The sequence below is a fragment of the Phaethon aethereus genome (genome assembly GCF_964289735.1).
Source record: "Phaethon aethereus genome assembly, chromosome: 5".
Classification (NCBI taxonomy): domain Eukaryota; kingdom Metazoa; phylum Chordata; class Aves; order Phaethontiformes; family Phaethontidae; genus Phaethon; species Phaethon aethereus.
The window spans coordinates 12,733,149-12,804,561 of record NC_138579.1 but is presented as its reverse complement, the minus strand read 5'-3'; the positions used below and the strand labels follow the sequence as shown (position 1 = coordinate 12,804,561).

General features: G+C 50.0%; 1 protein-coding gene across 1 annotated transcript; it reads left to right on the top strand.

Annotated features, from left to right (window-relative positions):
* Positions 1-38,857: 38,857 nt before the first annotated feature.
* EXOC3L4 (exocyst complex component 3 like 4) lies at positions 38,858-61,245 on the top strand (the record flags this gene model as incomplete). Its single annotated transcript, XM_082000972.1, has 11 exons — positions 38,858-39,212; positions 42,974-43,625; positions 46,592-46,709; positions 47,770-47,895; positions 49,146-49,246; positions 50,929-51,024; positions 53,240-53,354; positions 55,446-55,568; positions 56,272-56,424; positions 57,275-57,396; positions 61,067-61,245. 11 exons carry the CDS (start codon positions 38,858-38,860, stop codon positions 61,227-61,229), a joined length of 2,124 nt encoding a protein of 707 aa, XP_081857098.1. The 3' UTR covers positions 61,230-61,245.
* Between the last annotated feature and the right edge of the window lie 10,168 nt (positions 61,246-71,413).

Here is a 71,413-nt window from a genome sequence, read left to right as displayed (position 1 = left end):
AAACCTTCTCTCTTTCTGCGAGTCTTTCCCGCTGCCTCGTATTTCCACTGGCTTCCGTGAAAAGAGGGCCTGCCGGCTGCGGCTCTTGGACCACATCGATGACTGCTCACAGTCAAACATTTAATTTACCTCCCAGCCACACTCTGAGGCTCTGGAGTGAACAGCTATTTTTAAAGCCACCATCCTGCCACATTGGAACATTTGCTCGGCAGTAGAGAGTTTGCTCGAAGAAATAATGACTGCCTTTTTATCCAAAGACTATTATAGCTAATGTTTAAAGTTCACTAAAAAACATGTTTCTCTCTATTTGTATGGAAGGTATGTTTAAGGCAAACCTCCCTCAAACTCTACTCAATAAGCAAAGAGCACACAGCAATACTCCGCTCTTGACATTTTAAAAACATCTGATGTTCTTTTCTTTCTTTAACAATGGGGCCAATTTTCCCTTTCCTGGCTGCCGGCCTGCCCTCGCTTTTTATTTTAGCACCTCTTGAAATTACCTTGACCTCACCTTTAAGCACACTCTTTTCCAGGACACTGAGCTCAGAGGGGCTGGGAGGTGTTGCTGACGGAGGAATGAAAGATGAGACATTAGCATAAGGGTGAGAATATTATCAGCACTTACGAGGACCTCGTGAGTTGTCCTCTAACGAGGACCCAGCAACTCCCTGGGGCCACCATTAATATTGGTCATGGGCCTCACCTCTGCCCTGTCACTTCCCAGGGCTGCAGATCTCTGATGCTTTCTGGCCATCCTTCTCCACGAAGGACTGACTGACTGCCATACGGGCACCTGTGTTTGGGAGGGGAAAGTGAATGGACTAGGTTCAGTCTAAGCCCCTTCCCAGCCATCATCTTCGTGACACAGCTCGATCTCTTGCTGTTTTACTTCTGACCTGACAGAGACAGATGTTGACTGCTGCTGCCACACACTTCTTCCTCACCAGAACAGAGGTAACTGCCTCTCACAGCTGGAAAATAAGCAGTCTTCTCACTTAGAGGTTTAAACACTACCAGGGGAAAAAAAAATCGGAGTATCTCCCCAATAAAAATAGAAAAGTCATCTACCAAGAAGAGCCAAAAACTGAGTGTTTCTGTGCTGGAGGAGTTGCGTTCCCAATTCATAGGCACGGGGCCAGCACAGATGTCCAGCTGTGGCTGTCTCACTTCAGACCAGGTCTGCTACAGGTTTGCCACTGCCCAGGGGCACCTGGGCAATGGACCAGGTGGTGGGCTTTGAGACCAGGAGCAAAAAGCCGTGCTATACCCTACTCAGTGGCTTCAGCAAGGCATTGCAATGAGGTCATCTGCTCATCAGTAAACCTTGCCACATCTAAAAAAAAATTTGGCTTCTAAAAAAAATGGCATAGCCCCAAAGCTGGTGAAAGACTTCTTCACCATCACTGTGAATGAAACCATCTATTTATCTTTCTGACACCAACCACCACTGATCCAACCCCGTCAGCACAGCTCAGTCTGCTCCAGCAAAGGCTTCCTTCTCGGGCAATCGTCTCCACTGGCTCCATAGCTCCTGGCGTGACTTTTGGTCCATGCCTATACTTGAAAGCCAAATCAAATTCAAGTGGGGTGTTAATTGTAAGTGCAATCCTCATTCCTAAATATCTCAGCTCATCCAAAGTGTGTTATGCTAAACCAGAAAAGGGCACTCAACCTAGAATAAAATGGATCATGCATAAAAACAGATAGCTGCTATGGAAAAAAATAGTCCTGAGTTACTCCAAACAGACAAGCTCTGCGCATGCCAGCGGGCTCAGAAGATGGTACATTTGTGAGGTGTTGGCCAGAAAGGACATCCAGCCCATATTCACTAGACTGAAGAAACTTTGCAGGCCTAGAGGAGAAAGGCTCTTCACTAGCAAGTAGTCAGTGCACTCCTGAGGGCACTCTCCTCAAGGTAATTAGCAACTCCCACCTTGACAAGGCTCAGACAATGGGGTTATCCAGTTTTTTTAACACCCTGACCCTTCTGAAGAATAAGGTAGGGACATTGTCTGCAGAGAAGTCCTATAGCTGGTTCACTATATATATAGCTGGGGTGCTTCCTCACCACCAAACACATTAATTGAACAGCTAATGAAGTCCTACGTGCCCTTTTGCCACAGATGACTTCGCCTTCCACAGCGAGCCCTACATGTTGCCCCAGGGCCTGGCAGCCTCTCCTTCCCACTCCCTGCAGCACAAGCCATGGCTCCAAGCCCCAGTCCTACCCTTCCAATGTGGTCTTACCCAAATTTTTCACATGCCACACCTGATTCTCACTGGCTGGTGTGATGAGCAGCCCCAGGGGAATGTGCTCATCCTCACACAGCTCCTGCCGTGCACCAAGGCCAGGCTCCCCTTTCTCCCCTGCAAATCCCCACCACTTTGGCTGTGAGTTTGTTCACATCAGCATCCCAGGCTCGTGAAACCCAACGGCCTGTGTGTGACACTGCAGTCCTCCCACAGTGTTGTGCATCCTTGTGTCCTTGTCACTGCTTCCTCACCCAGCACTACTGACTTTTTTTTCTTCTAAATTTTCTGGTGCAAACACAAGCCCTGTTATTTTGGTTTGTGGCTCTGGGCTACTCACTATGTAAAAGGAAGTGGGAGGAAGGTCCAGCCCGCGTGCGACGTAGAGGCAAAGAGCTCGTAGTAACCGTGTGAAGGAGACATGAGTGTGCCTGCTTGTCACCTTCCAACAGACTCAAATGAGCAAGGAGAGCTGGAGACTGCTTTAGCTGGTCCTGCAAGTGGTGCACCAGCAGTGGCACCAAGGAGTAACCTTCTCCCTTCTAGGGAGAACCACCTGCGCATGTGGCTGCCATCATTTCTGGGCGACCTTTTTTGAGACAAGTCAGCTCCGGAGGGTCCATATTTTTCCTCCCAGGAGATCAGTGCTAGCAGTTTGCACAGCCACCGGCAGTGCGGTCTGACCTCGGCCATGAAACTACAGAAGACGACGGAGAGAGGCAAGGAGGGAGGACCAACCTAGAAATCTAGACAAGATTCTCATGGAGGCGAGGAGGGAGGACCAACCTAGAAATCCAGACAAGATTCTCATGGCACCACAGTCACTTTGCCATGCCCTCAGCTCTCATGAGGTGTTAGCAGTCTCACAAACATGGAGAAGGCAGAAGACCTTGAGAGACCTGTCAGATTCACACACAATGTGCGGTGTGGGGTAACGTTACTTACGCTGTGGGTGACAGCAGAGACAGGTTATGGGGAGATGTGAGCAATGAGACTTCTATGGCTTAATGAATCGTCTCTTTCCACTTGACAGAGGCAACACCCCACTCCAGAGCGCTCAGATTAGGGCTGTGCAAATAACTGAGGCTTTTTGGCTTTGATCCCAAATAAAAATATTTTAAGAAATCAGAATCAGAGCAACCTGAAAAAAAAATTTATTATTCTTTTGGGCTAAGTAGACTGGTTTCAGTCACCCATCCCTCTCCTTCTCTCCAGTGATACTGCAGAAATATTTGCGTATGGATGCATTTATTTTGGGACACTTGAAGAAGAAGAAAAAAAAACAGAAAAAAAGAAAGAGGGCTGTCTTTTCCCCTGCTGCAAATAACCGCAGGAGCCTTCCCTCCCCGAGCTCTTCATGGCAAGTGGCTGGTGCCTTCGGGCTCTTGGCCCTATCAAGATTTTACCACTGTGCAGGTCAGGGTCGGGAACACTAGAGACAGGGATAAACTCACAAGCACGTAGAAGGTAACGGTAACCTTTTAAGGAGTCCAGAGGAGATGGAGCCCATGCTTAAAAGGAGGCCCTAGTCTCACTAATCCAAAAACTGATGGGGTTTGTACTGACTTGACCCAGGAGTTGCTGCAGGGTGATTCTACAGGAGTACTGGTGTGAGGAGGTCAGAATTGGGCCACCTGAGGAAGACAGCTTGTCAGTAGTGGGCACGAAACCAAAATTCTGCTTTGTAGCATATCTCCTATTTAAAGATCTCGAGAACATACCTGATTTTAGTCAAAAATTTGAGTCAAATATTTAAGAAATATTTTAGGACATTCATTTTGATATAAAAACAAATTTGAGAACAAAGCTTTTCTAAACCATTCTCCATCCTCACCAATTCCATTCCAGTAATATCAGTTAGATCGTCAAAATACTGCCATTAAAAAAAGTATTCCTGAAAAAAAATTCATTTTTCTGGTGAAAAATCATCTATTGGTATTTTTTCAGCTTGGGCTAGTGCTGTGAGTTATTTGCTGTTCTGTATGATGAATGTACAGCCCAACTGGGAACACATGACAAATGCATGCATATGACCTAGTCAACAGGAAAATACTACTACGAAGAGGGAAAACCAGGTAGAAGTTTTATTTTATTATCATGAGTTGTAGTTATTTTTATGGATTAATAGGATGCTGGCAACCTGATTTTTTTTTTATGTTATTAAAAAAAAAAGTCAGTCTTTCAGAAAGCATGCTTTAACTGGCATTCGCTAAAATTTGTTTTAACCTACTCCTTTAAAATCTAATTGAGTTTTCACTTCCTCTGAATGTCTGCAAGTATCTTCAGCATGGGAGAAACCAAGCTGTTGACAAACTGCACTGAGGAAGCAGTCAAGCAAACTGCACCCACTGCAGCTACACACAAAAAAACAGACCGCAAAATAGGAAAACCCTCCTTATCTGAAATGACTCCTCAGTTCCAATCATGTTGAAGGCTGAAATGAGAAAAATAAACATTGCCCTCTTTCATTAAGATCTCTGAGGCCTCTCAAAGAGGAAAAAAATGCTATAAAAGCTATTTACATTTTTTTCAGAGAAGTGTGATTTCTACCTTGTCAGCAGAGCCTTATGCTCTCACGCAAGGCTTTCTTCAGTTGGAGTTTTGCAGCCCTGCCACTTAGGACTTGAAAAGGAACAGTTTCTTCCCTTCTCACCATTCAAGTAACGGCAATGGATGCTTAAGACAAGGAGAACAATTTTTTTTTTCTTCCAAACATCACATTTTGGTGGGGGAGCATGGTTTGGGGAGGGCAAACAGCTTCACACCTTCGCCTAAAACAGCATTTATGTTCCCTTTGCATTGGTCCCATTTATGGACCCCTTTGGGGCCCTTTTTAATTGCACACCCATCACCTCCTCTTCTCACAGGCATTGCTGTTCCCCTCGGACATCTTGAACCATCCATGCACCTTCTCCCTAGGCACCAAAACCCAACCTGCCTCACCTGGGACCCACCCACACCCTTCCTGGACCATCGATGGACCCCACAACTAGCACCCACGCTGCCCGTGCGTTCAGTCCTCGGGGGACTGTGCCATTGAGGAGGGCACGTCCCACCCGGGGACATCTAGTCTACCATCTCCACTCCCCTTGTAGGCACCCTGGCTGCAGCTGCTCCCTGACACAGGGAGCACGTTATGAATGCCTTTGTATCAGGAGACCACCACACACAGCACCAGCACAGTCTGAATTGCAGAGAATTCTGAATTGCAGAGAATTCCGAATTGCAGAGGGAAGAAAAATATTTAGCAAAATTATGTAACCGAAGTTTAAAAATACCTTATTGCCATCTGGTTGTACTATTTTGAAGACCAAAAAACCCCTCAAGTCTTTTTAAAGCTAACTATACTGTTTGCAAACTCAGCCAAATTTTTTACAAAATCTCGAATTTCACATGCTTGATTTACCTCTGGAGTTTTCTGAACCAGCTTTGCCTGCACGCAAGCCATACCCAGTCATACAGCTCCGTTCCACATCTGCCATGTGTATTTTAAAAGCCCTGTCACATTCCTGTAAAAGCAGGTGCATGATGTCATGAGACTGCAGAAAAAAAACTAAAGTAAAATCAAATATAAATTAAAAATCAAATATAAAATAAAATATAAAATACAAACCGCTGAAACACCATGGATTAATCCCTCACCCTCTGTCCTGCCTCCACTGGACAACACGAGACAGCTACTTTAACAGCCTGAGCTGCAAAGAAAACACCATCCCCTAGCTGTTACGTTTGCAGGAACTGCAGAAAGCCTGATATGACCCTCCCCATTAAACAGAAGATAACTTCATGCCATTTGCACCCATTTGAAACGGAGCATCGCCCTGAAGCCCCTCCAGACCAGGAGCTCACCACTGCAGGGACAGAGCCAAGCACACAGCAGTGTGATGAGGTGCCAAGGGATGAGACTATCCAGCCTAGATCACAGAATCAGTAAGGTTGGAAGGGACCTTCGAGATCATCAAGTCCAACCATCACCCCAACACCACCATGCCCACTAAACCATGTCCCAAAGCGCCACATCTACACATTTTTTGAACACCTCCAGGGATGGTGACTCCACCACCTCCCTGGGCAGCCTGTTCCAATGCTTGACCACTCTCTCCTTAAAGAAATTTTCCCTAATATCCAATCTAAACCTCCCCTGTTGCAGGGGCCATTGAGGCCAAATGAGGCCATTTCTTCTTGTCCTATCACTAGTTACTTGGGAGAAGAGACCAACACCAACCTCACCACAACCCCCTTTCAGGTAGTTGTAGAGAGCGATAAGGTCTCCCCTCAGCCTCCTCTTCTCCAGGCTGAACAACCCCAGTTCCCTCAGCCGCTCCTCATCAGACTTGTGCTCCAGATCCCTCACCAATTTCATTGCCCTTCTCTAGACACGCTCCAGAACCTCAATGTCCTTCTTGAAGTGAGGAGCCTAAAACTGAACACAGTATTCGAGGTGCGGCCTCAGCAGTGCCAAGTACAGGGGCACGATCACTTCCCTACTCCTGCTGGCCACACTATTTCTGATACAGGCCAGGATGCTGTTGGCCTTCTTGGCCACCTGGGCACACATCAGCCACACATCACCACTTCTTAGGTCTACTGACTACTAACCTTACCGAGAAATCCCAAGCAATCACCTTCCTACCACTGCAATTGAATCTCAAAAGCTGTGCATCAGTGAGAGAGACTTGTATGGAAACCTTTAGCGTTCAGTATTGGTTATGTATCGCTCTCCAGTACAGAGAAAAAAAATAAAGCAATGCTTTCAAGCGGACACTAACGTAACGGAGCTGGAACCCGACGCCTGCAGCAGGGGTGAGTGGCAGCACCTACCAGCTCTGCTCGCAAACTTGCCACCGCAGCACTGAGCTAATGACTTCCACAGTCAACGAACCAGGGGAAGGCTGTTCCCTTCAGCAGTTTTACGTGCACTGCTTTTCAGCCTCATTACATAAGGTTAATTATTTCTGACTTGCTTTCTCTGTACAGGTTGGCATTACGTGCTTGTTGCCTGCCTTGATGCTTCGCAGTCTTGACCCTTTTTCACACTTGCCTTATGAGGTAGGGACACGGGGCAGACCTCCATCACCTCTGCAAACATCATCTGTCTCCATTGATGCTCCCAGGTGCCCAAACCTGGAGGGAAACCTGGCCTGAAGCAAAGCCTGGGGCCACCCCATTTACCTCCAGGGGCCTGGTTGAGGTGTTCCTGCATGGTCCTCGCATGGGCTGTAGGTAAACACTGAAAGCGAGTTACTTAATAGCATTATAATCTTACTCTCTTGGAGTGAACTATTAGCTAATAGTCAGGACTTCATAGGGTTGTTTCTTCACTGGGAAAATTTAATTAAGATGTCCCAGGTGCAAGTCTGTTTGTTTACAGCGACTAAGTACAAAGCCTAGTTTTGTCAAGCATGGGAGAACGAAAAAAAGACAATAAAAACAACAAGAGCTTTTTTCTTGCTCTCATTTGCCAAAGATGCCATTTTCCATAGCAGCTTATAGCTATCTAAATGAAGGCTGCTGCCACCGTGCCTCCAGCCATCCTTAGTCCCTGGCTGTGTGGGGCTGGCCCCTGTCACGAATTAGTGGTTTACACCACTTAAAGAATCACTGCCAAAGATATTAGAAAGCAAATTATTTTAATATAAATTTGTAAAAAGCGTGACTTAAGAGAATTCGATGGCAAGGTCCACTCTGTTATTTATTCAACATGGAAAAAGTATACAAAGAGAAACCAAATTACAACTAGATTGGAATGATTTATACGTGGATCGGGAGGAATGATATACACAGTGTCAGGGAAACCGAATGGGGTGCGTGTGACAAGTTCTTAATAGCAACATAACTTCAAACTTACTTAGATTCTCTAATTATGCACACACACACACAGATGTGGATATAGAGATGTAGACATATAAAGAGATACAAAGAAAAGATAGAGATATATACACATGCACAAAAAGTACCTCTTAATAATTCTCCTTGAGTCCAGTGAAATACTCCTGTTGAATGCTTTTGCATTTCTCAGCAGGTGAGGGTTGAACCTCAAGGAGTGGGGGTTTCAGCCCAGGTCCCATGCTGGTCTTCAGTAACAGTCCTCCAAACTTACCATGAACTTAAGAGTTCACAAGCTCTGAGAGGTGTCCCACTCAGAGGGAGATGTTGGTTGCAGCCCACTGCAGTCCAGGAGAGCCCCAAGGGCCTCACTTGGGACTGCTGTTCATAGGGTTAGGAGATGATTGACTTTAGGCATCAGTCAATTTCCATCCTGGCCACAACTCAGACAGTTGTGTCCGAGTCTCTGTCTCAAGTCTCCAGTAGCAGTGGTATTGGTCGTTCCAGTGTTGTCAGGAGACATTATTAGTTAGTCTAATTAGTTAGTCCTGTTCTCGTTCTTCACCCTGGTCAGGCAACTGCATTCCTGATACAATTGGTGCCATTCTCCACCTCAAATATGCAAGACTGCGTGGTACGGTTGAGGGGCTCTCAACCGCCAAACTCTTTGTTCAAAGGCCAAGGCTTGCCAGACAACTGAATTTCTCAGGTTGTAGAGTGGCCCAGGTGCAAGACGAGGAGAGGCAGCGGGGGGAAATGCACCACCACACTCCTATCTAGGATATGATCAGACTTCCAGGGGATTTGCGAAGGAGTTGGACAGGGTGCCAGTATGCCATAGGAGTATCAGCTTCAGCTGTCCGAAGTTGCACACCATTACCAGGTTTGGGTTTCCAATGAACTCTAGTCCTGATGGACAGCAGTAGTATTTCTTCTGCTTCCCATCTTTCTCAACCACATGAGGCTATGACCAATTAATCCCTCTGACTTTGCACTTGCAATCCCAAAGAACAGCCCTGCCACTCACTGCTCCCCTGGACAAGGCTCCCGCCAGCCTGGACTCGACTCAAGGCCATGCTTGCCGATCATGTTGGCCATCACGTGACAGCGCCTGGCTGTGCCAGGCTCTTGGAGGCGAAAGACGTGCTTAGCACATCCGCCACCCCTACCAGCCTGTGGATAAATATCAAAGGCTCACGCGATCACAGCCATTATAAATCCTGCAGTGCAGTATTTTTTCAGCCTCGTTTTCTACATCTCCTCATCAGTAACACCCTGCTCGCTGTGCCCTTCTCACTGCTGCTCAGGGAGCCAGAGCCGGCTATCTACAGAAATACGCTGATTTGTTTTGTCCTTGAGCTGTCACAGTTAACTGGGAAACCCAATAAAGTATAAGAACTTCAAATTAATCTTCTGAAGAGCCATTGGTTACCCTCTGTCAAAGTTGAATTTCATCTGAGTTCTATTTGGTCCCTCGCTAAGCTAGGTGCAAAGCTTTGCCAGCTCCATCCTCACCCTTCCTTGGAGGTCACTCATCAAGGTGATGAACATGAGCCCGTGCAACACCCACTCTCACCTCACCATCCCCCTGAGCACCAGACACTTGTCCTGGCAGTGTGCCATGCCTGGCCATGCTCTCATCCCCACCGTCCCGGGGCAGGGCTGCTCACCTGCCTCATTAGCCTCTGGTACGGAGGCTCTTTAGCCAGAGCGGGTCAGAAGAACATTATTAGTGAATTATAAGTTTGACATATTGTGTTGCTCCACATGAAAACATGCGGAGTTCAAGTCGACAGTTCCAGCTGAAAAACAAGTACTTCAAAAAAATAACAAAGCTTTCTATCAGCATTTCTGACAAAAAGCCTCTAAATGGCATTTTTCATTTGAAACTGACTTTTTTTTCTTAAAAGAGAAAGTCAACAGGTGAAGAACCACATGGTCAGACAGAAGCTTCCCTCCCTCCATCTGTCTCCATATTGCACAGCCTTCTCAGCACATCACCCTGCAGGAGGGAGAGGGGAGAATCCAAGTTACCTGTTTTTAAAAAGTAATTGAAAAATCAAAAACTGACAAAGCACTCATGTGCTCATGAAACACCATCTCCCCAGCAAATGCTCCACTGCCAGTTGTGGCTATTAAAGTTTGTGATGGAGTTTCTCCTTCAGCCCAGGACAGAATTTCCCATCAAAGCCAGGCAGCTCTGTGACAAACCCGCATTCAAGCTGCTATGCCCCGGTGGGCATGGAAAATCCCACCATAACCAGGGTATTCCTGGCCGGCTCCTCTCAGAGCTTTCCAGTCTTCAGAAGTGAATCACTTTTTCATTCTGGTGTCAGGCTAGATCCGGCTCCGTGCTCCGTAACCGCTACATGCATCGCTTCCCCCTCTGGAAGGCACCACGGTTGCTCCTGCTTGTAATTGGGACAGATGAGCAGCACTTAACAGCGCAGAGGTTAATGGCAATTCAATTCACAGTACACGACGGGCAGCACAATGGCAAGCGGATGGATGCAGGCACACACTCATCTGTCACCTCCTCCACCAAGCAGCCCACTCCCGGTGAAGGTGTATGTATGTGCAGTGTGATGCCATCTTCCCTTAACCGCACGGAATGCATTGGGTTAGGCACTGAGCAGGGTGCCCCAGCCAGAGCTATGCCTGCCCTGCACCCTCTCTCTCAACCAGCTATACAAGGCAACCCTGCTCCAACCTCTGAGACCCTAGTTTGGTACCTAATATTAGGCAGGATCATCCCAGGCCATACACAAGGCTCGGTCTCCTGTCTTTCCCCTGTTCCCCGCTCTGCCTTCCCTCGGTGGGTAGGACAGATCAGGAAAGCCAGGCACACAAGGGCTGGGTGCAGCATCCAAAAAGCAGCTGCACCAGCACCAAACACAGAAGAAACATGATCTCACCACTCCCGCTCGTGGAAAGATTCCAGAAGACGACTGGTTTGAGGCAGGTTTCACATAGTAGGACCATGGGATTCCAAGGGGTATTTGGAGAGAAAGGGGGAGACCCAGCAGGTGCTGACATTTCATTTTCTAGCAGCAGAAGCACTGCTAATTGGACACATGCCCAAATCAAAGCTGCACTAGGACTCTGTACTCCCTTGCTTAGCACACGCTGAAGCTTTCATTTTACTTTGCAGCATCTGATGAGGGTCTCTTGTGGGAGCTTGATGGATTCACGACACTTTAAGAGTTAACTGGAAGTGTTTGTATTTCTTGACCATCAGTCAAACTGTGGTTGCAGTGGCCCTGTGAGAGAAGTAGCAAGACGATGGGCTTGGAAATCCAATCCATAGGTGTGCATCATAGGTTTCTCATGCAAGAAAGCCTCCTATGACATCCTTCAAGATATCTAGATACTGCAAATGAGGAAGAACTGAGCCCACCTCCCAGGCAAAACAGCTTGGAGCTGTTTGAGACCACCCCTGCATCTTTGGCTGAGCAGGGACCAGTTGTGCAGCATGAGTGAGTCGCCAGAGCTGCTGCCTAGCTGTGCTGGTAAAGGTTGGAAAGAGGTAGGAGCCTTCCTGGAAACTGTGGTCTTGTAGGCAAAGAAACTGTGGGAAAAAGAGCTTTTGGAGGTCTTCTCTGCCATCTTGCAACAGACGTTGCCTACATGTCAGTTGGAACAGGATTTAACTTGTCATACATGGCAGAAGAACGCCTTGCTGCTGTTAGTGGTTAGGAGACTGCAGTGAAGTTTCCCAACTGATCAGCAAGTTTTAGGGAAAAGAGCTTCTAGACAGGAAAGAGAAGCAAAATAGGCTCTTAGAAAAAAAGTAGTATCCCAGTTTCCTGCCACCAGCTCTCGCCTGGCATGTGCAGGCTGCTGCCCTGCAGACTGCTCGGTGGCCCTGGCACAGGCACCACTGCACACCAGTCAGGACCTAATTGTGCATGGCTTGTTCAATTGTCCCAACTGAGACCTCACCCACGGGCTGGCCGGGAGCCCGGGCTGGGAGCCTCCTCTGTTTCTTTCACAGGAACTTTGCCCACAGTGGAGCAAGGAGTCCAGCTCCCAAGGCTTGGGCACAGCCCATCTCACCCCAGTACAGCCTCTCCCCGATGCTGGCAGGTGCCTGTGGGGCAGATGCTCTCTGCCTGCCACCTCCAGGGCAAGCCTGTGGGAAGCCTGGCCATGCTCTGCTTTGGCAAAAAGCCTCCACATCCACAAATTGCATGAGAAATGATTAACGGCTGCAGAAACGATGACTACAAGGGAGACCCAGAGTCTTCACTGTGGGCTGGTGGCATTGTTGGAAAGTTTGTCCCAAGCCATCAAAGACAGGATCTCATTTGCTGCCAAATGCTCAGGAGCCTGGGAAAGTCCCTGCTTTGGTGCCTGCCCTGAAGAACAAGGTCACATTGGCGATAGCCTTGATATTGCTCCTGCCAAAGCACTGTAGCAAGGCTGGTGGGTAGGCCATGTAGCAGCGTGCCTTGGTTGCCTCTGTGAGAGTACACGTTCAAGAAATACGGGAAGGGAAACAAATTGGACTTGTGCCTTGTTCTGATTCTTTGTGTATGAGAGGCTGGAAGTGTTTTGTTTTCTGCTTTTTCTTACACACACACACAAAAAAAAAATCAAACATCAAGTTGTGTTTTGGCAGAGGCCTCCTCAGAAGATCTAGAGAAGTGGAGTGGGAGGTTTTGCAGCTTCTAGTGAAAGGGGGAGAGGAGGAGGTGTTGAACTGCAAAGATTTTCTCTTCCAACTGTTGGTTAGGAGTGGAGTTAGATAAATGTTAGCTAAATAGAGACTGCTTAAAACATTCTGTAGGAAAAGCAATTCTAGTCTAAATTCGTCAGCTTTTACTTGCACTGTCATAATACTATTAGTTCTCCAGTGAAGAAAAAACAAACAGGGTAGACAAGACCTGAATTGCTAATGTAAAAAACAAGAAACAAAACAATTTTTGCACCGTCCTCACATAACAAAGAAGTTGACTGAGTGCTCATTTCTCCTTAGCTTTGCACATTCTTTGCTACTTCTTCCTCTTACCATAAGCATAAGAAAAAGGAGCACATGGGACTTACACTTTACGTAATTAAGTGCAAGATGCCTCACTCCTCGTACTCCCAGTGTGCGGGACCAGGGGGATTTCTGATCTTGGCAGTGACAGGGGCCTAGGAGATACCAGCATGCAGGTCAGTCAAAACTGGTTTCTCAGGTCTAGAAAGAGAGATGAGGATTGCAGCCTCTAGTTGCAGGACAAGGCTGACAACTCAGCCTGTCAGAAGATATTTCTCAGGTGGAGGGAAGAGCATGCTGATGGCTATTTATGAGCCTAGGACCAGTTAGAGGTCCTCTATTGACCAGTCCTAACCAAACTGTCTTGTCCAGAAGTCAGGACCTCGAAGAGCAAGCCTGGAGCAACAGACTTATTACAGATGGTTTTTTAGAATATACCTACAGAGATGCCAGCTGGAAAATCAGCTTGAGTCATAGGCAAGATGGAGAGAGCAATGATCTGCTCAGCATGAGTGAGTGCAGACAGCCAGGAGCAGGTTGCACCAAACTGAAGAACAAGAAAGTGATGAACCTCTGAGGCACTCCGGCTGGAGGAAGAGGGGACACTGCCCTATCCCTGAGCAACACTGTGCAAAGACCAGCAGTAGGTGCAAGACTCTTGACATGGGCGATGCTGTTGAAAGTCATCCAGCACTACCCCTTAAACAAGAAGGGTGCAGTGAAGAAGATAAAGACAAGTGCTATCATGTCATCAAAGACTTTGTTGCAGCAAGGTTATAATACCAAACCTTTCACGGACAAGGTGACTATACAAGTAAGGATAGATAAGGATGAAATAAGTAACATCAGTGGGTCACAGCGAACCGTTTCATACATTAGAAATAAAGACAGGAACCTGCCAACAAATCACTGGCCACGTCTAACTTTTCTAATTTTTTAGGGAAAATTAAAAATGAAACATGTACTACCAGGTAAATTTTCTCATAAAGAGCTTGTGTGACTGTACAAGGTAGCTCTGGATAATATTGCCAGGACCCTACCCCCAAGTAATTTTATAAAAAGCAAACAAATAAAACTTTTAAGATGTACAAGAGAACTTGAACTTCAGCCCTCAACCAACTTATCCACATGGGATCCAGTTCTCAGTAATGTATGCCAGGCACACACATGTGAATATTGCAGAGTTTTGTGAGTTCCTGAGGATAGGTGGTAAAAGGTAAAAATTATGTCAATACCATAGGAGAAGTCCCCATGAAAATAAACAGGCTGTTCTTACTGTCTTCACTCTTAATGGATAGAAGAATAATGATTAAAAATATATTCCAACTGATCTGCAAAAGATCAGCTAGAGAAAAGAGCTAAACATTATTGACAGGTTTTCTCCAGAGCTCGAGGTGGCAAGCACGAAAGGGTACGCGAGATCCCTTCCAGATCTCAGAGACCTACAGGTGAACCAGTTGCAACTAGAGTGATTCACGCAAAACTGACACGGAAATACTCTCTCTAGCTATGAAGGACAAATAAAACATCAAGTAGACCTTTTTATTCATTATGTTGAATAGATATTACTTGAAACAAAATTCACCTTTATCAGCATAAAGGTAGAATTTTATATTAATCACAACAAAATATCACTTTAGAGGATTTCAAAGTGATTGCCAACAAATTAAAGACTCACAGAGCAACACACCAGGATAAAATTCCTGCCATTTTGTTCCAGCAGCATTGTAAAGGCAGCTTCAAAACAAAGCTCCATCTCCTCAGCTGAGCCTGGGAAAGGAATCTATCCCTAAGGATGGGAAAAAAAGATGTTCAAAATTTCCGCAGCAGAGAGATTTAAACTACTGCAACAATCGGGATGGAAACATGCTGTTGCCTGTTCCAAGGCAATCCTTATTGCATAACAGCACTAAGCAGAGCCCACAACACTGTCAAGAGCAGGCTTCCAATGCAACTTGGGTTTTCTCCTATTCTTGCATTGACCATATTTTCCACATCATTTAAACAAACGGAAGAATAACAGTTATCATGTGTTCATATTATATTTGCTTTCAGAAAGTCTTTGACAGGACAGACGGAGACTTTGTACGGCAGATATTCTTGAACACCAGAGTAGTCACACTGGGTCACACTGAAGGTCCATCCAGCCCTATATCCTTGCTCCAATAGCAGCCAACAGCAGATGTTCAGGGAAAGAACGTAGGTATGGATCACACATATAGTGATCTTTCTTCCCCCTCAGCCCCCCGGTGTACTTTCTTCATTCCCCACTTCAAATATCTGTGGCTCAAGGTCTTACGAGCCAGGAGACCATCACTGTATTTAATTGCCTTCAATGGATTTTCATTTTCCATTACTATCTACTCACTTTGTGAGCTCTCGTAAAATTCTGTAATCTCCAGCATCTCTTGGCAATGCAATTCACAGCTGAACTGTGTGGTGTAGAAAATACTAACCTCTGTTACCTTTTGAGCCAACCTCCTGATAATTACCCTTGATGAGTCTTATTTCTTGTACTAACAGAAAAAGGCTGTGATCACCTCATATTCAGTTCTTCCATTGCCTTTCATGATTTCATAGACCTCTCTTACATTCCCCCCATTTCTCTCTTTCAGGCTGAAGATTTGTGGTCTGCTAGAAACCTTTAGTTACCTAAATCTAGGGAAATCATCCAGACACCAAATGCGATCTCCATTCATGAGTTAAGAAATACTCTGTGCTACCATCGAGTAACAAAATCAAGTGTTTCTCCTTCCCTGAGCTGGAACCAATACTTACCTCTCCGAAAAAAAAATGGTCTTTTTCATGGCAACTACATTTCCAGGTTTGGGCAGCATGGTTGGCGATCTGGGCTTACCTAACAACAGTTACCTCCTGAGTGACACACAGGATGCAGCAGCATACAGACAGCCTAGTTTGAACCAGCTAGCAGCAAATGAATCTTAAAATCAGAAGGGAAAAATGTCAGTGTGTTCTCATATCTAGAAACAGGGTCCTTGAGAATTTCTGATGCATTTACTCACCTAGGCAGCAGTTTTCCTAAATCTGGTGCCTTCACCTACAGTGGATAGCACTTTTTTTTCCCCCCAAGATCAGCACTGTAATTCCAGCACCCTCAGCACCAAGTTACAGCTCATTAGCAACAGCGCGCTAAGCATAGGTCAGAGTCTTAGAAGAGAGTAAGTCCAGCCAACAGCGGTTAAATAGCTTTTACCGTGAATGCCTGCAGCAGATGTTCAGAATAAAATGGCTAGACATAATCAAAACTGCTGACATCTTATAGCACACAAGTCCACCCACAGCTGTACAAAGAGCACAGGAGAGAAGAATTGTCTTGGGTATGTCCTACAAAAGCTGGGCCGCAGGGTCTCTAAACAAACTCTGTCATAGGCAAATCCCAAATGAAAACCAGCCTAGTGTGATCCCTGCAACATAAAAACAACAGCAGCAGTGATTTTATTAAGGGAACAGTTTGAGAAAATTAAAAGCATTTGTCCATCACGGGGGGGTCTGGCAGGGTCAAGCTCTGCCTCCCGCACCTGGCAGGTGAGGTGCGCGTCACGATGACCAGAAGTTGGACTGGAGCCTACCAGGAGCATCAGAACCAAACAGATCTCAAGTGTCATGATCCCTGCAGTATAAGCAAGGCCCTTACACACTGCCTGATCTTTCTGGCTTGCTATAACCTCCTTATTATATCTTTTGGGCTTTGTGATGCCCTAGGCCTGCGTCCCATCTCATGACACTCAGCATTAGTGATACTGTAATAAAAAGGGTCTCAGCTGTTCATGCAGCTGACCCATGTAGTCAAAAGGCCTAATTTTATTTTAAAAAATGCATTAAATGCAAACTTTAAAAGCCACCTTTTTGCCCTTGACTTGTGTCTCATGGTATAGTATTATCCTCAGGAAAGCAAAGGGAGACAAGTTTTAAAACTTTTTTTGTTGGAGGCTTATATAACTTCACAAGATAACATCGCTAGACAACTTCTGTAGTAGTTTACGGACTCATAAGCTTTTTAATAGCAATGCTAAATTACTGTCTCCTAATATCGCCTGACTTTGGAGGAGCCTTGCCAGTTTCCATCAGCTAGGAAATCTGTTCCTTGGGCTCATTCACAGAACATTTTGAGCATCTCTGGCAAAACATTGGCTTGAGCAAGTAAATGCATAGACAGCAGTAAGCAAAATTCCAGGGTAATTTCATTTTCATGGGGAGGCACAGGCACCAAAATGTCCACAACACGACGTTTCAGCATCCTTGTGCCCCTGACAGAAAGCAAAATAGAAGCAAAAACCAAGTTGTGTTGTTGGTTGAGTTTTGTTTTTGTTTTCCACTGAGGGATAAGACCTTCCTTTAAAATAAGCACACAGAGCACTTGATGCAGGGCTTCTTCCTAGCAGCAGCGCAGGGGCAGAAACCCACTGAGGTCACAGCTTTGCTACCACTTTTTACCGGTACCGCGTAGAGAGGGAAATAATTGCCTGAGCCTCTAGAGCAAAAGCTGCTTGAAAGCAGACCTCAAAGCCCAGCTGGGGAAGCTTTGAGCCTCCTTAGACAGCCTGACATGAAGGACCCAGCAGACCCACGAGAGAGGCAGCGAAGGCTCCTGTCACAGCAGCTCTGTCTCCACACAAGCGCATCTACAGCGACCTGCCAGTTAGGGGATGCAGCTTGGGATCCAGCTCCAAAGCACGTCCGTGCTTCAGGTACTGCAGTCCCAGAAGCGCCAGCCCCAAGGGGTGCAAACACCGCAGAAAATCAGTGGGATAAAGAATAAAAGCAGGCTTCTAGCGGTCTCGCCTAACAACTTCAGGTTACGAAAGGGAAGATGTCTCCCATGCTGGAGGGGGTTCTGCTGGAGCGCTGCACCAGCACAACAGCGTGCAGACCCAGTTCCAGCCCAGGCTAGAGCCATTTGCTCAGGCCAAGGCCCTCTGCTCTGGCTGCCCTCTCACACAGGAGTTTTCAGCAGCTTTGTACACTCGCACACAGCCACACTCAGCTTCAGTGCTCCTTCCCTCCAGCTTCCCCTGCCCCTCCAGTGGGTCAGGCGAGCATCACCCACAGGGAACAGGCAGCTTCACAGCTCACCTCACCGTAACGCTGGCCCGAAGCACAAACTCAAGGCTGCCGAGATGCCTCTTGGTTGGTTTGCTTTAGCAGTATTGCACACAGCTGTGGAGAAAGCAGCAGTCTTGGCACTGACCGTAGTTAAGGAGTTTCATTAGCTCAGCTGGAAATCATCAGCTGCTCAGCAGTATTTACTTATCATTAACATCAATTAAAAAAAATAACCCTGAGGAGCGCTCAGTGGCACAAAAAAAGTTGTGATGGGATTTCACCTGCTTTGTATGACTCCTCACCTTCCAAAAATAACGTGCCTTTAATGACTCCTCTTCAGCGGGGCCCTTTGCCGCGGGCTGTCGGTTACACTGCGGTGTTTTACAGGTGCTCAATGCAAAGAGAAGAACGATTTCTTGCTGGGACAAAATGAGGTGTGAAGTCCCTCGGCGGAGCTGTTTCACGGGTTACCCGTGCAGCAGAGGTCCCCGCCGGCACATCGCGCCAGCAGCGGCTCCACCCCGAGGTGTGACCCCTCCCTCACCCCCCTCCCGGCAACGGCAGGGCTTTGGGCACGGCCGGCGTGGCCGTGGCCTCCTCCCTGCCCCGTGTGAGGGAAAGAATCACCGAACAGGGAGTCGAGCGTCCTTTTGTTCTCCTCCCGCGTCACCGCTTTGAATCATTACGTGGAGGTTGCGTGGAGCCTCCGAGCGCTGCGGTGACACACCGAGCCCCGGCGGCACCGAGGAGCGCTCACGAGCGGAGGGAGGAGGCACCATGATGTACACGAGTCACGATTTTTCCCCTTGCGTTACTATGTGACCCTCACAAAAGAAACATAAAGCACGCTCTCCTTCTCTCCTTTTCAAGCCCACGTTTTTCTCAAGGAGACCGAACCCACGCCATCGCCCGGACCACAGGCAGCGCCCCGCGGCTGCCCCCCACTTCCGCTCGCCGCTGCCCACGCTGATGCTGCTGGATCCTTGCCCCTGCTCTGCGTCTGCGACCGCTCCTCAGCGGGGCGGCGGCGAGGGACCACGAGGCAGGCGCACCTCGCCGGCACCCCCGGTGAGGACGCGAGCGTTGGAGGCTTTGAAACCCATGCAAGGCTGCAAATGGAGGCCGATCACCCTGCATTTACAGAGCTTGTCTGGAAACCCTAAGCAACTCGCAGAAAATGCTGCCTGCCTCAGACTTTCTTTAGAGACTAGATAAAGCAGGAAAAAAGTTCACGCAGTAGCTGCTTTTGCCTTTTGATAGCCTGTTTCTCCAGCACAGACAGAAAAGATAAAGGGAGCTCCATGGGGAAGAGATTTGTGCTGAAGAATATTTCTGAGTCACTGATCAGTGAAGAAAATAAAGGGCCTTAGAGTTTTTTGCTCACTTAAAGGAAAAAAAAAGGATCATTTATTTTATTGGGACTCCCCTAGGCAAAGCAGTTACCTAAAGTACAATATATTTTTATTGTGCCACGGGGAACTAGATGCAAACATTTATAAATCTTCCTTTGAGGATGTTATCACTCAGCCGTTTTAAATAGCTTTGTGTGATACAAAAATCCTTAAAACCAGACACTCCTCACATTTAAAAAGAAGGCGAGAGCCCATGTTTGGAAATGCACCGTGAGCTCTCACGGATGAAGCCCCCCTCCCTGACAGGAGGCTGAGGCAGACCCCCGGTGCCAGCATGTGGACCAGGAGACACCGGAGCCAGCTCAGGGTCAAGGGCAGAGCACGGCCCGGGTGCCGGCGGCTTCCCCTGGGGCAGGCTGGGCAGCAGCTGGGCGGGATTAGCTGCTGGCCACTACTCATAGGAACAGGGTTCACTCACTTAAAACTCGCCCAGGGGTCCCTGCATTCGCCGTGCTCTCCTCGGGATGGCAAAGCCGGCACACCGTTAGCCTGATGCAGCCGAGGCAGCGGCGCCTAAGGCTGCGAGGGAGGTAAGGAGTGCAGGAAGATATACCTTTTATTATAGCAGCTGGTGTGTTGGAAGAACTGGACAAACTCTGGCCCAGAGAGGGTCTGGGTACCCTACAACTTGCCGCCTTTGCAGTTGTGTTAATTTATCGAACAAGGACGGAGCCTGCAGAGTGTGTGGGGACCATGAAGAGCTGGTATGCGATCTGTTCAGTGCTGCTTAGCTGCACTGAATTAAAATCAGTGTCCCTAAAGCAGTGCAACTCACTTTCAGGCCACACAGTAATTAAAAAGTGCCTTTTGAAGTCGTTTTCTCCTGTACATTGAAGGAAACATTCTCCGTCCCTTCCAGTACAGGAATGAGGGGCAGAAAGTGAAGCCTGCTTCAAAGTGAAGCCCAGTTTCAAAGTAAGCAAAAGAAAATGGTTCTTCAGAGAGCGGGTGGCCATGTCGGACTCCTTGCTGCATGATGTTTTGGATGCTAAAAGTTTGCATGCATTCAAGAGGAAGCTGGAGAAGTTCCTGGAGAAGGAACCTGCTGGGGGTTGCTCCATGCACACTGCAAACCACATTTTAGGCCACGAAGCCCCTGAGCTGAAAATGGTTGGAGTCTGGGGGAGTATTTGATGTATCTTTTCTTCTTTCTTTTCTCTGTGCACTCATTTATGAGGTCTTTCAGAGACAGGGTGCTGCGCTAGATGGACCTATGGCCAGATCCTGTATTGCCAGTTTTGTGCTCTTTTAAAACAAGCCACACTGATCCAAATCGTCTTTACACCAGTATGACAGTGTCTGTTCATTGGGACCAAAATAAACCACATGGGACTCATGCAAAGGAAGGGATGAGGGATGCAGGAATCTGAAACAAGAAATGAGAAGAGAAGCCAGCTCCCAGGAGCAGCCATGCCACAGAAAGCAAAGTTTTCCCTGGATGATGCCCTGGCCCTTCCCTTTCCACCCCGGGCCCCAATGAGGGCAGCTACAGCTCACCCGCTCCTGGACCAGGATGATCACAGTCCCCTCACCAGCCCCAGAGGGAGACCCGTCTGTGGGGCCATAAATATACAGATAGGAACGGAGCAATTCCCCCGTGGGCCGGGGCCCGCTGTTCCCCCCCCTCACGGGCAGCCTCGTTTGTTTGCACAGCGTGTTTTGTACTTGTTCCTCTTGCAGTAGCAGCCCCGGGCAGAGAGGCAGAGGGGTGGACAGACGTCTGGAGTCCCAACCGTACAGCTGATCCTCAGCCATGAATATGGGCAAAATATAGTATCAGGCTGCTTTTTTTCCCTCTGTATTTCAAAAATGGTAGAGAAGACGTTGCTGCTTCTTCGGTGCCCTGTGTTGCCCCTGACTCCTCAACACAGCTGAGCTCTCCCCATCTCTCCAGGGTAGCAGTGCACATACCCCATTTGGAGGCACGAAAGGGAGCATGACTCGGCCAGCGTCACCCCAAGCGCGTCTGTCCTGCCAAGGGAGGCTCAGCAGGAGCAGCAGCTGCAGGAGCAGCAGAGCCCCCCAGCCAGTGCCTGCGGGCAGGGAAGGGCTCAGGAGCAGGAGTTACTGGGGCTACCGGCCACGCTGGGCAGCAGCACCATGCTGCCAGCATGGGCACATTGGAACCAGTTCGTTCAGTTCTCAGACCTTCTCAGCTCTAAAGACCTTTTAGGAAACCCAAAGAATAACAGTAATTAAATGCAGACCAGTGCCTGGACATGATCAAGTAATGCTGGCCTGAAGGATGTAGCAGAGGAAGCCAGCAAATGTGTACCCCAGGGTCAGAGTAGCGCAGGTCCGTCCCTGCCATGGTGAGTCTCACCAAGGCCACCAAGTGTGAGTGAAGCATCAAATCCAGTCAGCTATAGGCAGTCAGTCACAAGAAAGCATCTTCCTGTGGGCTGTTGACATTATTATTCTAGATCAAGAAGCAAATCCTACGTGTTAGTTACTTAGTGGATGAAGTTACCATGCCAACTCATATGCTACCTTTTTTTTTATTATTATTATTGCAAGAGTAGGCAGTGCTCCCTTGAGATTTCACAAAAGGGGAGGAAAAATGTCAAAGTGCCAAGAATATAATGGAATTTCTAGTCTCAACCCTGTTCCCCATAGATCTGTTTTTCAGCACACATCCCTCTCCTTCTCATGGCAGCAACGAGGCTAAGCCAAGAGACTCTCTGAATGGTAATTTAGTGGCCAGCCCACGATATTGTGGTGCTACGCTTCAGTAATCCACAGCTCTCTGCCCCCGCTTTACACAATTTTCAGGGAACTAATGCAAGGAGCTGGTGCCAAATGATTGCACAGCCTTCCCCCAACCCCTCCTTGACTTCTCTGCACTTCTTTCTTTGTTCGCTGTTTCTCTCCTGTCTTCCCATCTGTCTTCTTTTCCTCTGCTGGAAAGATTTTTATTTCTGCCAGTTACTTTAATTTTTTTCTCTGTTGTCTTTGCTTGTTTTCCTTCTGAAAACATACTACATTCCTGCCTCTTGCCTCAGTCGATGCTGCCCCTTCTGTTCTCCATCACCTCTAAGGCCTCCTTGCAGAGCATGGACCCCCCAGGGGTGTCTCCAGCATGCTGCTGGGAGGCAGGGAATTAGCTGTCCGTACCAGTAACAATTGCAGCATGAACATGAGAAAACCTTTGCCTGACAGGGTGGAAGTGCTGCTTGTGCCCAACCTTGCTGGAGGCAGAGCCCAAAGTCTGCCTACATTTAGTACATTTCACTTCCTGCCTTGGGATTAAAAGCCAACCAGGTCCAAGAAGTGTGGGTGCTGTAGCCTCTCCTGAGGGAAATGCAGTGATGCAGGACATAGGAAAAGAGAAGGGCTGCAGGGAAGACAGTGGGACCAGGATGAGACCACCAGCTTCCTACACCCCTTTGGGAACCGGCATAGGGCTTGTTTGTCGAGGAACAAAAAGTCCCTTGAGAGTCTACAGGGAAAAAAAGGTGCATTCAGTTAAACGCAGCCACTCCTGGCACCGCGTCCTGGCACAGCCGGGAGTCCTTGGCGCAGCGCTCAGCTGGATCAGCGCGGGAGCCACTTGTGCCCATACACCCGACGGTTGGTTGTGTCAATATTGCCGTTTGTTTGGAAGACACACAGCGGCGACAGGGAGAGGATGCCTGGCAGGGGCTGTGCGGCTGCAGGGGAGAGGTAGGGAGGGCGGGGGTCCCTCAGCCGCTCGCTGCTCCTGCAGCGGATGTGGGCAGGGGGATGCCAGCCACCACTTTCGGATCTTGGTCCAGATCTTGCATCCCTTGTTGTATGAAGACACTTGAATTCAGGGTTTATCTTCACCGCCTAAGAGGCAGCTCTGCCTCCTAAGAAGGAAAAGCACAGATACTAACTAGCACTAGTTTCACACCCCATTTTTTTTAAGACCTCCATGTGAACCAAAAAAATTGGGCACAGACCTTTGTACCACGTGAAGTTCTTTCAGGACTCGCCTTGCATCATTTTACCCTGCCAGTTAAGTTCAAGGATGGCCAGTTGAGTTCAAGGATGTGACACGGTCGTGACTCAGCAGCTGGCTGTGGCCAGCACCAAACAGGATACGTTAGTTTGTCCCGGTCAACATCCAAGGCCAAGTCCTGCTTTTTATCTTATTTAACAATCTTGGCTATTGACCATTGTATTCAAACGCGGGCAAGCGCAGTGAAGACAGGCCATCCAGAGGTGCTCCTCGGTTTTTCGCAGACAGTGCAGCAGGTAAATATGAACAGTTACTGCCGTTCTAATATTATGCAACGTATGCTGATGCTTGGCTTTTTGTGGTCAGTTTTCACACGTCTGTCTGACTTTTCCTGTTACCTCTAGACCCCGCAACAGATGAAAGCCTGACTTTGCGATGTATAACGGGGCTTCCCAATAGTGCCCAGTGGCTGCCAGCTCCGCTCCCACCAAGGCTGGTGGGCGTGAGATAAACCCACACCAACTTCACACCACCTGCTCCCCCCAAAATATAAGAAATATTTTAGAGGTATCAAGCAGAAGCAATCCTTAGACTTTCAAGAGGCTGCTCAGAGGAATGAGGACTATCCCCACGTGTCGGTGCTGCTGAAGGGATGGAGAGATTGAAGGCTGTGATTCGAGAAATTACGCCAGTGCAATTACTGGTTTGCACATAATGACCTGAATCATGGCTTGTGGGGGGTTTATTTTCATCTTGGCGCAGCGCTGTAGCATGGTGGGTTGTACAATGTGATGCAGTGTGTAGTAAATCTGAAACCAAACTGCACTTGGACTGAATAACACAGAGCCCACAATCACAGCTTGAGCAGAGGGTGGATTGCATTGCAGAATAGGATGTTGAAAAAAACAAAAAATGAAAACAAAAGCTTGGAGACCTTTAATAGGGAAATTTGAAAAGGCTTGTTGGCTATACTATTTCAGTCTGATAAAAGTCAATAATATATTAGAAAGAAGTGTTTAACGGGTCAAAGAAGAGGAGATGACTGACGTTCCTCTGCGATGTGGTACAAAGATAATCACCACAAGGCCAAATATTTTTCAACGTCAATTTAGCAGATGAAGCCAGAGAGAAAATTAAAATGCAGGAGACAAAATGTGTGATCGCCACAGAAGCAATACAAACTTGGCTTCATTGTTTATCCTTTGATGTTTTAGCAGGCTGGGGAAGACATTTGTGTTTGGATTTAAATGTGATTTATCAGTCCCGTTGCTATTTTGCAATCATAGAGAGGGAGGATTTATACACCTTGGTGTCATTTTCCCTCATCCTCATTCTCCCCTTCCAAGAAAAGGTGTCTCAAATGGCTGATTACAAAACAAACAATGCGTAAAACTGGAGGAATGCCCTTGGAGTTTTGTTAATTTAAGCACATTTGTGTTTTCTCTTCTAGGGAATTGCTAGAAATGGCCTAAAATCCAAATTCTTGCGTAAGAGAGGGCTGAAGCCTGGCTCAGACCAGAGCTGTGTGGTTCCAGCACGCCTGCCAGGCACTGCCCAGGAGGAAGGTGCCAGTCTCCCTTTCAGAGCCTGCTCTGCGTTGCACCAGCAGCAAAGCAGTCCCTGGTGCAAGGCTGGGCAACCTGCTACGTGTCTACGTGAGGGTCTGGCCGGCCAAGGTGTGCTTGCACGACAGAGGACACCAAAGAGGACACCGAGCATCACCCGCCACCTCCTGCCATCCAGTTCTACTCACGGATAGCTGAAAGCAAAATGGGGAGAGGGGCAGGAAAGATCAGGCAATGTTTCATGTAAAACACTTTAAAAAACCCAAACCAAATAACCTGAAAAATGTAAAATTTAGTCGAGTCACAAATCGGTTTCTCCCTTCCCAAATTGCTCGGTGTGGCTGCTGGCCTGGGAAGTCAGGCGAGAGGGATGCCCCGTGGCGTGGCAGCAGCCGGCCGCCGGCGCTGCGGCTCCCTCCGACGCTGCCCAGCCCCACGGCAGCCGTCCCCGCGGCCGTGCCGGAACTCTGCAGTGCTGCTCGGTGCCGGGGACACGGGTTTGAAGCGGCTGGGCGCTGAGGAGGGAGCTGCGGCTTCCCCGCGGGGAGAAGGGAAGAAGTCTCGCTCGGGGAAGGGACGGTGCTGACAGCCCCCGGGAGCCGGGGCCTCGCACGGGGCTCCATAGAAACAGGCAGAAAGCTCCGCTCGCTCCCATCTGCTGGCTTCAAAATGGCTTTTTTTTATTATTATTTCTTCCCTGCAGTGGGAAGCCCATCCGGCACCGGCAGCATCGAGAAACAGCGAGGGTCCCGGGCCCCGTCCCTGGGGCTGGTGCCCACAGCGAGGCGCTGGGCGCAGGCGCCGCTGCCGGCCGAGGGGCTGGCTGCGGGACACGGCTCCCGGGCGGAGCGAGCCGTGCTCCGTGGAGAGCCCAGCTCCGCGGCGGCACAGCTGAAGAGGGCTGCGCAGCCACGGCACCGAGAGCTTCGCCCACCTTCCAGCTTTCCAGCTGATGCCAGGCTTTCCAGCACAAGCTCCGCTCTGCGGGGGCATTCGGCTCAGTCCCAGGCGGGATGTGAACCAGGGTTTTCTGCGTACCAAGGCTGTGCTGTGGCTTGCAGGGCCTGTCGTGCCCTCAAAACTGTGTCAGTAGCGTTAGGTCAAATTAAACCACATCTGCTGGTGAAAAAGAAGAAAGGTTGGCAAGGTTTGCCCGGCTGGGAGGCAGCGCAGACGGACGCGGGTTGCTCAACCTCAGCCTCGCCACGGCGTGTTTGGTGCTGCACAAACCACACAGGTATCGCTCGGAGGAGTTTTCTGTGGGTTTGGGGAGGGAGTCACAGCTGTGCTGCCATGACACTTGGCCCCATGCTGGCAGAGAGGGGGACAAAGTAGTCCAAGGCAGGCTGCTGGGCTTTGCCCTTGGCAGTCATGTGAGGACCAGGACAGCAGTAGGGTCTGGGCTGGCAGGACAAAGAGACCCTGCAGAACGTGGCCCCCTGAGATCTCCACCCTCCCCTCTCCTGCATCTCCAAGCGCTGGATTTCATCCCCTTCCAGCGGGGCAGAGAGAAAAGCTGGGTCTTAAGTCTGGTACTGTCATTTACTTCCATTCCTGCAAGATTTGCTGGGCAGAGACAGACTGACTTTCAGACCCAGAAGTAGAAGTTTTCTCACCAACGTGATTCAGAGAGTAAAATAAAAATTATTTTGTGCTTTAATCCTCACCCTGCCAGCACTAGAGCATCATGGAAGGAAGGAAGGAGGGAGAAGCACTGCAGGAGGGCGAAGTGTTCGCTGCAAGAGTTCGTACGAAGGGAGGGATGATGGCCTGCAGTCGTTCGCTGTCCCCCTTCCCCATGTCCCCATACATGCACGTGTGTGAACGCAGCCATCTGGCTAGGGAAGCACATGCAGAGAGGTTACAATTACAGCATGCACTGGGGTGACGCAGTGGCACGTGGAGGTAAGTAAATGCTCGGTAAACCTGAAGTCCTTGTTTCCCAAGTTGGAAGAAAGTCAGATTTGTCTCCCCAGTCCCAATGCTGCCTTGCTGATTTTTGATGCTGGAGCAGATAGAGGCAATTAAGCAGATCGTTTACTTTCTGGTTTTGGCTCCGGCGTAGTGAGGCTTTTGCAAGAGCACCTTGGGAGCCCGGAACACCCATGCAACCCGGTGGCAGCTCTGCCCCCGAGCAGCACAGACCCCGCAGCCTCTCCTTGTTTCACCCCGGATAAATCACAGCTTCGCGCTGACACACGCGCAGAGTCAGCCCCGGCGCGGCAGAATTACATCTGTTCCACTTGCCTCATTTTTTTTCCCCCAGGGAAATGTGATATATCGGCTTTCTTAAACGACTACGCGGCACACACAAATATCACCCGTTGGGGTGTGCACCACAGCCCGATGTGGTGCGACAGCCCCAAAACCCCTGCAGGTGTGCATCAGCGGGGGAAATCGCTGCGCCGTGCCGCGCCGGCTCCCTGTGCCAGCGGCAGCCCCGACTTGCTGGAGGAAGGCCGGGCCGGGGACGCGGGAGCAAGGGGTGGTGGAACGGTTTGCAGTGTTCGCTGACGGAGCGATGCTGCAGGAACCGGGCTGCTGCCGCCCAGTGGGAGAGATGCATGGCACCCCGTGGGAGAAGGGTGGCCATGGGGTGGCTGGGGAGTGCCGGGCGAGCGGCCACGCTCCCCCCGAGCAGCTGGCCCCTGTTTGCAGCGGGATGGCCTGTGGCCCCAAAAAGCCGGTTCCCATGGGGGTGCCTGTACCCCAGGAGTGGGCTTCGCCTGTGCCCCTGCAATTGGGGCTTGGTGGGGCTGTGATGGCTCCGGCAGGCACGAGTGCCGCTTTACCTTGCTTTTGTACCCATTTCTGCAAGAGACACAGAGAGAAGGGGCAGAATCCACCAGCGCATGTGAGCGATTCATTGTCTCCCTGTCAGCGCTTTAAATCAAATTAAACTCTACAAAAAAGAAAACGGCATTTTTACAGCAGCACCTGTCATGCTACTGCAGTTAAGGCTCCCTTATAGCCACCCCCCAAAAAAGGTTTCAAAACATAGCTATATAAATCCCCTCAGACTGAAAAAGAAAAAAATTGTCAGTGAACTGATCCATTTGGAAGGGACTGTGGACAAACAGGACCGACAGACGCTTCTCAGGGCTGAGTGCTTTGCGAATACTCAAATTATACACCTGAGCCACTCAACTGCATGGGTGACGTTCAGCCGGGGTGTGAGCAAGAGCCATTCCCACTGACCTCCTCGGCAGCTGCCCATGCTCCTGCTGCTCCGGGGGTTCTGGCACCATTTTCTACCAGTCTCCAGTTTTCCATAGGGATTACATGTTTAATAAAATAAAGGACAAACTCCTAGGACTGGTTTAGAATAGCATCATTAGACTCCAGTCAGCCAGAAGAGATGCCCAGTGTTTTGCAGCAGCACCAAGGGTTTGTAAATACTCTAATAACTGGTTAGGAGCTACTGCCTTCAGCGGCTTAATAACCAGCTACAGCTTAACCAGTTCGCTCTGAACAGAGCAACATCACCATTTCTGTACCAGCTGCACGCGGATGCACCAGAAAGGTCCGACCACCCCACCATCGCCACGCAGAAATGATGCACGACTCGCTGCAAAGGACAGGAAAGACTGTGAGGGTCAGACTGATAGATTGCACATTAAATAGTTTGGGGCAAATCAACCGAAGAGCATGACCGGGCTGTGACGGTCGCCCTGAGCATGGCTTGGTTATAAAACCTTCAGTCGCTTCACACGGACGAGACCCCTCTGTCGTCGCCAACCACCCATCCTCACGGCGGCGGCTCATTAAGTGAATTATCTCCACACCGATGAGCCCCTGCAGGCATTCATTGGCACAATAGAGTAGTTTCAGCAGATTTATGGATTTAGGGTTTATAGAGTTATTGATATGTGAATTAAGCACTGACTGAGTGAGACTTGCTCTTCAAAAGGAGTCATTATAATCTCTATAGAAATATAATGATTCCAGTGACAACATCGTCAATGAAACTTCAAAAACACTTATTTAAAAAAAAAAGTACAGAAATATATATTTAAATAAAGCACTAATTCTCAGTTTTTCCCAGCCATCAAAGGTAAGGAAAATTCAGCTTTCCAGAGGTCCAGCCCTGAGGACAGATGGCCAGGCTTCATCTGGGGAGATGTTCAGAAAAAGCCGCTTCCCTTTTCCCTGGGGCACCACAGCTCACACTGGTGTGGGCAATGCAAAAGTGTAGTACCTGCACCCTTCGGCACTGGGAGAAAGCCATGGACTCCGGGTGCTACGCAGATGAGAACCAGCCTGCACCTTTTACCCCTCCATCAAACCAAGACTGGGATTAAGCTGGAGAAAGTTCAGCCATGAAGAAGAAGAGGCCAAAGAGGTTTCTTACGAGGTTCCACTTTTTTCTCAAAGTCCTTGTGCTTGTGAATATCCCACAGCAATGCAGCAAACAAATATTAACCCGACTTTGGTAAAGTTTTTGAGCACTGTCGACAGGAAATTTTGGTGCAGTAAAGCAAACTCCTGCAACAGAGAAGGACAAGCTCCTGCCAACCGTGACCTCCCCAACCTCTGCAGCAGAGGCAGTGCTGAGCTCCCAGCTCAGTCCTTGGCCACACATTTTCAACAGCAGACGTCTAGCTGTGGTGACATGCACAGCAGGCAGGTGCCCTTGCTCCAGAAGTGGTTTGCTTTTAGCCACCTAGTTTAAATCAGAGAGTAGTCTAACTTGGCTTGAACTGCTCAGCGGGGCTTAATCCCTGCTCACAGGCTGCTGGCCACAGGGGAGCAATCAGCCCTGGGCCACCTCCAAAGGGAAACTCTCCTGCTAAGTGTCATGCCCCATCTCCAGGTGATGGGGCTGGTTATTCCCTCCCGCGCTGATGGACCTCAGGCTCCATCCCGCTGAAGCCTGTGGAGTTGCACCATGGTGAAGAGCCGTGGTGTCAGGCTGGTGTTTTGGCAAAGCGTAGGGCAAATTAAGAGCGGAAGCACAGTTACGTAGAGAATCCATGGTTGCGGTCATGCACAAAGTGCATCTGCTCTCCGAGGTCTGGTGGGGCAGCTCCTGTGATGAAGGGGACGAGGGCACCCTGCTCGGTAGGACAGCAGCGTCTTTCTGAAGTCAGTGTCCTGTGACATTTCAGTCTGGGGGCTGGGGTGATGGACGCCTCCCTGGCCTTGCTGGTGTTCGCTGCAGACTAACGGCCTAATGAGCGCACAACCTGGACAGCTAGTTTTTTGTGTGAAGAGCGATTACCATTACCAGTGATTACTTGGCTTTCCGCTAATGAGTTTTTCACCAGGCAGAAGGAAACGCTCAGCAGACGGCACCACAGCGCGTCCCGGCTGCACCGGCTGAGCATCCCGGGGAGCAGCGCTGCTGCCGGGGTGGGAGGAGCGCACGGGCACTGCTCCACGCGGCACCGGGGCCGGCGGCGCCGGTCCGTGCCTCGCTGGTGAGCCGTGCTTGCGGAGCTGCTGCAGCGAGTGGCGAGCACAGCGTTTGTAGCTCAAAAGGCCAGAAGCAGGTGAGTGGGGAAGCCCGTCTCCCTGCTACGCCATGCCCGTTGGCCTCGCGCGAGGTCCAGCGCACGTTGGCATAGCTCCTGGCGTAGCACACAGGGCTGGCGGCTCGCTGAAAGTGTTACTGTTTTCATTACACCAAAAAAGAAAACCAGCGTGAGAGATCCTGCTCACACAGGCCTACTTCAGACCTTTTCTGGGAGGAGGGGAGGGAAAACTTTGATGCTTATCCTTCAGAAACACCTAGGATGGGCTTCTGCAGCAGCAGCAGCTCCCGTGGAAAATCCTCCTGGCCCACCTTTCTGCAATGGAATGAGCACTGATGTGTGCGTTTCCCAGTGCAATATTCCTTAATCTCAGTAGCCTCCTTCCACGGCTGTGCAGAAACGGACCCTGTCACACACCCATCCCTGGGTCTGGAGCACCCTCCTCTCCAGGCAACACTCCTGTGCTTTGCAGAAATACATCTTCCAAATGTTTCTGCTCCAAGCCCGGGGGCTGGCATCACCTCTGCAAAAGCCAGTCTCCAAATCACAACCTGTTTCTTCCCTGCAAACAGACTTTTCAGCTTAAGGCTCAACCCTCCCTCACCTCCCCTACATCCTAAAAACAGGAAGAAAAATACTTGCAATATAAGGAAACCACCCCCCAGGAGGCAATAGCTGCATAGGCACAGGCAGCCTCTGAGCATGCCTTTGCCTCATCCATCACCAACAATGCTGGTCAAAATACCAGCCTGGTTTCTCTGCTGCAATAAATCACTGCAGCTCCGGAGCTTCCTCCAGCTGCACAGGATGAAATTTCAGCCCAACCATGGGGTGAGTGAAACCTGCAGAAAGGGAGCAGGTGACAGCACACCCCACTGAGGCTGTGCCGGTTGGGCTGCCGAGGCTGGGAGCAGGGATCTGGTGCGGCTTTCCACAAGTGCATCGGAGCAATATTGCCCTGCAGCCTCAGTAATGTGTTTTTTTCCTTGGAACTTGGGACTGACGAAAAAGTCGGGGCTGTGGAGCAGATTGCAAGACCCCCACATGCCATTCTCCCTGCCCCTCACCCCCACCAAGGGGCACTGCACCTCTGGAGCCTTTCACTGTGCTCCACGGGTGTTAGATGCAAGGAAAGAAGTAAGCAGGAAGATAATAAATATGAAAAATAGACACAGAGAAGGGAAGAGGGAGCAAATAAACCCCAAACCAAATAGCTGAATCCTGTTGTGTGGCCTCTCTTAACCAAAACAACCCCAATGTGTTCAATTCTGGGGCTGGTCTTGTTCAATATCTTTATTGATGATCTGGATGAGGGGATTGAGTGCTCCCTCAGTAAGTTTGCAGATGACACCAAGTTGGGTGGGAGTGTTGATCTGCTGGAGGGTAGGAGGGCTCTGCAGAGGGATCTGGACAGGCTGGATCGATGGGCAGAGCTCAACTGTATGAGGTTTAATAAGGCCAAGTGCCGGGTCCTGCACTTCGGCCACAACAACCCCATGCAACGCTACAGGCTTGGGGAGGAGTGGCTGGAGAGCAGCCCGGCGGAAAGGGACCCTGGGGGTGCTGGCTGACAGCCGGCTGAATATGAGCCGGCAGTGTGCCCAGGTGACCAAGAAGGCCAACAGCATCCTGGCCTGTATCAGGAATAGTGTGGCCAGCAGGAGTAGAGAAGTGATTGTGCCCCTGTACTCGGCACTGGTGAGGCCGCACCTTGAATACTGTGTTCAGTTTTGGGCCCCTCACTACAAGAAGGATGTTGAAGTGCTGGAGCGTGTCCAGAGAAGGACAACGAAGCTGGTGAGGGGTCTGGAGCACAAGTCTGATGAGGAGCGGCTGAGGGAACGGGGGTTGTTCAGCCTGGAGAAGAGGAGGCTGAGGGGAGACCTTATCGCTCTCTACACCTACCTGAAAGGGGGTTGTGGTGAGGTGGGTGTTGGTCTCTTCTCCCAAGTAACTAGTGATAGGACAAGAAGAAATGGCCTCAAGTTGCACCAGAGGAGGTTTAGATTGGATATTAAGGAAAATTTCTTTAAGGAGAGAGTGGTCAAGCATTGGAACAGGCTGCCCAGGGAGGTGGCGGAGTCACCATCCCTGGAGGTGTTCAAAAAATGTGTAGATGTGGCGCTTTGGGACATGGTTTAGTGGGCATGGTGGTGTTGGGGTGATGGTTGGACTTGATGATCTTGAAGGCCCTTTCCAACCTTAGTGATTCTGTGATTCTGTGAATTCCCCTTCACAGCCGTTATTTCCTATATCTCTGAAAAGCTGATCTGACCTCCTGCATGACCCCCATTTTCTGCACCCCCTCCACTCTGCTTCTCTCCAGCCATATTTATAGTCACCTTAATGTGCCTACAGCTTGACCAAACTCTTTGCAAAAGCCACCTGGAGAAGTGTGCACATGGGGGGACTTCACTGCTGCAAGACTCAAAGCTCATCAAGGGTAAAAAGAATTATGTTAATCCCGCTTTCATGGGAAACACCAACACATGGGAGATTCCTGCAGCTTCAGTCAGTCCTTGCTTTCAGCTGGGCAGGTTGCATTGAGGCGACCAGCTTTCTTGCACTGACCACACTCTTCTCTTCTAGTAAATGCCAGTGGAAAAACTGTTTTGAGCAGCATCAGTTGCACTGTCATCAATGTTTCACCCCAGTTCTGATATGAGCTGTGCTGGAAGAAGGGGTAAACCACCATGGGAGGAGGAGCTGGCTTTGCGCCTCAGGGTGGTTTTAGTGTATTTTGCTCCTGTGAGCGCTGCTGAGGCAAGGCACATATTAAGGGCTCTGCTTGCGAGCTGGCATGCATCAACACAGCAAAGGCTGGAGGGGGTCCTGCCATGATGAGCAGTTCTGCAGCAGGATCCAGTGGAGACATCTCCAGGTATATCTCCTCTGCCGTGGAGTGGGCCCCGAAGGCGAGCAGGCTGGGACTGTCCCACCCCGGGAGAGGGTGGCAACAGTGCGAGAGCATGTGCCATGGCCACAGGAACCAGGGAGAAACGTGCTGGGCTTGAGGATGAATTTGCTGCAAGAAGGAAAAAAGAAGAATCCCTTTCCTCATAAACTGAGCATAATGGATGGGGAATGGGGCTGCGGCGCCATGGAAATCCCAGAGGCCCTGAGGTTGGCACTTTTGGCCATGGTGCAGGGAAAGCCATACATGTTTGAAAGCCTCTGAGGCTGAAGCCTCCGTTCTGCCCCAGTCCTGGCTTGGCTCTCACCCTCTGCCAACATTACCCCCAGGTATCTAGGGACACAGAGCTTGTACATCGTTCTCTAATCCTTACCTCATGCCTGGGTTTCTCTCAGCACCTCTGCGTCCCCATCGGCCTGGCATCTGGACATCAGCAACTCTTTGCCATTGACATCTATCAGTATTTGGGCTAATCCTAAGAAGATAGAGTGAAAACACTTTGACACTGCTGCATGATGAAGTATAGCCAGAAAAAGGAGCTGAAGTCACGCAGCCAAGCAGCTGAGAACAAGCCTGGTTTTCCATTAACACCAGGCTGCAAATTTCTCATTGAATGTAGCTTGCAAAAAGTGCCATGAGATCCCTGACCACAGCCCTAAGGCACTCGTGTTTTCACCTGGATTTATTAGGTTCTCTCTTACTTGTGATTTCTCAACCCATTTTTGCCTCCTTTTCTGTTTTCTTCTCCGTGGTTGAGTTGTGCTGGTGGGAAGGTCCAAGCCTAGCCTGGTCCACCAGCCTGCTGCTAGCTCAGGCTGAGAGCATCGATATTCAAACCTCCAGACAGTGATTAATCTGTTCTCACAACTATGCCCAGAGACCCAAAAAGCAATTAAGCTGGTGCTGCTGGGTGGAAGGTTGTTTCATGATGCTTCCTCCAGATGGCCAGATCTTTTCAGGAACATGTGTTCCTGTTGACGGCAGGGCTGAACAACCGTACGGAGTGCCGTGTGCTGGCTGGGGTACGAAGGCTGGCACAGCCAGGATGCTGCGTGGCTGTCACTGCATCAGTGGGTGGCTTAGCAAAGGCTGAGCAGGAGACAACCCAAAGCATGGCCGAGGAAAAACAGTTGGAAGCCACCTACTGCAAGTATTGGCTTTTCTCTCCAGTTCACTCATCCACTTGAAATTAAGAGCATGGTTGTGAGTTTAGCATCAGAGGGCTGCGTGTTCCTGGTGCCTGGGAGGAATGGAGGAGCATCGTGGGCCTGCGACGCCTAACGGGGCTGGCTGGGGTGCCCCATGGCTCACTGGGGACAGGGTGGTGTCCATGTGGTGCCCATGGCACTAAGGACCATGACTTTTTTAGTGCAAAGTTCTCGGAACACTCATCAGCTCCACCATGGTACTGCTGAGGAAACACACCTGCTACTGCAGGGCTGTTAATGGTGGCATGGGAGGGAGCAGGACTTCTTGAAGACTTTTCTCTCCAAGGGCTACGGAGAGTAGGAAGGAATAGATGTATTATAGCATCACTCAGCTTCACCATTTTATTGAACTGGTCAGTATTGTTTTTTTTTCTTTGAAGTCCCCTCCTGGGGTAAGGAGACTGTTAGGTTTCCTTTTTAAAGAAAATTAACCCTCACAGCTAGCTTGAGGGTTATGACCTTCTAGCAAAATTGACGGAAAATGGTAACTGCACAATATAGTAAATTTTTAAATTCTCATGATCTTCTGGGCCCAGACTCCCAGAGTCAACATTGCCCTGATGGCAATTCCCAGAGCAGGCGTCCTCCTTCAGAGCTGGTGCTGGGAGCGATCACTGGAAAGAGCTGCGGGAGTGACCTAAACTGTGGGGCACAGAACTCTCCTGGGGCTGTGTTTATTAGCATCCCAGCAGGCCCTGGTCCTAGCTGTGTTTTGGGGTAGTTGATGGCTCCCAGGGAGGTCCAGATCAGGCCCCATCCATGTTGGACCTGCCGCCTGCTCTGGCTGCACCCCAGCCATAGCAAGCCTGTCTGTACAAACCAACAGTCCGTAAATGGCTGGTGGAGGAGGCCGGGATGGAAAGAGGTTTAGTTGGACTTTGTGTCCGAAGGGGTTTTCCACACCTCGGCGTGTGCCTGAGTAAACAGCTCCCTCCCTTTGTCCCCGTTGTCACGCTGCCAGAGTGGCAGAAGCGTTGCCCGTTGCAGTTTTCCCCAGCATGGCAGGGTGGTCTCCAGCTTAAACGTGGCTTTGAAGAGCCCAAGGACGAGAAGCTCAGCTCTGGGCCACCTGGCGGGGGGAGGCTTGAGGCAGAACTCCCCCTGCACCATGGGGCAGCCCCAAATGATGTTCTGCCCAGTCTCATCTTGCCATCAGGGCATCTTCCCACCAGTCTGCGCTGCCGCTCTTCCCTGTTTCATTGATCATGATTATTCCCACCCTACACACTTTCCACCACGGGGACACAGAGCCTCTCCCAGCCTTAGGGAAGTCATGAACCCCTCTGTCCTCCTCTGCAGGGCACAAAGTCTAAATGCCACAGGACTTTATTTTATTGCATCAATCCTTCACTAAACCCTCTGATCTCCTCTATCACACTGACAGGCGACGTGCTGGCAGGCTCCCAAGGCAAAGAAGCGCACGTTGCCCATGGCATAGTTGCACCTCCTGATTTACCCCTCTTGCTTTACACCAGGGTCTCGGCCGCCTGGGACTGCCTGGTGTGCCCAGCTGGACAGCCTGACTCGCCTCCATCCAGGCACCACAGGGTCCCCAGGCTTAAGTCACTTATACTGCTCAGTGACAAGCCAAGTGACTGTTTTTAATGTTGTTTAAACCTTCCAGACCCCTTCTTTGCTCCTTTGCTTTGAGTTCCCTCTGAGGTGCCCAAACACTCAGGGGATGGAAGGATCCAGGGCCAGTGTCCCCATGGAAATAAGTGCCCTCGGGGCAAAGTAGTGAGCGGGGAGGTGAATATATAAATGTATAACCGTATGACCACGGGACACGGCCCTCCCCATCCTTCACCCACACCTGGCAATCATTACTGGGACCGAGCCACCTGTGACCTCCAAAAACAGGGCAGAAGGGGGTAAAATGCAGCCGCTTCCAGTCAGCAGCTCCGGGGCTGCCTTTGAACCCCCGCACCCAGACACTGTGGGGCTTCACCCAGCCGGGGCAGGACCAGGTGCCAAAATCCTTCTCCCCCAGCTGCCCTGGGCCAGCTCAGCCCAGCAGCTCACCCCATTGTCAAGTGCTCGATCTCACCTCCATCTCCATCTGTAGGATAAATAATTAACCTTGCACGCTTGGAGCTCGTTCAGCATTTCTCCCCCGCCTCTTCCTTTCTTTTAAATGCATAGACATAATGAAAGTGAAACAGTGCCAGAGTCTCTCCAGAGAAGCAAACAGGCAAAGGTGCTGGAGGTCTTGGGCAGGTGGGGACAGGTCTTTTTTCCCCCACTTCCAACCACCCTTTTCCATGGGGCGAAGGAGGATGGAGCGCGGCACCGTGCCTGGAGGGAGCCCCTCGGCCAGCGTGGGTGTGTGGGACGGTGCTCCAGTCAGCTGAGGTGGGTGAGCTCGCCCGGACCTCTGCCCCGCAGAGCCGCTCACCTCCCTCACCACCGCACCTCCCGGCAGTTCCTGCGGCACGGAGCTGCTCTCGGCGTCTCTGGATCACGCCTGCGTTACCCCAGCTCGCTGCGGAGAGGATTGGTTCGGTCGGTACCGGGGTCTGTACCCCTTCTCTTCCCTTGACCATGGGTCCACATCTTATGGTCCTCCTGCCCTGTATCTCTCCGCCGCATAGCTCACCCCTTTGAGAGCTGCTGCTGCTCCGCTCTGGCCCCAGATGCCCCCATGCAGGGTTTGAGCTAGGGACTCAGTCTCCTTCCTACCGAAATCCCTGGAAAACGGGGTGCCCTCCTCTCCCTCCCACCCTCTGTATGGGCTGTGATGGGGTGAGCTTCCAAGCAAGGCAATGAATGATTAAAAATTCCCCCTGAGAGCGTGTGATGCAGGGTCTGAGCCCCGCTGTGTGAGGGGTCCAGCAAACCCACAGGAAGGCACAGTCCCTGCATCTTGTAACCTGCGAAATAACGACGCGCAAGGGAGCAAAAATCTGGCCAAACTCAGACTGATGAAGGCTGAGATGTATTTCCAAAGTTCCAACATATCTGTTCACTATAACCATATTTCAGTCTCTGGCTCCTGTGAGCCGGACAGACCTGAGACAGGCAGTTCCTGGCTGACCTCAAGCAATAGCTATTTCTAATGATTTAAACTAATTGCTGAGCTGCCTTGAGCCTGCTGCGGGGGGAAAGGCAGCATTTTCCATGCTCAGAGCTCTGCGGCGCTCAATGTCCCCATGGGTGGCTGTGTTGGCTGATGACCTGGCGAGAGCCCTTTGCAAGGGTGAGAAAGAAAGGCAAAACCTCTCCCTCTGACCCCTTCCCAAACACCCGCGCCAGCCCTCGGGGTGGGCAGAGGGGAGCCGATCTGTCTGCAGCAGGGCAGGAGCTGAGCAAAGTGCAGGGGACGTGACTACGGCCCCAGAGCAGTGACAGGAGCACTTCTGTTGAAACCTGAAATCTCCTGCAGCATCCCCTGCAGCTCACGCAGGGGCTTGCTTAGCCCTCGAGATACCCATTCTCAGCGTGCCGGGATGCGGTGCTCCGAGGCAGGGCGAGCGATGGGAACCTTTCCTGCATCATACAGCTTTGGGTGCTGTAACCAGGACAGTTCCATGTGGAGATTGGTGTGGGTTTGGATGGAAGGGGCTAGAGCAGAGCTCAGCCACCCGCCGTTGGGGACCGCTCGCCCCTGGGCCACCTTCCAGCAGCGGCAGGTCAGGGCTCGAGCAGGGCACAAGCAGCGGCGTGACCCAAAGTTGCCACATCCGCATCAGAAAGTGGCAACACCCCAGTGAGACTCAGGAAGGGTTATCGTTCCTGGAAATCCACCTAGAAGAATGGAAAGTAAAACATACCTTGTTACCAACCAAAATGGTATGTTTACACAAATTTCAGCATCTCTGATGTTTAGTGATTTCCTTGGCGCTGGAGAAATAGCTGCCACTTGCCTGATTTAAGAAGTAGAGCCTTCCAGAGCAAAAAGCAGACCAGCACCTGGTGTCTGCGGGTAGAGAGATTGTTTCAGTAGCTACAGGCAAGAACAACTTGCTTTGTCCATGGATTAAGCACAGGAAAGGTATGGACCAGGACATGGTTTAGGGGACATGGTGGTGCTGGATTAATGGTTGGACTTGATGATCTTAAAGGTCCTTTCCAACCTAGTGATTCTGTGATTCTGTGATTCTGTGACCAGATTTTCAGTCCAGGGCTGACTTTGGAGACACAGTAATACCCTGTTATGAACCTCTCATCTAACTCTGGTGTTTTGTGCGTTTCAGTGATTACCTTCAACCTGTGTGCAAAACCCATTTTTGAAAGGCAACAAGATGAATAGAAATACGGATTTAGACCTAAGGAGCGTAACCTCAGAACCAGCCTCTCTGATGAACAGTGCAGGGGAGGAAACGGTGGAGGTTGCTTCTGAACTGAGCAGCCCAACTTTGCGTAGTGGGGACAGTGGGTTCTTTGAAAGAGGGATTAAAACAATGTTAAGCATTCGGAAATCAAAACGAAGTCTGAACAAAGAGAAAGGAAAGGAAGGTACTGGTACTTGGAAAGGAAAACGTCTGTCTTTGCGATTCTCCAAGAGCTACGAGGACAACAAAACCACAATCTGTAACGGCATGGAGGAGATTAGCAAGAAGATAGCAGCAGAGCCCATTCAAGGAAAACCTCTTTCAGGTAAGAAGCAAAACCACCAGTGTAATTTATCTGTCAGGATATATGTAATCTTCAAGCAATTTACACTTTGCAAGTCTCCAGCCCAACAGAGATGCTAAAGAACCAGGCACCGCAGACAACTGTCACCCCTGGCACAAACTCCTTGGGGTGTTACCTGGCAGAGCCTGGGCAGGTCACCCATCACCGAACAGGCTGCTCTGTGGCCTCCACTACATTAGCTTCACCTTATCCACAACCTACCTACAATCAACAAGACAACCTGTTGGCTCACATATCAGCAGACATATCGCACAGCATATGTATCAGTCACCAATCTGCTGAGCACAGTTTGGGAACTGCTGGTCTGACGGTATCTAGCGGTGCAGTTCCTACGCTATTACCTGCATTGCACTTTTGGACAATTTCTGCTCTTCAGCTCTCAGACTGATGGTCCCCAGATTGTACTCAGTAGGTTGCTGCAAGGCCTTGAAGGGGAAAAAAGTTGGTTTGGATGTGATCTGCTTCGGCACCTCCACCTTCGTTCCTGATCTTAGACACTGCCTTGCAAAGGGACCTCTGCAGATGCTTTAACACTGACTTCCCATCTACTCACAACAGCGGTGCTGCAAGTATTTGGTTTGGTTTCCCCCAGATGGTTATTCTCATGCATTTTGTCAGCATTATATAGATAGGTCTTAGTCAAATTATAATAATTACCTTCAGCATAGCTCTATACCTTTCCCCAAGTGTGGGCAGACTGCAATGACTTTCCTCTTGGTTTGAGCACCTTCTCAAGGCAGAGGTGCTACAGTGCATCCACCCAGAGATAGACTGAGGTGGGTCAAAATGGCTTGACTTTTCCTCAGTCTCAATTTCTAGAAAGAAATGCTTGATCTACTGCATAAGATGTCATGGGGATCAGGTAGAAGGGCTGACATTGTCTCACTGCTATAACGTGCTCTACTGTGCCATGAAGTTAAATAACTTAAATATCACTGCTTTGCACTGATACATTGTGAGGTTGGTAAGCTGGATCTGATCCCATCTCATAAACTTTGCTAGTCTGTTCTCAAAGGTTCATAGAAGAGGAGCGACAGGAAATGTTACCACAGGCCCTTTTCATCTCCTGCAATAAACAAGCTGAGAAATCGCATGAATAAGGCCCATCCTGTGTCCAATAACTCATGATTGGCCTAGACTAGAGCAGCTCTGTCAGAAACACGTCCCATCCTGAGATGAATATGGCAAACGATGGAGAGTCCACCATGTGCACCATTAAGCTGCATAATGGTTAATTGCCTTTCAATTGTCTTCCTTCAACTACCAGCTGGCTGATCTTGTATTGCTAAATTAAAGATCCATTTAGCACCCAATATCACCTCCCTGAATAATTATTCTAGATGGTGATTAAATGTTTTCTCACTCTGATAAACAGAACAGAATGTATTCCTTTAGTCTCTCACTGCAAGCACTTGTGCAAACACAGGTTTTATATTAATTTATCTAGAAGAGACTAAGTTAATTGGCACAATCTGCCTCCCCTCTGAGTGCAGAAGTGACTGTAGCTCCATATAGGCACTCACAGCTCTATGCATTGTATACTGCATCTATAGTTGGGTTATTTGGTGCATTTCTGTCTTCATACAGATACTCTCACGCTGCACAGATTATTTGGTGTATATGGTATAAGATCTATGTGCAGACAAGCCCAAGGGCATAAATTACGGGCTATGAACCAGTCCTTCATATCTTCTTTGAGTAGTCTCCAATTTTTCCGTATAGTTTTATATGTTTGTGTCCCAGAAGCAGTGGCCACACATGCCTAAATGATACCCTTTCCCTTCTCCACTTTAATATTTTCCTTATGCCCAGTATCACAGTGGGATCTCCTGTTCAGAGCATCTGTTATGATGCTGGAGATGGTGAGAGCTTCCTGGGGCCTCTCAAAAGGTAACAGAGCTCTTAGATCTCATCAACACATGGCAAATACTTCTTATATTACTGGTAAATATGCAGTGATTCTTGCACCAGCAAGGCTTTGAAAAAGACATGGGAAACTCAGTAAACCTCAGCCACTTTGGGGGTAACAGTATTTCATAACTTTCCCCCAGCCTCAGCCAACACCAGCCAGTGCTGGTAGTGGGTGCCAAAAGCAAAGGAGGTGGGGAAAACCCACGAGACCTGAGCACCAGGAGAAACCACCCACAGGTTTGGATCCCCCTCCAATGTACACACCTCCCCAGACCATCCTAGGACAGCAGTGCTCACTGCTTGGAAAACAAATTTCACGGGTGAGAGGCAGTGCTTGGCATCTGACTGGAGGTTTATAGAGAGGCAGTGAACAGCCAAGTCACCCAAACCTGAACAGCCCCAATGGTGAAGGAGATCACATCCAAACCAACTTTTTTCCCCTTCAAGGCCTTGCAGCAACCTACTGAGTACAATCTGGGGACCATCAGTCTGAGAGCTGAAGAGCAGAAATTGTCCAAAAGTGCAATGCGGGTGAACTTCACATACCTGGCATACCTTGGTGTTTCTCCATTTCCTCCTACTGGGAGCCTGGGACCACCATCCCAGAGACCCTCCTCACTCCCCGGCCAAAGGGTTATTGCAGATTGCAATAACTGCAGAGCTGAGAAGCTGTGGCTTCTGGTCCTCCAGAAGTCCCTCTTTTTGGTTGAGAGGAGGCTGGGGACCACAGACATTCACAGAACATCTCCTAAATATCTGGAACAGGTAAGAGGCATCTTTCAGAGGCCATTTGCTGTGGTAGGTACAGGCTGGAAACGGTGGCCAGCCATGGATGGGCCAGTGTCTGGCTTGTTACCTCAGTCCCTGCATCTCAAAGAGTCCTCATAATGCAAATCACCAGCAACAACTTCTGCAGTTTGTGTTAGCATTTGGCTCAGCCCTCAGAAATTCAGGACCCAGTTTAGCCATGACATTAGCTAGGAAAACTTGATGATGCACAAAATCAGGACAGGAGGGGAGCCTCGGGTTTGCCCAGGGTTACATCTAAACAGAGAATGTTCCCAAAAATGTATCAGGAGCATCCCCAAGCCAATATCCCACTCCCTCAGGGCCTTGGTATCCCTGGAGGACACGCTGGTGGGTAGGCTGGGGGCAGACATGACCTTCTAGTGAGATGTCTGACCCGGCAGTGCGGAGGGCCCCAGGGGGTCTGTCCCGCTGTGCTGCCTCCCACCCCTCCAGCTGGACCCCTGGGCACCCCCCCACCTTTTCAGGCAAGGCGCGGAAACGCCCTTTCAGCCAGAGATGCTGTGGCCAATGCAGCAGCAGAGCTGTGCTGAGCACACTCCTGTGCTGGGAGACGAGGGCATCCCTCTAAAGGGAATCCTGCTGGGAGGGTGTGTAACACACCATTCCTGCTGCCCGTCCCCCTTCAGCTCCCACTAACAGAGGGGCAGAGCCGGGGCGGCTCTATGCAGCCTGGGACCGCAGTGCCCCTCTCTGCAGCCTCGTTAGCTATTGCTTCAGGTTTTCCTGCAGGGCCATAATCAGCTTTTTGGATATTTCCTGCCTCTGGAACCAGCAGTTTAGAGATCTGGCTCAATTTGCAGTGATTGCATTTTCACTGCTTTCCTCTCCTGCGTCAAAGGGGAGCTGGAGAGATCAGGGGGGGTCAGTCTCAGGGGCACTGCTGGGACCTGGCTACTCCAAGAAGCCCTGCAAGCTCTTCTGTGGGGCACCTTGTCCTGCTACCAACCTGTCAATCACCTAACGCCTGCTTTGTCCCAACTCCTTACCCCTTCTTTCTGCAGTAATGGAAATCAATGAACTTATTCAGAGAAGGCAACTTTTGGAAGCATTTGCAAGTATCAAGTACTTGGAAGATGAGACTATAGCTGAACGAGATGCTGAGAGATACAAGGATAACCCCCAGGAGTTTGTGAGGAAATCCAAGGACGTGGATTTGCTTTATAACTCCATCACAAACGCAATCCAGTCCATCGTGGTGGGAACACTGGAGCATCCCACTGTAGAGGATGCCATGCTGACCTCCCTGGTGACTTTAATTGCCCGTGAAGAAGCAGCTCACCCTAACACAGGCAACGCTGCTGGTCCTGGGTCAGACTTGCTCGGCACACCCAGAAATTGGAGAGAGCAGTGGAGAGAAGCTATCAACGAGAGCGCTAGAAAGAGAGTCCAGAGGGTACCCATGGCATCAAAGGAAGAAGAGAATTCTTGGCTTGATCTCCACTTAAGTTTCCTGCAGAAACACCTGAGCGAAGACTTACGGAAAATCAAATTATCAGTAAAAAAGTGCTATCCAGAGGAGTACCAGGTGTGTGACATGTATGTAGAGGCTTTTCACAAGGCCATTGCCTCACACTTGCAAGATCTCTTCCAGAGACCACTGGAATTCAATGAGCTCTACGCCTTGCTTGACTGGGTGGCCAACACCTACCGCAGGTAAGGTGCTCCGGAGAGCAGCAGGGCCACAGGGCGCTTTGAAGGTACTGGGCTATTCTCAGCTTCCTGAACGAGCAAGAGAGACACAGTCACTTCTACAGTAGAGCCAGATAGCTAATCTATTAATAAGTGGGGACAAAGGTTTGTGGATAAAACACTTTCTGCTTTTCACAGATCTAAATTACCTCATTTTCCCCTCCCTCTGCCACTTGCTGTTCTCACATGCCAGGAAACTCTTCCTTGCAGATTTAATAAACCTGCTCCCTTTCTGCAAATATTTTGCAAGGTCCAGCAGCTGCTTGGTGGCTTTTTCAGGCACAGGGAGGGATCTGTGGGGGACCCCTGCCTTCCTCCTGTTTAATTAAAGCTGTGATGCATTTGGAAACGGGCCACATTACCACCCATGTTCAGGGGCCAGAGTCATCTCGAGGAGGAGCCAAGACATCACTGTGTGGAATTAACCACATTAAAACACAGACTTTGGCTCAGATGTGTCCACAAGTTGAATGGGAGATCCATGGTTTTTAGGACTTCTTAAAGCTCCCTGTAATTCAGGTGTGACTAAAATATTCTAGCAGCTGCATAGACATATCAAACACTATCCTCAGGGCACCCTGTGTGTGTGGGAGTAAAAGCAGTTCTTCATAACACCAGTAAAAACTGTGCTGCTGGACATTGCCTCCTTTTACAGCCAAAGGAGACATCTAAGATAGGCACCTGTAGAAGATCCAGGCATTGTGTGTCCTCAGTTGTTCACTGGGCTAGACCACAGCCCATCATCCCAGCCCCAAAGAGCTCCCAGACTAAAACCCAACAGAAGTACACAGTGGGGTGGAAAGGAGGAGAGAGGCAACATCCACAGGAGATGGGTCTGCTAATAAGCATGTAAGAACAGCCATGTCAAAGCAAAATCATGTCTGCCCCAGTAGCTGGTCTCCAGGAATGGCCTGAAACAGATGCTCAAGGATGGGACAAATGCAAACCAATTGACACTCCTCAAACAAACAAAAAAGGGAGTGAAGGCAGGAGTATCAATAGTGAGTCAAACAGCAGGCAAAAATGGACAGGGAGGGGGCAGTGGTGGAGCAGGACAAGCAGCAGTGACACTTGCCCAGAGCACTCCTGGCCTGGGGTAGCGTTTGGCTCAGGGACATTTGGACTGCAGGTCATCTTTGTCTTGAACAGTCCTCAACAGATTTATTCTGTGAACTTGTCTAGTTGCTCCTAAAACGCTGTTTAGTGTGGTGACCGTGATGACATGCGTGTAACGCCCTCAGCATCACGGCACTGGCTGACCAGCCTTATGGCAGGACCGCTATGGGAATGACACTCCCACCCATTACTCCTCTCCCTCACGTGTCCCTGCTGATCTCGTCCAGAGAGAAATTCTGCATGTCCCCAGCCCCTTGGAACAGTACTGCACCCCAGCGTTGCAGGAGAGGGGGGAAGAAACAAGCTTCCGCAGCCAGGTTCTGCACAAAAAAAAGTGCTCCCATCATATTTCTTTAACTTGCAGTGAAAGAGCTTATTGAGAGCTTGCAGCCATTTTGGGCACTGCTTGTAACCACCTTGCTGGGTTGGGCTGCTTCCATTTGATTTTCCCATTCTAAAAGAACCTCAAGCCCTCTTGGGACCCATCAAAAAAAAAAAAAAGAGAAGAAATTATCTGACCCAAACTCATTATTGATACTACAATTCAAACAAATGGGAAAAAAGAAAGATAGGGGAATAAGCTCCTCAAGTACACATTTGAGCCAGTCCTTTCAGTCATGGTGGAAAGTTTGTATTTAAATCTGTGGTGTCCTTTTAAACGAGCAGCAGACTCCAGCAGCTGGCAGACTCCTGCAGCAGATGTACCTCTCCGGGAAATCTGAACCGTGACCGTGGGAGCATTGACTCCCGGACGCTATCAGCAGGCTGAGCTTTTTTTCTGCTGAGCACTCGCTCTGCACCAGCCTGACCTTGTACAGTACAATCCTCACTGGGGTCCAAACCTAAGCGCGTGCTCGGCGCTGGTGTGGCGATGGGAACCCTTTTCAGTGTTGAACAGGCTGTGTGCAGGACATCACTGCAACACAAGGCAGTGTTCCTTGCTAACCAGGCGACTGCTTGCAACTTACTCAAGTGCATGAATATTTTCTTCTTTCTCCTCTCCACCTTCTTCACCCTGGAAGATGCAACGCCTCCATGGTCCATGGCAGATTGCAGGGGTTGCACATTCAATTGTACAGGCTAATAACAGGTTTCTGTCCCCAGGGGGAGAAACACAGGCACTCCCTCCCTTTCCCTGCCTCCCGCCGGTCAGCTGGCCTGATTACATGGCAATCCAGAGGAAAGCGAGTGGTAAAGTCGTCTGTCAGCTGAGCGTACTTTGGAGTCAGGCTCTGAGGCTGCACGTCCACCCACCGCTTCCCTCTGCGGAGGAGCCACGGTGCGGCGATGGCTCGTGTCCCAGGCACGGGACTGCCTTCCAGAGGCTGCCCGGCGCAGAGCGGGACCTGCCCTGCCGTCTCCCCTTGCCAGGGACAACCAGAGGGGAAACAACAGGCTGACATACGCTGTGATGTGACACCGGAGAGGAGCCGGGGAAACCGGCTAACTCCGACGCAGCACGTTGCTACAGGAACTGCCCTGAAAGGCAACTCGCAGGCTTGTAGTCAAATGAATCAGCTTCAGGTTGTTTATTTAAAAAAGTAAATTCTCATAGCACTTTTCGTGTCCAAACATCTCAGAAGTCTCATGATTTCTAAGGTGGGCTGGAACCTTAGATCATTTTGATTTTGAATAATTAGGATTTTGAATAGCGAGGAAAGATTTTCTTGTTAAAGCTTGAAAACAAGCATCGCAATTTAAGCTTTAAGTATATTTCTCACAGCTTAATAATTATGTAGCTCATGCCACATGAATATTCCATCAGTTTACTCACACTCTGAGGCAACATAATTTGTTCGTTTGAATCTTTCCAGTGAACTCTTTCTGGGTCACCCTGATCTCAAACCAGAAATTAAGACAGAAAACCTGTCCCTGCTGTTCACACCGGCTGATTGGGATAAACTGAAGAACAACTACATCACTTCTGCAAAGGTGAGAGTTTTGACCTTGCCCCCACGTGCCCCCTGGGGAGGGTAGGGGACCCCCAGCCTCCCGGGCTGAGATCTCAGGTGGCTGCATCATGGTTCCTAGCCCCACCAGGTGCCGAGTCCTGCTGGCACCATGCAGAATGGCTTTTAACCAAAAGCAAAAAAATCCTGAACACCAGTTCTGGGACTGAAACAGGCCATGAGCTTGAACCTGGGTGATCACAGAGCTCAAAGGACTGTACCAGACCCATACAGTATGGCAGAAACATACCAAAAGGTCATAGCTGGGCTTCATCAGATGGAACGCATTGCAAAGTTAGGTGTAAAGACATTTTAGCTGCTATTTTTACCATGTGTGAGCTCCTCCAGCACGTCTGAGGCTTGCTACAGCCAGACAACTTGGGGCTTGTCCCCACCAGAGGAGCTCCCCGCGGTTCAGCTCCTCCTAAGAAGCCCCTTCTGTGGTTGTCTTTCTGCTGTCCTTGGCTGGGACCCTGTGTAAGACTACCTGCGCTCCTGGGTCTTTGGTGGGCTCAGACATTTTCTTGCAAACCATTTCCGAAACGGGGCAATGCTGAAGGTGAGCTCAATGTACCCAGCAGAATAAAATCAGTATTGCTCCATTGTGCTGGTGAAGGATCATTTTGTTTCACCGGCAACAAGATTGATTCATCAGCCAGGACTGAACAGCGCTGCCACTTACACAAGGTCCTTTCCTTCAAAAAGGACCAGTTTGATCTTTAATCCTGACCTTGCACTTTACACGTGCTGGAGGACTTTGCGATCGAGCAGTCGAACAGCTGACACAGTATTTCCCTGCCAGGAGAATGGTTCTCCCTCAATTTGGGAGTACCTTGCCCCCACGCAGCACAGCTCCTGATTTTTCCCAAGATCCCGAGTAGGCTGATGGGGTCTGGAGCAAGACCTTTGACTCTGATTACCTTCCCGCACCGCACACGTGAGCCTCATACACGTGGTGACAGAGCAGAACGCCGCGAGCCGCTTTACTCATGCTTGCTTTGTTATCCTGAGCTGCATGTTTCCTTTCTACATTTAACATTTAGGGGAAAATCAAAAGCTACTTTGGAAACATCCTGAGACTGGAGGTCATGGAGAAGTGGGAGAAGGAAGTTCATCCAGAAGTGAAGGAAAACCTTTACCACTCCTCGCTCTCCTTTGATATTCAGACGGTATTTAATTAGCTGGGGCAAAGTGTGGGGGGCTCTGTGGCTCCAGGGAAGCTGGATCATTACCTTCTGGGCGGAGGTGCCACCTCCTGAGATAATTTATGTTAGTCACGCGCTGGCAGAATACATTAGAGCAGAAAATGCCATTTATTACAACTTTTAGCTCTCCCGCTTGCCTTCTAGCTGCAAATTAAACCTGCTGTCAATTGTGTCAGCAACATAATAGGCAACTGATTTTAAAGTCCTTAAATCTCCTTGATTAGAAAGAAGAAAGAGAAAGGAAAAAAAGGCGGAAAGAAAAGGTTTGTTAGAAAAACCCCTTTTCTGAAAGAGGAACTTTGTCCTGGGGCTGCGGCAGCCGCGGAGAGGCCGTAGGCAGTGACAGCCACTCCAATTTAAACAGTACAAAAAACAAAAGCTCCTACTAGCTTTAGGGGCTACAGGGTAATAAATCCAGGAGGGGTTTGGATTCATTCTCCTCACTCAAAGGGTTGAGTCATTTCAATTAAATAATACCCCCCCCAAAAAAAAGAGAGGGAGAGAGAGAGAAAGAAAATCAAAAGAGTTTTGCCTGCTGCCGTGACTCATTTTCCATAGAGGAATATTACACATTGTGTGATCACAGGGAAGGCAGGGCCGAGCTGGATTAGCAGATGGGTAGGATGCCTCGGGAAGCGCCGGAGCGGGACCACGGCCTGCCTTACTCCAGAGAGGCAGCCAGGGTTGTGGGTATGGGAATTAGGGAGGATCCTCAGTGCAAGCAAGATTTTGGGGTGATGCCCGACCCTCTGTGGGGCCCCAGTATGGCTCCTGAGGAGGGGGCTTGTACAGGACCCTGGGGACAGTGTTTATGGCCGCTCTCAGCATGGGGACATGGGGACAGCTCAGGTCCCCTTGGGCATTGGGTTGGGGATTGATCCCTCCCACAAATCCCCCCAAAAGAGGATGACAGCCCCAGGGTGGCTTGGGGGTCCAGCAGACACCGTGTCTAGCTCACGCTCAGACAGCAGAAGGACATGGGGCCATTGGGGATGGATGATTATGCCACAAAGCAGTTTGTGCCTCTTGGCCTGTTCTGGATTATAATTTTTAAAACTACCAGAGAATAATGAAAACCACCTGGCAACAAGTCGACTGCTTCCCCCTTTGCTAGGCAAGTCATTATTATTAACCAAAGCTGCACGAGATCCTTGCAAAGGATGTTTATCCCGTGCTTGTCTTATTCACTGGTGTGTTTTCGTGAACTTTTCTAGATCATTGGGGAGCACATGAAGATATCTGGAGCAATCAGCGGAAGCCTGGGAACGAAAATGCTTGAGCTGTGCCTGGCAGAGCTGCATGAATTCATACCAAGGTCATCGCCGCTCCGGGCAGCACATTCCTTCCAAATGAGTCCCACATTGGTAAAAAAGCAGGGAAAAGGTCCATGCACTGGGCCAGACGCTGGCACCGAGCAGGCACGGGCCTGCTCCTGGGAGAATTAGAGATCACAATGAGCCAAATAATGAGCAAGCAGCAAAACAACTTGGAGGGAGTCATAAACAGACCCAGATGGGACTCTTGCGATTCCCAAAATCTGAGGTCAGAGCTCCTGGAAGGAGCTGCTGGCTGGAAAGGTACCAGTACCAGTACCTTTGTGGCATTGGATGCTGGTCTTGCTGGAGCCACAAGCAAGCAGCAGTTACAGAGCCCCAGACCCAGAGCCTGCTTGCCCAAAAGATCATCTAGGTGTCCCAGGGTGAGTCCTGCCGAGAGGGTTTTCTCCTGCGTCCCATGGCTATGGGCATAAAAATGGCTGATGGGACCCTCTTTGTCACACCCAGGCAACGTGTATAGCTGGGCTTCCTTCTGAGTCTTCTTAAAATTTATCCAGTGTCTGACCCTGCCCCTTTGCTGAAATAATGTTTTTCTGCTTGGTAGTCCCCGAGTTATGGCCTCAGACCTTCTCCCCGTGACATGTTTTGGGGATGCTGCAGGGGAGGTTTCTGGCTCACAGAGGGTCTTGGCACAGCACGGCACTGTCCCTCCCCACCGGTGTGGCTGTGTTTTGGGGGGTCACGGCGGCTCACCAGAGCAGCCGTCCACAGAGGAGACAAGGCCATTTGGCATGAATCGACTCTAAGCAAAACTAAACATAATTTTTCATTAACCTTCGAAGTTCCCCGCCTCCAGCAGGCGCTGAGTGGGGAGTTTGCCACAGACGTTTTGCAGGAGCAAGGGCGGGGGGCCGAGCCCTGCTTTCTCAGTCATGAGCCAGGGGCACGGCAGGTGCCCAAAGCGTGCGAAAGGCAACACTTTCCCTTCTACACCCTCCCTCTAATGGCCAAGCGACCTACGCTTGTCTCCCGTACCCTGAGCGAGCAGGGTAGTTCAAACCAGCCTCTTGGTTTTGAAGTCTGCCTGCGTTTTTGAGGAGAAACACAGTACTGATGTTCCATTCTTTCTCTTTTTTCTTTTTTTTTTTTTATTTTCCCCTTTTTTCCCCTTGTTTTTCCCGCCAGCAGCGCGGACCTGGCTGTAAAACAGCTATCAAAACCATAAAAGCTGTGCTACACAGAAAACAGCCACCTAACACACCACGCTGTGGCTACGGGGGGACATGTAGGTGTGCTGCCCTGTTCCTACCCACCTTCTGTTGTCAGATCAGCCCTCAGGTAAATCCTTTCCCTGTGTGCTTGGAAGGGCAAAGCCTCAAAAGCCAGAGAAATGAAGGACCAGACTGATGAGCCTGCGCACCACGGCCACAGTTAATCCCTCAGCGTGAGGAAAAGTCAGAGATTTGGCGTGCTGAGATCCCTGGCATCTCTCCAAAAGTACTGCGTACCCGCTCAGGCGAGCGCACCCTAAACCCATAATTATCTGTTATCTATTCCTCTCCAATGCACACGCATGTTACGACAGCTGGAAAAAACACATCCGCATACAGCGGGGACAAGTTGGGCCAGCCACCGGTGTCTCCTGACGTTGTGGTGTACACGGAAGGTGGCATCCTCGGTCCCCCCACCGTTAGCATTACCTGCGTGTCTTCTCCTGCAGGTTCGGGGAGGAGTTTGTGGCATGGAGCACAGCCCGGGACAGCCCCATCTTTGTGCCCTATTTCGCTGCCTACATCAACAGCTTCCACGACCTGGTGTAAGTCCGCTCCCCCTGAGCCAAGCCGCCGCGTTGCTGGGGTCCGGGAGGGAAAGACCAAGGTCTCCTGGGGGTGCCCCACAGGGTGCTCAGCCTCCAGCCCTTCCTCACCTCACATGGGGAATGTTCCCCAAGGGATGCAGATAAATGTCACTTCACTGGGGCAAAAGGGCAAAGAGACAGACATGGGGATGCATATAGTGCAGGGACAGATCCAGTGCTTGCATGAAAGCTTTAAACTCATTTTCAGCCCATCTTTTTCAACCACAGAGGAGGAGGTTTTCAGTTTTTGTTCTGGAGGTTAGCAGAATAAACCCAGAACCATGGTCTGACAGCTGCTTTTGACACTGGGCTGGAGGGAACTGTGAAAGCACTCAACCTGCAAATAAACCCCTGCCGTGGCTGCTGGCAGGAGGAACTTCTAGGGCTTTGCATGTGATAAGAATTAGTTTTTTAAAGCCATGCATTGGAAAAGCCCCCTGATAAACACCTATGCCCACCAGCTCTGGCTATTAGAAAGTATTTTCAGGAGAGGGGCACTCTCCCCATCAGTAGGACAGTGCCAGTTACTGTGTGTCCCAGGGTCTGGTCCGTCAGCCCAGTGCTGCGGCACATGATGACCCTGCGCTTCCAACCCCGCATCTGCCCGCGCAGCCGCCGCAGCCCTCCGCTGCCGGTGCCCGTGCCGTGGGAGACCGGGGCTGCTCCTACGGCCCCTGCCCCGGGGGCATGGTCTGCAGCCACGCAGGGACACGGCCCACCGAGGCCCAGGGGCTCTTCACATCTAGGGGTGTCCCTGCCATGCAGATGTGGTCCTTCAGAGGCCAACCCAGCCAGCGGACACGCAGCTAACACCTGGGGTCTGGCCACCAAGAAGCTGGGGTTGTTACCTCCAGCCCACGCTGCTGCACCGCTGCCTGGCACTGCCTGCGGCGGGGCTGCCATGTGCCAAATGTTATTCAGGGGATGCAGAGGGTTTCGTGTTGCTGTGTCTCGCAGGAGCCGACGGCTCCAGCTGCAGCGAGCACTATCGTCGGGCAGTCTCTAGGTGGCATGGTCTCTCCAGCAATGCTAACCTCGCCGAGGAGCCGGCTTTCTCTCCTTCCTCCTGCCCCTGCACAAAATTCTCTCCCGTTCCCTGCTGGGGACTGGAGAGGTGGTTGAAGGGAGAAGCCAGCCCCAGGCAGGGAGCTGGCAGGCATCTGGGTGGTGGATGGGCTCCGCTGGGCTAACTCCTGCGTCGAGTTAAATATTTGTCAGCCTGGGGTGATGAGTTGCTGGGCAGAGGTAGGTGCCCTGACAGCATGATTTTGTGGATGCTGGATGCAGGCTGCAGGCATTCAGCAGGAGTTATGGACCTGAGCCCCAGCCTGGGGTGAGAGGCTTGCTCTTACGTGTTTTGTAGTCCTGCCGGGGCAGCCTCAGGCATACAGACTCACTACCAAGCAGCAGCAGAAACCCACCGTGCTCTGGGGTCACAGCAGTGGACATGGCATGTCCGGGCATGCTTGGGGACCACTGGCATTTTGGTGGTGCTGCCTCAGTTTCCCCCCCCAGAGCGTGTTACAGCAGGGCGGGGATGGCATGTGAGAAGAAAGCCAGGAGCTCGCAGTGCCCCCAGAGCCCACGCGTACTGCTGGGGATTTCATTAACCTCTCAGAAGTTGCATTTTCTTCCTCGTTAGTGTGAAACCTCGCAGAAGGACGCACTGTCCCCAGGAAACTCCACAAGTTTCCACCTCTGTAGTTCACTGTCCTCGCTGCTGCCGACAGACGCTGCGCCGAGTGCGTCAGCTGGGCTCTGGGGGATGCAGGGTCGGCAGCTTTCCCTTCTCTGGCTTTATTATTTGCTTTTCTCTTACCCCATAAGCCCCTCAGCGCGCTCTCAGGTACCTGGAGATCGGTTAGCAAAAGTGTTGCTCAAGTGAAAAAGTAACCTGCCTACGCAACGGCTCCGCATGATTGAACCGTCCCACCTGATGAGGAAATAAGTGGTGTTTTAAGCACAATTACTCACTTGTGGTTAGTTTTCAGTGTATAGGATTGTGCAAAAAGAGTCATTATTTTGACCCATTAAGTGTTTCCAAGAGGAATTACTGGATATGTAAATTTATTTAAAAATAATGCCCAAGATGCCAATCTGGCCAAAATGCTTAGGGCAGTGTAAAAGTTTACATTTTAACATTAAAGCACTGGTGGTGTCTCTCTCTCTCTAGGTCAGGGTTAGAAACAGTGTTTAAAGTCTACACTGAGGAACTGCGGCAGATTTTGGCAGCTGTGACAAGGAACTGCACAAATATTTTTTTAAATAAATTAAGAACAAAAGCACAGGTAAGAGGATCTTGGTCATGTTATTTCCTAACTATAAGGGGTATGTGCAGGACCACTGCGGCAGCTGAGAGCCTTTGCCCTTTCCCTGTCTCACCAACTAGACCTCATTTTGCAGTGCATGACATTATGGTCACTCCAAAATGCATCAAGCCTAACATTGGTACAAATCCTCCTTAACCCAAAGTGACACTTCCAGCATCCTGGGAGTTCTTCACGGTGAGCAATGATATATTTCTCAAGCTGCTTATTTTAGTACAATGGCAACCAAAAGAAAAGGGTATTTAGGGGCTTCCAGCATCCCAGGCAAAGCAGTGGAGGGAAACCTCACCTGTGGTGAAGCACCAGGGAAGTCAGCTGGACAACACCAATGAGACATTTTTCCTTCTATCAAAACATTTGAATTTTTCAGGACTTTGATTTACTCTTAGGTATTCATAAATCTGCCATCATGTTCTGTTATCAACCTCTTCAGACAGGACAGAATTCATTCTGCTAGAGGTGATTTTTCCAGGCTGTTTCCATGATGAAGAAAGACTGATTCTTTCATCATGAGGATGCTAAAGCTCCAGTATCGGCTGATAAAGTTCTGATATCAGCTTAACTTGTGTTAAGAGGCCTCAAAGACCTCTTCATTGTGCTGCAACGAAGTTTGCGCTCCCAGGTGCTGTAGATGGGCCTTCCTGCTCTCAGCTGGCTGCGGGTCCACTAGCTCTAGCTGAAACCAGGACGGGGGAAATGAAGCCTTTGGTCCCACCCATTTTCACTCATCCTAATTCACTTTCTAAATCACTTTCTAAATCATCAAGCATAACTTTTAGAAACCAAGACATTCATGCAACTGCTCCAATCTAAGCCAAGCCTGCCTGGCCAAGGGGACTTTCCAGTGACTGCACAGCTTGTCTCGGCGCCTAAGGGGCAGGCGAGGAAGCAGTCAAGCCAAGGCATTGAGCAAGGGAGCTGAAATGCCGTGAGAACTGAAAGCAGCCCAGGCAAAGCATTTCTAAATGGCTCTCCAGCAGGCTGGGAGCACAGCAGGGGGGCACAAGTGGGGGAAATAATTGGGAAGGAAAATAATTGCCAGGAATCTAAAGACAGAGGTCCTGAGAGCTGAGAGGAGAAAAATACAAAGGAGATGTGACAGAAAAGGAATATTTTGAGTTTGGCCCTTAGGGGAGTCTCTTCCAGATTCTGCCACCAGAAGCCTTTAGCAGATATTGCTGTGTTTCTCTGTGGAAGAGCATCAGCTTTAGGGACCTGGCGAGGGAAATAGCCCACTGGGGACACTTGGTCAGAGCACCTTGTATGCAGGGCAGATGGGAAACGGTGCCATCACTCCCACATCATCACTGACCATGAGGCATCGAGTTGCAGGTGCTCCCAGCTGCTATTCCCCCCACACACATCAGAGCAATGAGCAGGAGAAAAATCCCAGTGAGGCTTTGTGCAGACACATGGGTCTGCAGGGAGTACAGACAGCCCCCTGCAAGTGCTGTGAGCAAGAGGAGCTTGATTTCCTTGTGGGAGGCTGGAGGGGTGATGGATTACTGGGCTAATTTCCAACGGATTCACTACCAAGTGACTTGTCATGTCCATAGCTGGTGCAAACCCACGTAACACTCGTGTACATGGCTGCACTCCGCGGCCTGTTCTAGCCTGCCGGAGTTTCCTCTGGTTAATATTTACATCTGTTTCTTCATCCTTCCAGTAGGGATACAAATTTATTTACCTAAAGAAATATAGCTGGTGGATTAGGAGGCGGCACAGAGCAAGGAAATGAGGTGTCCCAAGTAAGGCTTTAATGCCAAAGCATCTCCTGCTCAGGGAGTGATGCTTCTCCTGTCTGTACTGCAGCAGCTACCCAGAAAGGGCAGTTGTGGGTCTGAATTCCCTGGGGCGGAGAAAGAAACTCATCCCGCTCCATGCTTCCGGTGCCTAATTCCTGCTGTGCCTTCACGCAGAGTGGGTGCACCGTCGGTGCTCTATGCTTTTTAGTGCAAGCCCCCCAAGCAGGCATACAGCTGGGTGCCTTCAACTAGTGCATCAGCTACTCTGAATATTACTGGTGCCATCAGTGACTTGGTGTTTTTTCAGCCAATCCTTAAGAAAATCCTGACCAAGGACTGGATTTTGGCGACGGAAAGGCCGGACTCGCTGGCGTCAGCAGTCTCGCAGTTCTCCGAGCACCTGCAACACATGAGGGAGCCCATGGGGCAGGTAGGCAGATGGTCCTGCGCCCGGCCACAGCGATGCTGGAGGGGTCCCGCTGTCACTTGCAGGCTGTGGTCCAAGCTGCAGACTCCTCACCGCCAGCGGGGGCTGTTTATAGCCGTGGGGAGTGCTGATGTGGGGGAGTTCAGCTATTACTGTACTTCCACGTGAGAATAAGCAACATCTTTCCTTCCATATTTTAAGTACGGGAACTGATATCTTTAACGAGGAACAAAAAGCTTTGGTGAACATTACCACTGAACATTATAATTCCATGAGTTGCAGGCTTATATGCTCCTTTTGTATCTATGCATTTGTGAAATAAATGGGTAGGTGGCAACAGCTCTATATTTAAAACCTGCAAGCACCATCAAAATTTACTTTTAAAACAATCCTAAATTCCTCCCTTTGCTACTGAGGAGCCAAACTGCCAACACAAAATCATGGGCTATGTCAGAGTTAGGACTATTTCCATGGCATTCCCTTTGGCACGGCCATTGCTCTATGCCGGAGCAAGGGGCTGCAAGCCACCGGCTCCCTTCGGCAAAGCTGGCCCGGGCGGCACGTGCTGACAGTGTGCTGCCTTCGTGTATCTCCTCTACACCTTTGGCTGCTGCTAAAGACCCAAGGGCTTCTCCTGCCCTCTCTCACTGACATGGTCTTGCATGGGAAACACAGAAAAACCATGAGGTTTGCTTTTTTTAACCAGGAGCTTCTACGTGATGTTCATAAGTACGTGGTGAGGGAATATATCGTGCAGGTCATCAAACCCAGACGGAAAATGAACAGGGAGACACGGCAACAAGTGAGCGAAAAGATGAACCAGGAAGCCAGAATCCTTAATAATATGCTTATTGATCAGGTATGTGAGTTCCCTCCTGGCATCCACTGGCTGCCCCATTCCCAGAGGTGTAGTATCCCTGCTTGGCTTCCTGGGGACCGAGGGGCAGTGTCTCAAGGAGGGCAAGCCTCAAGAAATGTAAAAGTACTTAAAAGGGAGCAAGTGAGGTGGTTACTGCAGGTTACCGAGGCATGGACTTCCAGCCCAGTGGCTACTCTGCAGTAGTGGCTTGTGCATGCCCAGCTGGTGGCTCTCTGATTGTAGTGCCTGGTGTTTTAACACACGCTCAGGCCCACAGGCTCTTTGCGATCACATTCATCCCATGGCAGCTTCTTCCTGGGCCTGTTCCCTTGGGCCATAGGATGCACCTTTTCTCCAGAGGATCCCTGCCCTGGGTACAGCTCATGGTGATGGGTCCATCCAGAAGGTCCATCCAGGCACACAGTCTGCATACAGGAGGGTGATGGGGAGGATATTGTGGCTATTTGCGTGTTTTGTGACTAGGCAATGCCAAGCTGGGATTTTCAGGGAAGCCAAAGTTGGTTTCATTGGATTTTGCAGAAAGTCAGGTATCCGGGGCACTAAACTGGTGGGCAGAAGGAAGGTGAAGTCTCTGGCATCTGCTGCTGTGCCAGACCACAGCCACGACGCCCTGCTCAGTGTCTGGCTCGCTGGGGTGCTCGTGAGCATCGGGGAGTGCAGAGTCAGGCCCCAGCAGAGCTCCCGGGGGTGCCTTGCCATTGCCACCTGCAGCGGTACTGTCTTACGCCAGTAAAAGCAACCCGCTGCCAGGCTCTGCGCCGCAGGTAAAAAGGCATTTTGGAGGTGCTGCGCTCCCCCTTGACATCCCCCTATACCTCCTCGTCTACAGGGCTCTGACTCCGACTGGCTTCTTCCCGCCATACACCACATTGCCAATATCATCGGGGAGAAGAAAAAAGACAAGATCAAGGAGTACGTCAAGGAGCTGTGTCAGGATTATCCAGATATCAGGTACATGAAAAGGCAGATGCCAGAACTGCTGGGCTCCATCCCAAACAGCACCAGCTCACCTCGTGCCTTGGCCAAGTCTCTTCAGCTTCTCCTCTGCTGGTAGCCAGATGCTAGAGGTCAAGGTGCCAGCAACAGGGGGAATCACACCTTATTTTTCTTTTGTTCAGTGACAAGTGGGGCCCCTCAGGGGTCCATACTGGGACCAGTACTCTTTAATATCTTCATCAATGACACAGACAGTGGGACCGAGTACACCCTCTGCAAGTTTGCAGATGACACCAAGCTGAGTGGTGCGGTTGACATCCCTCTCCTCTGGATGAGGATTGGATCCCATCTCCATTGGGATGCCATGCAGAGGGACCTGGACAAGCTCAAGGAATGGGCCCCTGTGAACCTCATGAGGTTCAACAAGGCCAAGTGCATGGTCCCACACCGGGGTTGGGCCAACCCCTGGTATCAATACAGGCTGGGGGATGAAGGGATTGAGAGCAGCCCTGCTGAGAAGGACTTGGGGGTCCTGGTGGGTGAAAAGCTGGACACGAGCCAGCAATGTGTGCTTGCAGCCCTGAAGGCCAACTGCATCCTAGGCTGCATCTAAAGCAGCGTGGCCAGCAGGTCGAGGGAGGGGATTCTGCCCCTCTGCTCCACTCTGGCAAGACCCCACCTGCGTCCAGCTCTGGAGTCCTCAGCACAGGAGAGACATGGACCTGTTGGAGTGGGTCCAGAGGAGGCCACAAAAATTCTGAGAGGGATGGAACATCTCTGCTCTGTGGTTGTTCAGCCTGGAGAAGAGAAGGCTCCAGGGAGACCTTATTGCAGCCTTCCAGTACTTAAAGGGGAATTATAGGAAAGATGGGGACAGACTTTTTAGCAGGGCCTGTTGCAATAGGCCAAGGGGTAATGGTTTTAAACTAAAAGAGGGCAGATTTAGACTAGATAGAAGGAAGAAATTTTTTCCAACAATGGTGGTGAAACACCGGCACAGGTTGCCCAGAGGGGTGGTAGATGCCCCATCAAGGTCAGGTTGGACGGGTCTCTGAGCAACTTGATCTAGTTGAAGATGTCCCTGCTCATTGCAGGGGGGTAGACTAGATGGCCTTTGAAGGTCCCTTCCAACCCAAACTATTCTATGATTCCATGATTCTTTATGGCTGTATCCTTTCTCTTTTTTTCCATCTGCTGGATCTTATAATGCACACAAGTTACCTCAAAAGCCTTTTCATTTTAGAATAGGAGAGAGGAGAAGAGAGGAGAGGAGAGGAGAGGAGAGGAGAGGAGAGGAGAGGAGAGGAGAGGAGAGGAGAGGAGAGGAGAGGAGAGGAGAGGAGAGGAGAGGAGAGGAGAGGAGAGGAGAGGAGAGGAGAGGAGAGGAGAGGAGAGGAGAGGAGAGGAGAGGGGAGGGGAGGGGAGGGGAGGGGAGGGGAGGGGAGGGGAGGGGAGGGGAGGGGAGGGGAGGGGAGGGGAGGAGAAGATAGAGGAGGGGAGGAGAGAGGAGGAGAAGATAGAGGAGGAGAGGAGAGGAGAGGAGAAGATAGAGGAGGAGAGGAGAGGAGAGGAGAGGAGAGGAGAGGAGAGGAGAGGAGAGGAGAGGAGAGGAGAGGAGAGGAGAGGAGAGGAGAGGAGAGGAGAGGAGAGGAGAGGAGAGGAGAGGAGAGGAGAGGAGAGGAGAGGAGAGGAGAGGAGAGGAGAGGAGAGGAGAGGAGAGGAGAGGAGAGGAGAGGAGAGGAGAGGAGAGGAGAGGAGAGGAGAGGAGAGGAGAGGAGAGGAGAGGAGAGGAGAGGAGAGGAGAGGAGAGGAGAGGAGAGGAGAGGAGAGGAGAGGTGAGGAATTTCAGTTGGATAAGGCCTACAATGATCATCTAGTCCAACTGCCTGACCACTTCAGGGCTGATCAAAAGTTAAAGCATGTTATTAAGGGCATTGTCCAAATGCATCTTAAACATGGACAGACTTGGGGCATCAACCATCTCTCTAGAAAGCCTGTTTGAGCTTTTGACCACCCTCTTGGTAAAGAAATGCTTCCTAATGTCAAGTCTAAAGCTCCCCTGATGCAGCTTTGAACCACTCCCATGCGTCCTACCACTGGATACCATTTTACTGCTCAAACAAGTCATGTTTCACTCTCAAGCTCCAGGTTGCTTTACAGTGCATCACCAGTATTAGCCCAGCTTGCCAATTTGCAGGCTTCAGCTTTGGAGCAAATAGTTTCTCTCCTGTTCCCAGGCCCAGACCTCAAAATACAGCAGACATTGACACAGTTCAGCTGCAGTTTCTGAAAGGGCCTCAACACAACCACTAAATTTTGGAATAAATTACAAATTCTTTCTTTTGTACTTTCCATTTGCTGTTCCAAAGCAGCATCTGCAAAGTTTAAGGCTACCGGAAAAGTAAGTAAACAAAGTGACTAGCTCTGTGCATGGCTAAGCAGCTGCGTATCAGAAGTTACCTCCTCTTCTACAGCTCTTCTACCAGCCATTGAGAAGGAATATGAGTGGTACAGCTTGCAAAAAATTCCATTTCATCCGAGTAATTTCAGAAAAAGAGCAAAGTTGTTTGCACTGGGTTACACAGCTCCTGCTGGATAACTTTTATACAATCAAAATAAACCATAAATTTAGCAAATTGCTCAGAACACTGAAGTGGACCCTCAAATATTCAGGAAAAAAAATTACAGTAAATATATTTTCCTCTCCCCAAAAATGAAGCTCAAATTTTTTCGTAACTATATTTAACTTGAATAGGTCAGATAAGCTTCAGGCTTATCTGTGTGGGGAGATTCAAGACATGGACTTGAAAAAGAATAATTGTTGCTAAGTAATTTCCTAGATGAACACACCTATCCTACAAAAGAAAAAAAAAAAACCAAAAAACTTAACCCCAGTGGCCAGACTAAGCTGACAAAGGAGGCAGTGCCTGTTCTGGGAAGGATGGAGGAGGTAAATGATGGCTAGTCAGGCTTAGCTATTTGAAAACAATTTTCCAGGCAGAAAAGCCATTTACAAGCCTGTGATTTGTGGTACTTTTTCATCATTAGCCTTAGATCCAAGCCACATTTTAAGGCTCGTCCTCTTGGTTGATTTATTTCCTGGCTTTCCATTATTGAGCAATATTATTTTTAACAATTAAGTTTGGAAAACAAGGCAGAACCTGCTGGACCTGCATAGCTTCCTGCTCAGGTCTCTGTTAATTCTTCCTCGGAGCTCTCGGAGACGTTGCTGAATTTGTATATACCGAGATTACTGGAACAGGATATGTTTCCAAGTTGGCTTTCCTAGCTCTAATCTAATTAGTGCCCGTCAGCTTCCTAAATATTAGCACTTCCATTACTCAGCTCAAAATAATAATTAAATAAAAGGTCTGCAGCCTCTCAGGAAAACTTGCAAAAGACATCACGTGTATGTGGAGACGGAGGAGGAAATTCCCTGAAGCAGCAGCAGCAGCAGGAGGGTGTCCCACCGGCGCAGGGTGGTAGGAGCTGATGCTCGCTGGCTCGGTTCCTCTGGAGGCTGCAGACCCCTGTCCTGGTGGCTCCTCCAGCATGGTTAGGGGTCGTGCCTCGGCGCTTTGCTGTGGAGGCCATCTTGCCCCATCTCCGGCATGGTTGTTGGTTGCTTACCTCTGGGCTCGTTTTGCTCGCCAGGACTGAGCGAGGTCTTCTTTGGTTTCTGCAGGAAGGAGCACATCCTGGCTGTCCTCGCGCTCCGGGGGCTGGGGCGCAGCAGGAGAGGGGCGATTTTTCGGCAAGGCTACCATGTGCTGGAGACCCCCGACGGTGGGGAGAGCAGCACGCTCTTCACTGAAATTGATGCCCCAGTGATCATTAGCTGCTTCTAAACGAGAACCAAAACAGCAGTCAGCATCCTCCCTCCTCCTACGCTGCCTCTACGGCGTGATCCAAAATCTGCTACCCCGCCTTGCTCCTCTGCAAACACAACTTTGTGACTGCTGTGGGAAAAGGAATAGTTTCCTGAATGTGCTACTCCGAGTCCAAAAACCAAAGGCAACAGATGGACCAAGACACTGACCTCCTGCCAGAGGCCCTGCATCCACCCCGTGTTCAGTACAGATTGCACTGCTGGGAGGCTGCTCTGTTCTTGGTCCGAGACTGAGTCTCTTTTCAGAGAACAGGAGAACACCAAAGGAGCTCACTCAGAGCTATATTAAGGCTCAGACTGTGTGTTGCATAATTATACAGCAGCAGAGCAAGAGCCTCCTCCATAATTAGTGTCTCTGAGCAACTCAGGGGCAGAGCTTGGGTAGGGATGTGGTAGCACCCAAGCCTTATTTCCTCCCCCGTGAACCAGCGGGCTGAGCTGGCATGACACAAGGTTGGTGACGTTGTCACCTGATGCCACAGACCACTACCTGCCCAAGGGTACCTATCCTGGAGGGTAACCAAACCCCGCAGCTGCACTCCAGGATGGAGCCCGTGGCCCTTCTGGTGTTTCAGCAGATTTTCCTCACTCGTGGGCTGCCTTGCAAAACTCCTGTTGGACCGAAGACCTGTTCAAGCCATCACAGCCTCTCTGTGTGGACAGACATGTCTAGATTGGACATGTCATGTGGAGGGAGGCTCCGAGTCCTCCTTATCCCAGGGAAAAGGGCCACCGTGCCCCTAGTCCATTTTGATGTATGTTCAAATGTATTTTAACAAATCGGAGCAATCTGACCGTAGTATGAAACCTAAGGTGAGGTGGACAGGCATAATGCTACAGATAGGATCCTCATCTGGTGTAAACCAGCATCGCCCCATTTATGGGTGTGGAAGACCACCAGTTTAACTTCATGAGGGATCAAAGGCATTATATCCAGCATCTGCAGGAGAGACTAAAAGAGACATCCAGCAGCCTACAGCCATACAAATCTGATTTTATTTAATTCAATTTATCCTTTAGGTTGCCCTCTGCAGGAATTAATGCAAGACTCTGTACAGAGACATGTTTACAATCTATCAATTAATGTGATAAACATGGACATGGCATAGCCTTGAACACCGATGTGTCTGCTGCAGAGCTTAGAGCATCAGTAGTGAGCCTTTTTTGTTTCCTTTGCTCCAGTTTGCACCAGTATAAATTTCAGCCCGGGTGAGCAGCAGGCACTGGTGAGAGGCCAAGGGAGCTGTTCTGGTGGATAAGAAATAGAGAGTGCACCTTTAAATTCACAATCATCATATGAAATTTTTTCGAAGGTATACTTGCTACCTCCACAGTCAAGATGAGGTGTTTTTCTAAAGATGGCTTTGAAATATCAAGTATAAATTGAGAGCTGGAGGCAGGAAATCCTGGGAGGAATTTTCTGCCCTGCATCATCCTTCCATACAGCTCATGAGGATTCCTGCAAATCCTTGGCTTGGGGACTCTCTGTATTTGCGATGGAGAAGGAGAAGTAAAATATCATCTGCATCTCCCGTTAGGTGTGCAGAGCTCAGGAACGCTTCGGAGCTTCCCTTCCCCATCCTGGTGCAAGCAGGGAGCCCCGGATTACACCCCTCACGGGGGTGTGAGCTACATCCCCCATCCTAGCAGAGGGGAAGGGCATCAGCGCCGAGAGATTTACATTTAATGTCAAAAGCATTGACTAAGTGGGGAAGATAAAAAGGGGATTTCAATTTTTGCATCCTCAGTCTGAGACATCTCAAGACTGGATTTTCAGAGGAGTGCAAGATTTGAGGCACTAAAGCCCCAGCGGGAGTTTTTGTGCATCAGAAATTTCCTTCTCTCCTACATGCATCTGTGGTCCAAGCACCTCACATAAGGCATCTGCGGCACAGAAATTTTCCCAAGTGCAGTAAGTGTACACTGGGTTTTCAATCTTATTATTTTACTGGCAGTCTCTCCACAAAGCAGCTGCCTTTCCCCAGGCTCCAGCCACCTAGCCCTGGGATTAGATAAGGTGCTTGGCTTCCATTTTCTAATAAAAGCAAGCTGCTACACTGAAGTCACGGAGGAAAGCTGGGCACGGTGACCCGTCTTTTGTCACAGCCTCTCCCGGGACACTCGGATCCTGCAGCCTGGCATCCTGCGAGCCAGCGGCTTCCGCCCGGAGCTGCTGCTCTTGCTCTTGAGCAAACCAGTTAAAGGTTAACCCCATTAGGGCCAGACCGTGGTTCAGTCTCTGTCCTGCCCTGACAGCCACACAAGCGGGGAGGGAGCTCCAGGGCAGGGGGGTCCCCCCAGGCTGGAGGACCCTTGCTCTGGGCTGCGAGAGCAGATCCTGGAGACACCTGAGCAAGGAGAGAGGAAGGGCTATGCTCACCAAAATGAGCTGCTGTCTGCTGTGAAACACCCGGTGTTCATTAGGACCATATTTCACGTTCCAATAAAAGCAAAGAAAAGCCTCCCAGGGCTTTTATTGTGGAAAATGTGGCTCTCGTAAGAAAGTGGCAAGGCGCTCACTTACAACCCTGTTAACTCCCTCTGTCTGTCGCTTCTCTGCGGTTTCCACCATCAGCCCTCTCCCTGCCCCAGCACAGTTACATTCCCCACGGGGAGACACAGCCCGCACGTACCCTGCAGGGCCCAGGCTACCCAGAGCCAACACATCCTCCGGTGAATTCGGCTTTCCCAAAAGTATCCAACAAAATGGAAGAGCCGAGCCCTCTCCAGATTTAGCTTCTCAGGGGTGAACGCTGCATTTCGGTGGGGGGGGGATCTGGCACAGCTCGCAGCACTGTGTGGGTGGTGACAGATTTTTTGTTTCAGAGGTCTCTGCTGTTTCACAACACCATTTATTTCTGGTTTGGGGGGAAAAACAGTGTTTCCAGCACTCTCTGTCCAAGGGAACAGCGCCTGCAGCCAAGGTGGCCCCATGGGCTGCAGCTTGCCATCTGAGACCAGCCTTTGGGTGCCATCGTTTCAGCAGTTTCGCTCGGTGGAATTGTCCTTCCCTGGAAGGAAGACAGGGAAAATAGACTCACTCCAAGCAAGAAAGGAACAGTACCAAGACATCGCAGTGAAAGCACAGGAGGCCGTCCCTGAGCTGAGGATGCCAATCAATCAGTCAAAATATTCCAGAAATAATTTTAGTGCAGCAGCACTATGCTCCCTGCCGTGTGGTATTTCAGCAAAGAGCTCTCAATTGCGTTAAGATATTAAGGATGTTCAGTGAAAAGCAGTTTTCAGTATTACATCCACTTTACGAGCTGGGCAGAGTGGCCCAATACCACCCAGCAAACACGGCTGGGAAGAAAAGAGGTGCCAGGACATTATTATCTCAGGGGTGGCTGAAAAGTAAAGCTGTATTAGTTTTAGCCTGAACTATTTTGGTAATTATATACCACAGATCTCCAAAGTACCAGCGTTTACCAAACATTTATCTTCTGTATTTTGCATATTTCTCCATGAAATCCTGTTGTGGTTGGATTTACTGCCCCAAAGACAATCATTTCGGTTCTCCGGGCGCTAGGCAGGTACAGGAGTGCTCTGCTCAGCGTCACCGCGCCCTTCCATCCCATAAGGACATTTTTATGTAATACATAACGTTAGCACTGGGATTGGCCCCCCTTCGCCCATAAAACCCATGCAAGAGATGAATCAGATTGCCAGAGCATTTATTGGACATAGCATGTTTAAACTATTTACTGTTACTATTAAAATAATAAGACAGTATTGGGAAAAGGTAAAGACTGACGTAAATTAATGTGTGGCAAAAGTGGATTAAAATTAACTTTTAAAGAACTACAAGAACTTCTTCTAGTCCCACAGCCACATAATTATTTGCCTGAGGACACTGAGCAAATACGAACTTTGCCTCCCTGTATTCATCCCTGTCACACAGAGCACTGCAAATAGCCTCTAATACTCTTCCAACATAGCACTCTCCTTTCATATCTGTAAATTCGTATCAAGTCATCCAAATACATTATCCCGGAAAAGAAGTGACATGTAAAGCAGGGAAACTTCCAGGGAAAGGCTGTTGTAGTATTTTTGCCATCTCGATACTACCTAAGCGAGATCCTCAGAATGCCTCAGGCTTTCTCTGTTAGCTGCACAGAGATTATACTTCTTGCTAAATGAGGCGGAAAAAGTGAATGGCAGATCAAAGATGAGCACCTAAGTCCCAAGATCAGGCATAGTTTATGTTTGGCCAGGCATGAAATTGTGCCTGGCAGCACGAGCAGGAGCGTGGGGCTGGGGGGCTGCTGTGGGCTTCGTTACGGGACGCAGGATTATGCCTTGGTTCCCAGGGCCATGGAGAGACCGGCATCAGGTGAGGCAGAACCGCTTTTTTGTGAACGGTGTCACCCAAGTACAGCAAAAGCAAACGGAGCCGGAGGGCAGAACGGGGTGGTTACACAGCTTGCCAAGCCGAACCCCGGCTGCGCTCGGCCCCGGGAAGGGGCTGGCAACCGGCAGCTGGTCGAACGATGCTGATAATCAGAAGAAAGCCCAGAAAACAGGAATGATCTCGCAAACTGCGTCCACAGAGAAAGAGAGGTTGGCTTAACATTCGTCAGCGCAGAGCAGCGGCTTTCAATTTTTTTCTGTCTGTGGACTAAAAAAGTACTTCCAGGGAAGGCACAGAGCGCAGACACACTTATTGTCTTCCAGTCAGTTAAAAAATTGCTGCAAAAGGGAAGGAATAAGCTTCTCTCCATTTTCGGGGCCGGGGGGGGGCGTGTCAGGCATAGAGAAACAAGCTTCTGCTACAGCAAGTAGGTGCGAATTAGGTGCAGCAAAGCTGCCGCTGGTGCTGGCGGGGCTGAAGTGCTGAGGACAACATGGTGCCCGCGCTGCCAGCGGCATTTAGCAGCAGGCCAGGCAGGTACCGGCGAGAGGTGTATCGGCGTGGCTGGGCCCGTCCCTCTCAGCGGCGCTGCGTGACCATGCAGGCACGGGAGCAGGAGCGCGTCGGTAGCCTGAACCGCCAGGCCGACAGCACGTGGTGACGCTGGTGCTGCGGCTCTCTAGGGCCGTAGTGACGCGAGGGACCACGGGGCCATAACCAGCCCAGGGGGCTGTTGTACTTTCAGACGCCGACCTAGAACGAGGAGCTGCGTCCTCGGTGGCCCACAGTGCCAGCGGCAAGAACAAGACCGGGTTTCTCTTGCTCTCACACGCACATAGCCAACAGTGCTTTCTGCTCATGCCTACTACCATGGGTAATCCCAGAACTGAAATCAAAGAAAATCAAAGTAATCAGAAAAGTCTGGCATCCTGAGCAAGGCACAAAATGCTGGGGATCATTTCCTGAGTGAGGGAGCTCACAACTTTACAATACTTTTTCCAAAACTTGGGAAAAAAAATTTCCTGAAGGAACTGTGCTATGAACAAAAGCTCATTGAATAGATAAGAGGCAATCAAAGAATTAATCATCAGGGATTCATTAAGAGGAGCAAGGCCAAAAAAGCTGGTGGCTTTTGTCTCCAAAAACGTGTCACTTGCACACGTGGACCATCATCTTCCCCTCATGGCCCCGATTACAGTGCAAGAATGCATTACACAGGCTTTCATCTTGAGAGCACTTTAAAGGAACGGGCCCCGAGCCCTCCAAAGCACCAGTGAATGCCCACAGTGCCTCTTTCCCTCAGTGTTTCCAAGGCTGAATCCAGCCAGTACATGTTCTTGCTAAGCAGCCGTTAGCTACCTCCGAAACAAAGACCATTCCCTGGGATGACGTGTGTACTGTCTTCAAGGAGACACGTGGAGAGAAATAACAGCCCAAAGGGCCAGGCTCGATTTGCCCCTGATGGGAAGTTCTCCCAGCAAGCTCAAGGAGGAGCTGTTATTTGGAAGCACGATTGCTGCAGCATGGATGAGACCACGCTGACTCAGGAGATCTTCTCGATCTGATGAACTGTGTCCTGGCGGCATAGGGAGAGGGGCAAAGGGGAGGCAGTGGGGCTCAGGGAAGGGAGGCACCAAGAAATGGTTTGTGCTGCTCAACCCATATGACTCCTGCCCCCAACTTAGCCTGAAGCCCAGCCCTCCACCAGCATCTGCCCAGCAGGGTAACGGAAAAGGAGGTACCCACACAGCTCCGGTCCTACATCCCCTTCTATCTCGGGAGTGCCTCCAGCCTTAAGAGTGGATGAGCAGCCTTCACACGTGAAATGCCTCTCTGCAACTCTGTTTCATCTGAAAAAACAACTCTTTTTTTTCCTTTTTTGTTAACCATATGACTTTTGCTCATTTCTTCACTAGCGAACAGCACAAAGACAAATCCAGCCATGGCACAAGAAAAAAATAGATCCATGGGATTGTACCAAGTTGTGGCCTAAATTTCAACCTGATTATTCCGGGCAAGGAAAAAAGCCACCTTTAAGAAGATCCTGCCCTTGCAGTGCTGGCCAGGATCTTGGAGCAGCCGCGGCACCCTCCCAGGCTGGGCATGCCCTTGGCACGGTGGCACTCAGCATTGCGGCAAGGGCTACGTACGCCATGGCAAGAGAGACCTTCCCAGGCAGCCCCACACGTGACATGTCAGTGCTGCCCACGAGGAGGGGGGCTCAAACTGAATACACTATTTCTTCCGCTTTTGGGCCAGAGCCTTGGGTCTGGGATTTCTCAATTCCATCAATTTCAAAATGCCTTTTGAAAGTGATTAAATACTGAAACAGCTCAAGGTTGTCTCTTCTGAGTGAATTAAATTTAAAAAAAAAATTTTTAAAGGATTTGTTTGGCTTGCAAGAGGACAGGACTGTTTGAAGGGATGCCTAGTTTTGCTCTATTAAACATCCAAAGCAGGAGAAAATCTTGACTTAACAAAACTGCCTACAGACAGGCAGCAAATCTCACAGCAATATTGTTCAATTCCCCAGAGTTATTCACAATCCATTGCAAACAACAATTCTCCTTCTCCACAAGCAGTTAAATTTGGGCCTTGGTGTGTGGATTTAGATGCATTGTTTTAGTCACGACACAGAAAATGAATTGCATTGTTGCTTTTACAGCTCTATTTCTGGGAAAATGCTTGCATGAGGTGTACCAAAGAGAATCCTCAAAGGAACATTCTTTTTCGCAGTTAAGAAAAAAAATCCTTAATACTATATGTAGCAGCGCTTTCAACCTCATATAAGTGAAGCTGCTTCTTCCTAATGCAGGTGGGTAGAAGCCTGAAGGAGTGCACACACAGGGCTTACCTTTAGATACTGCATCCAAAACACCGCCCTTACATAGGCGTTCCAATATTGGTTTTCACATCCATCATTCATCTTTACTGACTTTAGTGCTTTTCCTCTATGTTAGAGGATGTTAGAAATACTACGACAACCTCATCGGATGCTGGAGCAGTTCAGGAAGGATCTGTGTCTGGCTGCTGCACTGTTGGGACAACTCCCAGGAAAGCAAATATGTACAAAGCACCGTACCCAGGCCAGCAGTGCAAGCTCTGCCAGGGCAAGGGGAGGCAAAAAGGAAAGTTATCATCCTGAAGAGCCAGCAGGATTTCTCAGATGTTTGTTGAGCAGAGAGGAATATTTTTTTGCAAGATCAGTGGGAATTTTAGTCCTCAGGAACTCTGTAAATCTCATTCAGGAATATGCCACTGTTTACAGAGAGATGAAGAGCCTCCCTCTACTGCCAGTAAATTCAATAGTAAAACTGTTCCTTACTGAGTCAGAGGGTTTGAAATACAGGCTGTTGAGTCCTCACAGCCACTTGGATTTCCCCTGGAAACTTCCCTCTGTGCCACTGACCAAGCCTGAGTTTGCTTTGACACGCGAGGATAATCCAGAAGGAGAGAGCCTGGGAACAGCAATGGGCAAACCTTGAGGACCCAAAAGGAAGTTCAAAACAGAAGAGCTTCTTGGTGTCTTGCTTTCAAGACCTCAAAAAGAAGTACTGCTTTTGCAGTTTCCCATGTGTTTTCCCCCCAGTACTTTCCACTGTGTGATGATGGGGAGTTTATGGGCAGCCTTTTCTGCTGGGCAGAGACACCCCGAGGCAGCGAGTCCTGGAGCAGGGAAGGTGCCTGCGCTGGGGGAAAGCAACCACAGTGAAAAGACGTCCTGATTAGTCCCAGCAGGTCTAAACATGATGCTGCTACCATCATGAGGGCCAGCTGGAATTTGGTACCATCCAGCGACCTTTGGGATCACTGTTGCATTCCCTGATCTAAAATTGGGCCTCGCACCCCCCGCACACAAGCTGCGCGCCAGCCCGAGCACAGACGCCGGCGTCTGGGGAGGACCCAGGAGCTCGGTGCCAGTGAGGACAGTCATGCCCCAGCCCCGGCTTTTAAACACGGATGGACACATTTCTCCCGCACCGGCGGGCAGCAAGTATTCCAGCAGCTCCTCCAACACAGCTGAAGCATCTCTGGCTGTTGCAGGGTGGTTTTGGCAGCACCAGGGCTCAGCTGGGATGGTTTGTTTTGCAGTGGCTGTTGAGGATCACTTTACTTATACAGGCAGCCCAGCACAAGCGTTAGTCTCGAGCTTGGTTTTGTATTCAAGAGCTGACACTGCAGAGCCGGCGTGTCAGGACTAGGAGATGGGCAACCCAGCCCTGTGCTGTGCAGCACAGCTGTGCTACCACATCTGGGAGCACCAAGCCACATCGCGGAGAGCATTGATGTCTGATGCTGCCCACGATGTGGCTTCTTGCACCAGTTCTTGTAGCTTAACTGGTAAGGCAGTTCCCATTTGCCTTCCCTCTGCTCCTGGCTGTGCTGACCTCTGAGGGCATCCAAGTCAAAAGTGGCCCCATCTTAGTGACCCTTTTTTAATGCAGGAGCACTGTGAGCAAAACAGCGTGCATGTTGCAAGCACACACACGTGCTTGTCTAGCTTTGCGGAGAGCTGGTCCTTGTGTGTCCATGTTGCCCCCCAAGTGCATTAGGAAGCTGTAAACGGAGAAGCAGTGTTGTATAAAGAAGCAAGAGTAAGCTGGGAAAATAAAGAACTATGGGGTAGCAAGTGCTCAAGTACTTTAAAAATAGGGTGATAAAAACAACAGTACTTTTCTGTCTGAGGATCTCTGAGGCTTCTCTGAAGCAGCAGTGTTTCCCAAAACATCTGTGGCACAGGCAGATGTGATCCCCCTCAGCTGCCCCAGCGCAGAACTCTTGCAGATCCGCTCCGAGCGCCTCATTCAGCCCGTCCCAGACCCGAGCCCGGTGCTGTGATCCCACAACATGCCCTCCGTTTCCCGGTGGGAGCGGGATGGCAGGAAGCGTGAGTTCCCGCTCCTCTGGGACAAGCTGTGCTGACATGACTGGACTTCCACACTGGGGAAAAGCACTTCCAGTTTCCTTCAGGTGAAGGGGAAAAAGCTACACCCTTCCCTTAGTGCCTGCCGCTCCTCCCCAGTCACCGTGCGGCAGATGTTGCGGATGCCCGTCAGTCTGCAAGCAGCTCCAAACACGGGGGTGATGCTGCTACCTCTGCTTCACACAGGGACAGGACCACTTGTCCCAGGCTATGAGGCCACTTGGACAAAGAGCCAGGAATAGCAAACTGTGCATGTCCGGCTGCCAGGACGAAGGGACCCCGCTTCCAGCGCATGATGTCTCTTGCCCGCTATGAACATGTCAGGGACAGCTGGGCCCAGCCAGAAACCTCTAATATGGACCCCTCCTCCAGTCTCCGTGTCAGGGGGAGGGTGGCACAGCAACCTCAAAAATGCACACCTGCCTTGCACAAACATCAGGGGAAGGGTGCCAGAGCGGCCTCAGAGACAGATGCTTCTTCCGCCAGAAATATCATGGCAAAGGTGTCATCAACCTCAGTTATGGACCACTCCTCAAGCAGAAATATCAGGGTGGGGATGCAGACCACACTTGCATACAAGCCCTTCCTTTGACAAAGATTTAAGATGTTCCTCTCAGATTTGAATTCCTGGTTGATTACTCAGACATGTAGGATTTTTGATGCCAGTAGAAACCAAAATCAGGAAAGGTCTTTATGGTTAATTTGGTTCAGATGTGGCTGAAGAGGGCAAAACTATCAGCATGTGATGTTTGTACCGCTGGCAGCAAAGTTCTCAAAATGGGTTCACACTTTTGAAGCTACCAAATCACAGCTTTGCTGCTGGTCAAACCTCCAGCACCAACGTCCCTTGAATAGACCTGTGTAAAAA